At 60.4% G+C, this 68,512-nt stretch overlaps 2 protein-coding genes across 3 annotated transcripts; both read right to left on the bottom strand.

The window, feature by feature from the left end:
- Positions 1 to 36,421: 36,421 nt before the first annotated feature.
- On the bottom strand, positions 36,422 to 46,847 carry ICOSLG (inducible T cell costimulator ligand). The gene is made up of 7 exons (XM_023238653.2): positions 46,659 to 46,847; positions 44,623 to 44,663; positions 43,382 to 43,744; positions 42,437 to 42,733; positions 40,188 to 40,353; positions 39,296 to 39,332; positions 36,422 to 38,394 (listed from the first exon to the last, which is right to left on the bottom strand). Exons 1-7 carry the CDS (start codon positions 46,670 to 46,672, stop codon positions 38,344 to 38,346), a joined length of 969 nt encoding a protein of 322 aa, XP_023094421.2. The 5' UTR covers positions 46,673 to 46,847; the 3' UTR covers positions 36,422 to 38,343.
- Positions 46,848 to 51,527: 4,680 nt separating this feature from the next.
- On the bottom strand, positions 51,528 to 65,164 carry DNMT3L (DNA methyltransferase 3 like). 2 transcript variants are annotated; one of them, XM_045036521.1, is made up of 12 exons: positions 64,996 to 65,164; positions 64,468 to 64,566; positions 64,246 to 64,290; positions 63,624 to 63,703; positions 63,328 to 63,440; positions 62,524 to 62,695; positions 60,360 to 60,447; positions 59,171 to 59,259; positions 56,617 to 56,692; positions 56,126 to 56,265; positions 53,780 to 53,871; positions 51,528 to 51,934 (listed from the first exon to the last, which is right to left on the bottom strand). In XM_045036521.1, exons 1-12 carry the CDS (start codon positions 65,072 to 65,074, stop codon positions 51,769 to 51,771), a joined length of 1,239 nt encoding a protein of 412 aa, XP_044892456.1. In that variant the 5' UTR covers positions 65,075 to 65,164; the 3' UTR covers positions 51,528 to 51,768. The 2 variants fall into 2 exon arrangements, with proteins under 2 accessions (XP_044892456.1, XP_044892455.1); XM_045036520.1 differs by lacking the exon at positions 51,528 to 51,934 and having other exon boundaries at positions 53,222 to 53,871.
- Positions 65,165 to 68,512: the final 3,348 nt, after the last annotated feature.

Below are 68,512 nucleotides of genomic sequence, written 5' to 3'. Positions count from 1 at the left end.
GCCCCTCTGCCACCGGCCCTTGAAGGGTGGCAGTGAGGCGCGTCTGCCCCGTCCCCACTCACTTGGCACCTCCCTCCCCCGCCCGCAGGTGGTGGTTGGCTGGTGACCTTGAGCTCCAGACCCCTCTGCACCTGCCTGCCTCCCTGGCCAGTCCTCTTGCCTTCTGAGTTGGGGTCACTTTCTAGATGGCAACCCAGCTGTCAGAGCCCCAACACCCTTGTTTTGTCCCCTGCCAGTGCTGGCCACAGCAAGTCTGCTCTTTCCTGGCCCCGTGGGCCTTGCCCACGTCCCTGGATGTCGCTGCACGACAGAGGGCTGGGCGGCACACAGGCAGGAGGCGAGCACTGTCCCTGCAAGAGAGGCCCCTGGTGGTGCGGGGTTCGGGGGCGGGGGACACCCCACCCCCTGCTCCTGGAGCAGCTGGAGCCCCTGCGGGCCTCCTCAGTCAAGGCCTGGCCCAAGGCCAACTTTTCCTCGTTGACTGTGGTCTGGGAATTTCCTGGTCAGGCTCCTTGCCACAGAGTCGGCTCCCGGGGAAATCCCGTGTGAAAGTGGAATCACCCAGGTCAGCGGGTGGGGCGGTGGAGAGAGTGCTGGCTAAACCAGGGCCCTAAGGGGAGACCTGCCCTCTGGGCGACTAAGGGCAGCACCTCCTCACACTCAGGGTGGAGTGAGGTCACGCCTGGAGATGAGCCCAGCCGGTCTGCTGTGTCCATGCGCCTCTGCCCCAGGGCCTTTGCACAGGCTGTTCCCGTACCGGCTCACTAAGGGCCTTTGCAGGGAGGGACCTGGCACCGTGTAGATACGCATCACGGGCTCATTGGATGAAAGCGTACAGCAGCACGGAGTTCTTGGACTTGAAGAGAGAGTAGATCAAAGGAAAGGGTGCTGGGGCCACAGGAGAGGGATGCGGGCAGTCGAGGGTCTAGGAGGGCTGGAGTTAGGAGCTGGGACGAGGCGGCCTTACAAGGCTCCAGGAGGTGAGGGGTAGAGGCACGGCCGTGAGGCCAGGCATGTGAGGGAAGAGGGGCCAAGCGTGTCTGAGTCCTCCAGGTAACTGTCCCCCCAGCAGGGTCCTTGGGGACCCACCACACTGGCTGGGGCCCAAGACACCCATCACCTTCTTCTGACCCCAAGCATTCCTGCTTCCAGTCCCCTTTCTACGGCAGCCTCTGGTTCCTGGAAGGTACCTGCAGATTTCTGATATGCAAACCCTGTTACCCCAAGAAAGATCTAGAAGTCACGAGGCAGACTGGTCGGGACAGCGCTTCGTGCTGGGGTAGCACCCCCCGGTCGGGGGCGGGGTGACGGGCCCTGGCCTGGCCGGAGCGCCCCTCGCCTCTTCTCGGGCAGCCCGTCAGCGAGGGCGCCCTCTCCCCGGAGCGTGATGGCCACCAGGGCCGCGTTAGGGGATGTGCTAGGCACAGTATGCCTGCGAGACAGGCTTTCAGGAGAGAGAAATCCCCTTTCCCACTTGGGCTAAAATAAGCCTCATGAAAATGTCGGGAGGGAGCGGGACTTTGCCGGGACTTTCCTGGGAAGTGGCAGGGGGACTCGCCCTGAGTTTTCGTTTCTCCCGTGTGGGAACCTGACCCTGAGACAGGCCAGGCTGGGAGGAAGTGAGCTCTTGCAGAACCTTCTGGCTGGCACCGAGCAGGGGGTAGAGGGCCACGTCCTGCCAAGTGAAACATTCCAGAACAGATAAGGGCCGTAAACAGGTGTGGGGACGCCACACCCTGCTGGCCAGGAGCGGCACGTGCTGAGTGTGGCTTCCGGGCTGGCTTGGGGGCACGCCCCCTGAACCTAGTCCCTGGGGGACTAGGTTGGTGAGCTGGGAAGGCGGGTCATCGCTGGCCTGAAGTGCCCTGGACCTGGCCCGGCGGCCTGCGCCTCCCCACTCCTGGCCTGGGCACGGGCTGGCTCCCCCACCGGCCCGGCCTCAGTTTCCTCAGCAGCACCCGGGCCTCTGCTTGCTGTGACAAGAACAGGTTCGGGTGCACAGTGGACCTCGGGGGCTCCATCCACACCGGCCACCGTGACTCCTGCCCCCAGGCCCCCCGGGCTTTTCCCCGCCGCGGGGTGGCCTGCTGCTGTCCTACCCACCCCAGCAGCAGTGCACGTGGCGTCCTGGCACTGGGACAAGGTGGAAGGTAGATTGGCAGGCGGGTCAGGTGCTCTGGCCCCCTGGGAGAGCGGGTGTCGAGCCCCTGGCAGACGGCAGCCAGCCAGTGCCGTGTGGGCCTCAGGGCTCCGGTGAGGAAGGCACCCCAAATCCCAGTGGGGAGTAGAGCACGACACCTTCCTGGGGCCAGCCAGTCTCCTCCCGGGGCAGCCTTCCCAGGGCCAGGAAAGGGGCATGTCGTTGTTGGGGCCACTTCTGTGTGACTCCCAGGAAACAACCAAATAACCGACACGGAGAAGAACGCCGATGACATTCCTTCAGACGTGCACGTGGGGCCCCGTGTGCTCCAAGCGTGGCTCAGACAGGCCTGCTCGGGCTCAGGTTCCCACCTGCCCGGTCCTGCCCCTGACCACGTACGTCCGGGACACCTCTGCACACGGCTTTTTGTTCGTTTGCACGCACCCCCGTGAGCACAGCCTTACTGAGAGAGCCGCGTGTTTATTCCCGCATCTTCCACCGGGAGCCAAGGGCAGGAGGCTGGTGGGAGTGTGTGCTTTGGGTGGTTCGGCGGGGCGCTCCTCCCAGACCGGGTCTGGTCCTCACCATGCGTCTCGCTGCCCTGGAGCAGGTGCCGAGGGTCCGGGCTGGGCGTGACATTCACGGGCTTGCCCCTCTCAGCACGAAGACCCCCCTTTCTACAGCAGCCGTCACCCTCCTCACCTGGAGACGGAACCCCCACCTTGTCACGCCCAGCCAGGTAACAACTCTGAAGTGGGTGTTTGCATTTGGGGCTCTGACACGAAGTTAAATATCATCTACATTTTGGGGTAGGTTTGGTTCCCAAATCAAACACACGCTGCTCCCTTTTAAAGCAAGGATTTAAGGGGCACCTGGGTGGCTCAGTCGGTTAAGCATCTGACTTCGGCTCAGGTCATGATCTTGTGGTTCGTGAGTTCGAGCTCTACCTTGGGCTCTGTGCTGACAGCTCAGAGCCTGGAGCTCCTTCAGATTCTGTGTGTGTCTCTCTGCCCCTCCCTCACTCCCGCTCTGCCTCTCTCTCCTTCCAAAATAAATAAACATCAAAAAAATATTTAAAGAAAATAAAGTGGCAGTTTAAGGACTGGCGTCTGTGTTAACAGCAGTGGGAAGGCGTGTGACAGAGCCGCACGCGTCTGTACGTGGGATCTGATCACAGACACCCCGGATCCTGCCTTACACATACATCTTACACAAGTGAAATACACAGTACGTGTCATTTGATGAGTGGAGGGTTTTCTTATATTTCTTAATTTTTTTATGTTTTGCGTAAATGTCCCTTTTTACGTCAGTATAAATGTTAAATCTGTAATAAGACGCAGATACAAAATTCACTTTTTTTTTTAAATTTCTTAACTAAACTCACTTTTTCATGGTGTGCCATTTATAAATGGCAAAGTGGCACAGTGGTCTGTGAGCTGGTAAAGCTGGGGGATGGGGTCCAGACTCCTGGGCTCCGGGGACTGCTGATGGAGCCTGGGGGGTGGGGGGGGGGCGGGGCACGTGCCATCCTGGGGTGGCAGGATGACAGAGAACGATGCTCACCCCACACTGGGAAGCAGAGGGTTCCAGCTGAGGCCAGGCACTTTCCAGGGGGTCTGTGTCCTCACGTAGGTCCAGGGCTGAGAGAGGATGGGCGGTGGGAAGGGCTTTCCTGCTCCTGCTCCTGCTCCTCCTCCAGGGACAGAAAGGGAAGGGACATGCCCTGGCGGGACTTGGGGGCTGGTGAGCCATCCTTGCTGGCGGGACTCCCCTCCTCGCCCCCCCCCCCCCACCACACTGAACGTCTTAAAACCAACCCATCCTGGGGTCTGGGAAGCTGCTCCTGGGGACGGTGGGTGGCAGGGTGAGGAGTGGGGAGGGCTGGGAGTTTGGTTGCTGATTGTCCCTTAGGCGGGGCAGCTGAGATGTCAGCTACCACCCCCAAGCCTGTCCCCTCTGAGCCATGGCCACAGCTGCCAGCTGGCACCTTCCCACCTGTCCCACCCCCGGGCCCCTGGGCCTGCGCTGCTCCTCGACCCGAGACGCCCCACCTGCTCTGTCCAGGCTTGTGCTGCTGGGTGGGGGGGGGGGGGAGTCCCCAGTGCTGAGTCCCTGTACTCTCTCCCAGGAGTCCTGTCCCCACTGGTACACGTGTGAAGTCTTCCCGTACCTTGCTTTGTGATCCATCCTGTTCTAATTGAAACCTCTTTAAAGGTTAAAGGCTGGGGGGCACTCACAGACTGCAGTTGCTGGCCACAAACCAGCAACTGAGTTCTTCTGTACTTTCCAAACTCCCCACAAAGTGTCTTAGACGAAGTTATAGTCAGAAAGCAGGGCATCTGTGTTAACAGCACTGGGAAGGTGGCTGTACGCGGGATCTGATCTCACAGCCACGACACATCTCCGTGCACACGCCCTGGGTCCTGCTTCCGTCCCTCCCTGAAGCCGTCCCGCCAGGCCAGGAACACACGGTGCCGTCCCCACCGTCCCCAGGCGTGAGGGGGCACGTGGAGTGTCCTGAGGGCTGATGAGGTCTGGACCTTCGTTGGGGTCTCCTGCAAAAATGAAAACGATCCAAATAAGAAAGCTGATGCTGGTGGACTTGGAGGGGCCGGAGTGGTGGGACTTGGTTCATCTCTTCAGTTATTAGAGGGGGGGAAAGAAGAGTCTAGAATGAGTCTGGGTGCGGACAGAAGAGGAACCAGAGCGATCCTGCCCAATCCCCACCCCATATGTCCATCTGGTTCCAGGAAGGGGAAAGGCAGGTGGCCGCTGCAGTGTGTTGGGCAGTCACCCTCCTGACCTGTGGGTCACATTTATGTTCTCGTGAACGTGTAATTGTATGTGTTCGGGCAGATGGATCCACGGCCGGGTCACATTTACGCTCTTGTGCACGTGGACTTGTGTGCGCGTGGGCGGGTGGATCCGTGGCTGGGTCAGGAAGAGCTGTTGCATTTTGCAGAAACTCCTCTCCAGGAAGGAGACACGGGGCCCAGGGGAGCAGATGTGACCCAGGTGGCAGGTGCTGGGGCGGCGGGTGCTGGGGCAAGCCTGGGTGTGCAGCCTCCCAGGTTCCTTGCCGTGGGCCAGGGGTGCCTGCAGCCCCTGTCAGCCCACACCCTGCCACAAAGGCCAAGTGCAGACCAGCGCCCCCACCCCTGCACCTGCATAGAGTCCGGCTTCTCCCCTGGAAAATTCCCGGACATGGGTGCCAGCCAGGATGCCCAGGAATCCTGGGGAAGGTGCCCTGCTCACCGAGGTGGCCAAGGTCAAGAGCAGGGCGGACGCCTTCCTTCCCCCCACCAGGTAGCACACACTGGAGCATTTGGGGGCTGGAGAACGCTCACGTCTTCGCTGTGCCCGAAGTTTGCCGTGGGTGGAACGTTTTCTTCTCGAGTGCCGGCTGTGGAGAGTCCCCCGCGACTTGGAGAAAGTAAACATAGTGGGGCTTGCCAGGAGGAAACGGTCTGCATGGTGGCCCGGCTGGTGAATGTCCGGCAGGGACTTCCCGCAGCTCCCGTGGCCTCTGGCCAAGACCCACAACTTTCTCCAGGCAAGTTTCCAGAGACCTGAATTCGGGGCCACTTTTCTGCAAAAGGTTCTGAAAGCAGATAGAAGTGATGGTTCACGGGACCGTGAGCGTGCTGAATGCCGCCGCGCCGTGCATTTGAAAATACGTAGAAAGGCAAGTATGTTACTGCGTAGTTTGGCACGACAGAAGTCAGTAAATGGGACGAACTCACGGCCAGCGCTCAGCTGCGTCCATAGGCAGACGTCCAGCGCGGTGCGGAGGCCCGGCACGGGTCCCGGGAGCGGCACGGGGCAGAGACCAGGCCCTTTACCGACCAAGTTACCTGCTGGCTTGTCCCTTCTACCAATGTCCTGTCCGCCGCAGGGCTGCTCAGAAGCCCGTGCACACGAGGCACCTGGGGGCCTCTGAAACACAGGCGCGGGCTCTGCAAGTCCCGGGCCGCTGTCCGAGGTCCACACCGCGAGCGGCTCACGGGGCTCGCGCTCCATGCCACCCGCTCCTCCGACAGGACTCGCTGACCCCACCCCCGGCCCGGGGGCCAGCAGGTCCTCCCCTCCCGTCCCAGGTCGTCCAGCGTCTGTTGTCAGAATACTTCCCCGCCCCAGCCGCCGCGCTCAGGGTGTCGCGTGCGTACCTATCCGCGCGTGTCTGTGTCTGTGTGCGTGTTGTAGCCCACGCAGCCTTTCGTGGCCTCCTCTGGGCACCAGAATAGTTCAAGGTGGTGCGTTCTGACCCTGAGGACCCCGCTGAGCAGGAATACCTGGCCACATGGAGCCTGCGTGGACCCCAGGACCCCAGGATCCCCTCGGAGATCTGCCAGCCTGCCCCACGGGGAAAGCAGGGCCCGAGCGCTTCCTGGAGCCTGGGGACCTGGCCCCGTGGACTCTGGTCAGACGTGGCCCACACCCCGGCCCTACACGTGGGCTGCCTGGTGGGAGCGTGTGCACCATGTCTCCGTGGTCCTGCCCGTCCCTGCCCCGCTGTGCTATGTCAGGAAGAGGGTTCCACTCTGGAAACACAGCCAAAGGAGGAACTTCCCCGGGGCCCACACGGTGAAGGTGTGCACCCAGCTGTGTGCTGGGGTTCCTCGCTGGAACCTCGGATAGGATGGGCAGCGGGTGTGGCTGTGGGCGGGACCCCAGATGGGGTGGGGGGAGGGGGATCCCCAGAGGGAGGGGAAGGGAGCGAGGGCCAGGTTTCCTGCTGAGTGTCTCTGGGGTGAAAACCAAATCGACCTTCCTCAAGACAGGCCCAGAAGGAGTTGATGAGGATTTTGGATGTTCATCGCTGCAGATTCAAATGGCTGGTTTTTGATTACATAACCGTTTTCCTTGGGGAAGGAAGTCATCTGTTGTTGTTTAATCCCCCTGAGTCACACGGCCAATTTCAGCATACTCATTTGAAATCACTGGATCGGTCCTGAAGTTGACCTTGAGCCCACAACAGGGCGAAAGCCGGACTTCGTGCCTCTCTGAGGATACGGTCCTCCCGGTCGACATCAGCCGCAGGGCACTCTCGCAGGCACTGTCGAACTTGACTCTGACAACGAGAAAGGTGGGGCTCCAGGGAGCGGGCGTCCTGGGACAGCCGGCCCGTCCCCAGAGCAAGTGTGCGCCTCTGGGATTAACAACCGTGTGTGTGGTCTCCACTGAATCCCCCTTGCGGAGAGAGACCGGCTGTAGCTGATGGTCCCGGGCAGTTTGGGAAACGGGACCGTGAACCGGGGATCAGACATCATCAAAGAGCTGCCCCGGATCTCGTGACGTGCGCAGATGCGGCTGCTTGGCTGTGGGCGAAATGCTTGTGTGTTTGACAGATGTATGCGCGTGGTTTCTGTGACCTGCTGTCACATTCTTCAGCTGTCTTGCCTGTCTTTACTGTTTATCACGCCCACCGGATAAACACTTAAACATCCAACTCACTTGGGATGCCAGCATGAGCTTGGCCTGTGTGGTCTTAGCCCAGCCTTCCCGGCCTGCCCATTGCTGGCCTCCTCCGAAGGGGAGAGGAGGGGAGAGGGGGAAGGGTATTCTCTGAACTGCCCGCCCCCTGCCTGAACTGTCTGTGGGACAACCTGACCCTGCCTCTGCCCAGAGTGGGCTCCAGTCCAGGAAGGTCAGCTGGACCCCTTCCTCGGGAGCACAGTCCCCCCTCACCGCCCCCCCCCCCCACCGCAGGACTAGAACAGAGGGATGGGGCAGAGCAGGGTCGGGGTGGGCGTCCCGGGGATCTGCCCGACCCTTCACCTCACCACGCCTTCCTGACCCCTGGCCCGCGCACACCTCTGCTCCCAACGTCGCTGTCCTAGCAGGTGCCGTCCCCGCCGCCACTGTGGAAATGCCATCTGGCGTTTGGGACCAGGGAGCTGGGTGACCGCTGACCTTTTCTTACCCCGATGGGTGTAGATTGGCTCTTTATTGAAGTTTACTTCCCTCTAATGGTCTAAGTTCCCTGAAAGTGTGATGTTCTCATTTCATGTTTTAAGCATTTCAGGTGCCCGACAAGAACCACTCACAACGCAAACCAAACTCCCCGAACGCTGTAATTACTCTTACTTGGTAATAAGTCAGCTTAGAGCAAATGGGGATCACTCGCGGATTCCACTACCGGTTTGCAAATTAAGTTACTTCTCGCGGTCAGCTTGGAACCACTACAGAAATAACAGGTCGTTCCTACGCTTGAGTTTGAAGGCCACCAAATGCACCGGCCGATGTAGCGCGTGGCTTCCGTGAGGTGTCCGTGCGGCACCCGCTGCGGGAGATCCATAGAGACTGTGATGAACTGTAAGGCTTAACACGCGTATTACGAAACACGTACGTAGGTGTGTTTGGGGTATTTCCCTGTTTAGTTGTGATGGATGACACAGCACGTGAGGTTTGCCCTTCTGACCGTTTCCAAGTGCACATCTCCGCGGCATCGAGCACATCCACCCTGCTGCACAGCCGGCCCGTCCACCCCCAGGACTCTGCGTCTTCCCAGACGGTGACTCTGTCCCCCTGGAACGCCTGCTCCCCCGTCCCCAGCGCCCACCGCCCTACTTTCTGCCTCCAAATCGACTAGTCCAGGCCCCTAGATGAGCGGACCACCCCACGTCTGTCCTCCGGTGACTGGCTCGTGGCATCCCCGAAATGTCATCGAGGTTCATCATGTAGTGGCAGCCGTCAGAATGTCCTTCCTTTCAAAGACTCTGGAACAGCCGTTGTCTGTTGCCCACATTTTATGTATCCATTCTTCTGCTGGACACTGGGGTTGTCTCCTTCCACGGCTTGGCTGTGTGAACAGTGCCGCGTGAACGTGGGCATACAAATACCTACCCACCCCCCTGTTTTCCCTTTTTGGGGGCAGGTGCCCAGAAGCAGACTTGCTGGATGACGTGGCAGCTTGCTCTGATTTCTCGAGGGGCCCCGTCCCGTGTTCCACCACCCTGTGTCCCCATCCACAGCGCACGAGGGTCCCCCCACCTCCACGTCCTTGCCAACATTTTTTCCTTTTTTTTTTTTTTTCAGTGTAAGGCTCTCAATTTGATTTTTATGTAGACACTTAAAAAAATGAATAGACTTCATTTTTTAGGGCAGTTTTGGGTTTAAGAGGCATTCAGCGGAAAGGACAAAGAATTCTGGGGCACCGGGGTGGCTCAGTTGGGTAAGCATCCGGCTCTGGATTTCAGCTCAGGTCGTGACCTCACAGTTTGGGGGGGATCGAGCCCCGCGTCGGGCTCTGCGCAGACAGTGAGGAGTCTGCTTGGGATTCTCTCTCTCTCTCCCTCTCCACCCTTCTCCCCCACATGCATACCCGTGCTCACTACCTCCGAAGTAAATAAACGTTAAAAAAGCAAAGAAAGCACAAAGAGTCCCGTGGATTCTTTCCTGAGTCCTTTGGCTTTCTCGTTCTGTTTGTTGTGTTCGTCGTCGCCGTCCTAAGGGCGCGAAGTGACAGCTCGCCAGGGCCGGTCCCGAAGGATGAGTGCAGCATCTTTCCCTGTGCTTCTTGCCAGCTGTCATCTTCCTTGGAGAAACATGCATTCAAGTCCTTTGCTCATTTTGAAAATCAGGGTTGTTTTGTTTTTTGTTGAACCTTCGGAGCTCTTTGCATACTCTGGACAGCAGCCCCTGTCAGATCCGTGGTCTGTGGGTATTTTCTCTCATTCTGGGGGCTTTCACTCTGCTGACTCTGTCCTTCCGAGCACACGAGTTTTTAATTTTGGTTCGTTAATTTTTCTTTTGATGTTTCTGATTCTGGTGTCATATCCAAGAAATTGCTGTCCGATCCAGCGTGTGAAGCCTGTCCTGCATTCTTTTCTCTAAGAGGCTTTTTTTTTTTTAATGCTTATTTATTTGGGTGGGGGTAGGGGGAGCGGTGCGAGGGGGAGACAAAGAACCCCAAGCAGGCTCCACACTGTCCGCACAGAACCTGACGCAGGGCTCGATCCCACGACCCTGGGATCGTGGCCTGAGCCGAAATCAAGAGTCGGACGCTTGACCGGCTGAGTCACCCAGGCGCCCCCTCCTCTAAGAGTTTTATAGCTCAAGCTCTTACATTCAGGCCTGGGTCCAGTGTGAGTCAGTTTTTGTGTGAGGCGTGGGCTTTTTCTAGAAGAGCTAGCCAGGGTCTCGCTGGCCGCACTTCGGGCGGGCTGTGGAGCCGGGCAGGGTGATTGTTTAATTGAGGCCATCTGTTTAAACTTGGCTTGAACTTGCCCCGCCAAGTCAACTCACTCAGAGGCCGACGAGCAAAACTGCTTGGGGAATGTCAGCTGAAAACAATAAAAATTTGCAGGCGCACAGAATCTGACAATGTGAAAGTCATCTGGGCGGCCGGGCACACGGCTCTGGCGGCCCCGTGGCGATGTGAACATGGACGAGAGCGTGAGTTCTGGCCCGGTTGCCGGTCACGGTGGCTGCGCCCCGGACGAGCCGTCTCGAGGTGCCCCCTGCCCTCCCGCCCGTCCATCTGTGGAGCCCCCCACGCCCTCCCGGCCGGGACTGGGGCTTGCAGACCTGGGCAGCCTCCCTCATCCATGGACCCCGGTCGTGCCTCTCCCTGCGCCTCGATTGTGAGGGCGTCTGTGCTTACGTGGGCCCTCGGGTGTGGACGTGGGGCCCCTGCTCCTGCTCCCGCTCCCTCCTATCGTCCCTCCCTCCGGTCAGGTGGCTCCTCAGCCTCAAGATTGGGCCTCACGTCCCCTGCTGGGTCCGGTGCCCCTTGAGGGTTCCGGCCCTGCCCGCTGGCTCGCTTGTCCCTGTCTGCGGCGGGAGACACACGGGGCCAGGGCGAGGCTGGATGGGGGCCGTGTGCACCCCGGGAGAGCGGAGCCCTGCCCGTGCCTGGCACCTGCAGGCTGCCGGCCGAGTCAGGCGACACCCCCTCCGACCTGGGTGGCCGAGCAGGTGCAGAGGAAGTCCTGCGGGTCGGGGCGGAGGCAGGTGGCCTTGTCTGGAAAGGCTGAGAGCCACATGCAGCCCCTGTCCGGGTGTGACGGAGAGGTAGGAGGAGCCAGAAAGCTCAGTGGTGCTTCCTGCATAAGGGTCTGGGAGTGTCCCTTCGCCAGGAGACGGAGTCAGTCCCCAGCCAGCGCCCCCGGCCTGCTGGCCCCTGTTGCTGGGCCGCGAGTCGGGGCCACAGCCCTGCTGGGCAGCCAGGCCTGTTTCCCAGTCTCTCCCTGACCTTGGTCTCGTGTGTTCCCTGGGGTGTCGGCAACATCTCTGGGCTCCGGTGCCCTCCGGGGTCTCTGGGGATTTGGCTCCTTCTGTGGTCTGGGACCAGGGCAAGGCCTCAGCCCTTGGGAATGGGACACAGAGCTGAAAGCGATCCTCCGACGTTTGCCGTGATGCTTTGGTGTGTGATGGGTCCCCAGTTAACAGTGTCCCGTGAATGACTGTGGAGCAGGCCCCGAGGCGCTGCTGGTGGGAGGGTAGCTGGGGGGGCTGAACCTAGGCAGGTGCGAGCAGTGACGGTGCTCTAACGCCCGGGCACACCGACCCTGTCCAGCCGTGCTCTGACCTTTCATGTGTGATGGCACGGTGACCCCACTCCTCACAAGCCCCGAGGGTGCAGGTCGCATGTGCGTTTCTCAGAGGAAGACAGTGGCCCCGGAGGTAAGCGGCAGGGCTGGCGTGGACTCTGCCCCTCACCCCTGTGGCCAGGGAGCAGGGATTGGACCCCGCGACAGCCTCCCTGGGCCTCCACCCCCCCCCCCCCCCCCCGCCTCTGCAGACGTCACCTCTGAATTTCACAATCCAGGGATTCCAGCCGCACGCAGGTGTCCTCGTGGGCGTCAGGCCTAGGGACCGGGACTCCCCTGGGGCAAGGGCTCCCCCCTCCACCCCTCACCGCCGGTCTTTGTGTCCCTGGAGCTTGGCAACATGGCCGCACAGGTGGGATGTTCTAGATCTCCGCCATCACTAACCCACAACTTCCAGGTCGCGTGGTCCAAGGGGACAGCGTGCAGCCGTGTCTCGGGGCCGCCGGGCAAGCCCAGCTCTTCCATTGCCCAGCTGTACAGCCCCAGCCGGGCCCTGCCAGGTGGGGGCTCCTCACCCCACAGCACGTGGTGGTGGCCAGATGTGGGGGCACACCTGGGGGAGCTGACAGGAAGACGGGTTCTGCCCCAGGTGCCTGGGTGGGGGCTTGTCTTCCCCACCCCCTTCTGCCTCCAGTCCTCACCCATCCGGCTTCTTTCTGAGAAACTTCTAGCAGCTGCAGGCACAGGCTTGGCTCCCCACCAGGCCTCCCAGATGCACAGGCTAGGACATCACAGGGGCCCAGCGGCCACGAGCCTGCTGTCCAGAAAGGATGCTGAGAGGGACTGACGCGTCAGGCTTTCTCTTCTGTCCCCAGAGAGTCCCAGGAAAACCCCGAGAAAAATAGACCTGTGAGTGGCTCCTTCTTGACTCCTGGTCTGCCTCCTATCCCTGGGGCCTCCTCTGGCCTCTGGGTCACCCCTCAGGCCTGCAGGAGAATGTTCTAGGGAGACAAACCCAGACCTGAAGGGCTCAGCTCCTGCCTTCCTCCCGGGTCACTCCAGGAGACAGAGACAGTGTCAGTGGCAACATCAACACGGGAGCGTCACCTTCCCCTGCCCCTTGCTGTCGCTGTCCCTTCTCCTCGGTCTGTGGGCGTGCGTCCCGTTGTGGCTCTTTGCTGGTGGGTGGGCGGGAAGGAGAGAGCAGCACCACAGTCTACTCTCCACTGCTGGGGACGCGGGTGTAAGGGCAGAGAAGACCGCCATGGTGTCAGGGGAGGCCGGTGCTCTCTGGGGCACCCGGTGTCACTCCCTCCCTCCCTGCCGGCCTCCCTGACCCCACTGCTGTGGAGCCTGACCAGGCCACTTGGCTTTGGCCGACGGGACGTGGCCGCACCCCAGCCAAAACCGTCAACGCGTTGGGTTCTTCCCTCTGGCTGTAGCGCCCGCCATGCGAACAGATGTTCCAGAAGACCCTGGGATGCAGCCGGGCCCTCCGAGGTCAGCGCCCACAGAGCTGCATCCGGTGCAAGGGCAGTGAGCCGGAAACACACGCTTCCTGTCGCGAGGCTCTGGGGCTGTTTGTTGCTGCAGCAGATGCTGACCAGTACGATTCCCCAAAGCAAAGGGTAACCGAGCGTAGAATTAGAGGTGCTCAGTTTGTCTCGAGAGTGGGCACCACCGTGTCCCATGACAGATGCTGGCATGAACAAGGTGGCAGGTGACGGTCAGAGTGCCTGGCGGTGTGGCCCAAGGTTGGGGAGCAGGAAGGAGCCTGGAATTCAAACCCAGGTAGAGGTGGTCCTAGAGGTGGCATGGTGCCTCAGCTTGGCTGGGAGGGGCAGGCCGGCCATGGACCAGTGTCCCCAGTCCCGCCTGGGGCAGTGACCATCCGTATGCAGAGCAAGCCGTTGTCCTTTTACAGCGAATCCACAGCTCCCAGCTGCCCTGACACTGAGCAGGGGCTGAAGTGACAGGGCTCCACCTCCGGGCCTGGCCCTATAGCCCTGCCCTGTCCCCACCCTGCGCTCCCTGCCTGGGGGGGGGGGGGGGGGGGGGGAGGGGAGGAGGGTGGAGCCCGAGAGAGGAGCTGTCACACACCCCGGGCTAGACTCTTGGACTCTGGCTAGACTCTTGGACTCTGGTGCTCAGGGGAACCCGTGTGGGGTTAAGCCTCTGGAGCGCCCTCGACTTCCCTGGGGTCCGGCACCTGCCTCGCCCCCCTCAGCGGCGGCTGACTTCCTGTGTCTGGGTCCCGCGCTCCACCACCCCCCGCGAGCCCCTCGTGGCCCCCACTGTCCCCCGGATGCAGCGTGGGTGCTGAGGAGACCGGCGTGTCCCTGGGGCTGCTGCCCACCTGCCCGCACCAGGCCCCGGGCCCTCTTCGGCCTGTGCTGCCCCTCACTTCTCCCGCGGACCAGTGGTTTCCTTTCCAGGCCCCATCTTTCACAAGGTCCTGAGCCCATTTTGAGACACTCTGTGCCCCCCCAGCACTTTCTACAGTTAACAAAAACCACCCGAATCAAGGTTCTTTTCCAGGTTGCTCTAGCAGGAGGGTCCCCCTGGCATCCTGTGGGCCGATTAGGGGTGGGGGCAAGAGGGACTGCCTGTGCTTGTAGGGAGGCAGGGCGGGGGGGTGGCAGAGCGGTGGGGGTCGGGGAGCAGTGGGTGGGGGAGGCTGGGGAGCAGGGGAAGCTGGCGGGGAGATGCTGGGGGGGGAGGGGAGGGGGTGGGGGAAGCTGAGGGGAGGGGAGGGGAGGGGGGAAGCAGGGGTGGTGTGGGCAGGGGATGGGGGTGGGGATGGGGGTGGGGGGGAGCCTGGGGAGTGGTGAGAAGTTGGGGGAAGGGAGGGGGGAAGTGAGGGAGGTGTGGGTGGGTGACAGGGACCCTGGGGAGAGGCAGGGGGTGCAGGGGGGGAGAGCTATGGGTGGGGGAGGCTAGGGGGTGAGGGAATCTGGAGGGAGGGGGGGAGCGGGGGAGGGGGAAGATGGGGGAGGTGTGGGGGGGAATGGGGGAGGTGTAGGTGGTTGGGGGGGGAAGCTGAGGGGACAGGGTAGGGGAGGCTGGGGGGCAGGCACCCCTGGGGCTGGGTGGGGGCAGATCTGGTCCTGAGCTGGAGGGGCTGTCACTGTCGCCATCACTGGAAGCAGCAGGCCACCTTCCCGCAGGGTGGCCCACAGATGCTGGCCGGCTGCTGCAGGCTGCTCAGGGCTCTGGGCGTCCTCTCCGGCTCTCCTCTCTTTACAGTGTCTCATCGTAAGTTTCAGTAGTTACTGTGAAAGGTGACCCTGGAGAGGTGACCCCGAAGTCACGCTTGTGCACCCCAAGACCTGCGGCTTCATGCCCCCGCCATCTGCTTCCGAACGTACGGGACCAGACCGGTCACCACCACGGAGAAATCTCACACCTTGTCCTCTTCTCCCCCTCGAGGTCACATTTTCATTCATCTCTTCCCAGAGAACCTTCTTCCAACCCGCTTTTGTTTGAAGGTCTTTTCTTGACCACTTTCTTGCTGCTCTGCAGCAAAATCCTCCATCAGTGGAGAAGCAGAGTCCGTTTTGTTTCCTGGGACCGCGAGGCTCTAAACGCTTCAACTTTTCCTCTGGGTTGTGCGGTAGGAGATCGGTATGTGTTCCATGAACACGGCTCGTGTTCTCTTAGACAAGCGATTGTCACATACGCCAGTCAGACTTGGGTGGGAGGGCGTCTCTGTAGGAGGTGAGGGAGGCCTCGTTTTGCTTGTGCTTCTAGGGACGAGCTTTCTCGTTGCTGACACAGAGCTCTGGTCTTTTCCTTCATTTTATACATGGCGGGGCGCCTGGGTGGCCCAGTCAGTTACGCGTCTGACTTCGGCTCAGATCATGAACTCGCGGTTCGTGAGTTCACGCCCCGTGTGAACCTTGTGCTGACAGCTCAGAGCCTGGAGCCTGCTTCGGATTGTGTGTCCCCCTCTGTCTCTCTGCCCCTCCCCCACTCACACTCGCTCGCGCTCTCTCTCTCTCTCTCAAAACTAAACATACACTAAAAAAATTATAAAAATATTTTATACATGGGATGGGAAGGGGTTTTGCAGCAACTAAAAATTGAAAAGCAAAGTGTCTGGGTGAGTGGCCACAGTCATGGGACAAATGGCTGGTGAGGCCCTGCCAGGTGTCAGCGCCACGAGGCCCTTCTTGGTTGTTGGAGAGCCCGGATCTCGCGGTTTACAAATGGGTTCCTTCTGCAGCCAGATACAGCGTTGTCGTCTTAATCTCTGGGGATGGACCCATCCCGGGGTGGCTGTCGGGGCCTCTTACACTCGGAGGCTAGTTCCTTAACCTGTTCACAGAAGGCTGGAAAGCTTTGTAAAAGTCTTGGTCATTTCGTTATACATTTCTCCGTTGTAAAATCGATTAAGTTATAAGTATGTCTTTAGGTGCTTCGATTGTGTTTTTGTCGGAAAACCCCAAACTACACATCGGGGGCCCGGGCGAGCAGGAAGCATCCGCTGTGCCGCCTCACCGGCCACCGTGCGTCCTGCCAGCCGGGGGCTCGGCTCTCAGTTCATGGACTCGCACCAGCATGAACTTCAGAGATCACGGGAGCTGCGGGTGGAAACGGAGAGCGTGCTGTGCTTAGCCGCTGCCTTCACAGTACATCGTAAACCCTCACCGCCGTTTGCAGCGTTCCTTGGTGCCCTGGGTGTGTGTGAGGACGTGTCGGGTTCAGGTCCACCCACCCACGAGGGAGTGTGGGTGTACGCGTTGTGCACGAACCCGGACGTCGCCTTCATTCGATATTACGTAAGAGTCAAGCATCGAGCAGGTCAACACGATTGATTCCGTGACCACAGAGGTCAAGTTTTGCCGTGTGTTTGGTAGAACAGAAAGGATCGCGTGGCCCAGACCTGCTGGTCCGGAGCCCAGCTGGGAGGGCACGCCCGTCTCAGCTGGCGGGCCGCGGGAGACGTGGCTTTTGTGCAGGACGCTGGGAGGCGTGCGCCGAGCTCCCAGACCCCAGGGCCGCGTCCGCCCCGGGAGGCTGGCGGGCAGCTGCGGAGGGGGTTGCCCCTGAGCACACAGAATTGGTGCTCATGGCGGGCTCTTTGCTGTGCCTGGGGGTCCACCCCACATCTCTGACTCCCTCCCTGGCCACCAGAATGTCCCCACGTGTCCAGAAAGGAAGGTACAGAAGTTGAAGCTCTGGCAGCTGGTCCCCTGCGTGTGCCCCTGGGGAAGGGGTACTTCTGTGCCCTCGGTATGAAGGCCAGCAGCCGAGAGAGCCCCCGCTGCTCTGGCCCCTTGTCCCCCTGCCTCGCCTGGTCTGGCGTCCTCCACCTGTACGTGAGGCACAGGTGGGTCTCCTCCACCGACTGCCAGTGTCCTGGGGACAGGAGACCTGCCGTTGTTCCTGGTGGAGTCATTTTGTTTTGTTTTTGTCATTGAAAAAAGGTTACTATGTAATAGCTGCGTTTACTAAAACAAAAATACACACACACACACACACACACACACACACACACACACACACACACACCCCGCCGCCACCCAAAAAAATTCAAGTCTGAAAAGTCTGTAAAGAGGAGGGCTTGTGTCCCCATGCTGCCTGCGTCCGGGGCTGGCCCCTAAAAGGACTACTTCTGACCCTTTTTGCTGTTGGTTCTGAGGGTCGTCTCTGCTACTCTTTGTATTTTTTTAAAGTTTGTTTATTCATTCATTCTAAGGAGGGGAGGAGCAGAGAGCAAGCAGGGGAGGGGCAGAGAAAGAGGGAGAGAGAGAATCCCAAGCCGGCTCCACACTGTCCGCACAGAGCCTGATGCAGGGCTTGAACCCACAACCCTGGGATCGTGTCCTGAGCTGCAGTCAAGAGCCGGATGCTTAACCGACTGAGCCACCCGGGGGGGCCCCTCTTGGTATTTTCTTTTTAATCTTCAGAGATTTTCCTATTTAACTGGAAGGCTTTGGTGAACACTCACACAGCCTCGGTGTAGTGGGTGGAATGATGGCCCATTCCACCCGCAGACTAATCCCAGGAGCCTGTGAGTGAGTCACCTTACGGGAGAAAGGCGCTTTGCAGATGGGATTAAATTGGGGCGCTTGAGCAGGGAGGTGATCCTGGGTTACCTGGCGCCCGGCGTCACCAGAGGCATCTTATAAAGGACGCAGGAGGCTCAGAGTCAGAGAGAGGAGGTGTGACGGCGGAAGCAGGGGACGGAGAGAGAGGGAGATGCCAGCGGGAGTGGCCACGAGGGTGGCCTCGAGAGACCAGAAGAGGCAGGAAATGGGTCCTGCCCTGGACCCTGCGGAAGGATCACGCCCTGCCGATGCCTTCATTTGAGCCCACTGAGACTGAGACTGATTTTGGACTCAATCTCCAGGACGGTAGGGCGACGGGACATTTGCTGTAAGCCACTAAATGTGATGATTTATTACGGCAGCAGTAGGGGACGAATAGCCTGCCGTAGTCAAATTTCCCTACAAGGCTCCTGAGCGGCGGGAGAGGGCGGACGTCTGGGTCGTGGTTATACGGCTCACGTCCGAAGACCACACTAGGGAGAAGCCAAGGGAGAACGAGAAGTAATTAGTCAAGCAGCTTCCTAACCGACTGCTGCACACACATCTTCACAAACGGGGTGGCCTCGAGCCGGGACCTTGACTCTGATACTTATTTCGCCACTTAGGAGAGTAAGACGGCCTCCCCGTTGCGTCACTGGAGATGTTCCCACACAAGCGCAGCCGGCCAAGCCCCGGGGGCTGGCGGCCCAGTGTCCGAGAACGATGGGCTCCAGCCGGCCAGCTTCCAGGACGGCGGGTGGTCACTCCAGGACAAGATGCGGCCCCGGCAGCCGCGAAGGCGGGGACAGAGGAAGGAGAAGCCCGACCCCACCTTCCTTCCCAGCTGCCCCACATGGCGGGGGTTCAGAGAGACCCCCAGAAACGAAACCACCGGGATGCAGGGTGCTCTGCGGCCCGGTGCAGACCGTGGGCTGCTGGGGACCCTTGACGAGGAGCACCCAGATCTGCAGTGACCTCACTCTCTCAATGTCAAGCGTGCGCCCCCCGAGGCCAGCGCCCCGCTCCCAGCTGGGAGCAGTTACTCAGCACCAAGAGCAGGGGCTGGTTAACAGATGGGGCGAAGCAGGCCAGAGTCCCACTCGCTGGATTCCAGAATGTGAAACTCCCCCGGAATGCCGTTCTTTGTGGTGAAATTGGCTTTCCTGGAGTGACCACCCGCCGTCCTGGAAGCTGGCCGGCTGGAGCCCGTCGGTCTCGGACACTGGGCTCCTCCCGAGAAAACTGGATTAACCCGTGACGGCCCAGAAAACAGGTATGAAAGCCCCCCGTTGACGACTGAGAAAGAAGCTGTGCTCAGACCAGGTTTTGCGCGGTGCCCGTTAGAGCCCTTGGAGGGGAGAGCCTGGCACCCGCACACGGCACCGCGGCAGATTCCAGGGCGGCCAGGTCCTCTCCAGCCGGGACGCCGGCTGCGGGGAGCCCGAGGACCCTCGTGGGAGGCTTCTGTCTTTCTCATGGAGTCCGACGGTGACCATCCAGCCGTCTTTTCCTCTCTTCTGTGAAACGTCTTTGCCAACAAGAGTCCATTTACAGACTTTACGTGGGACTGATTGTCCTGCTGGCCAAATAGAAATAAAACTTGGCCGGGCGCTCCTGCACAGTTCACCGGAGAAGCAGCGTAACTGCCCTACTTCAGTCCAAGACCCTCAGTGTCCTTCTCCTCATCGTGTGACTTTTCATCTTTCCCCACTTTTCTTGAGGTAGAATTGACAGGTAACATTTCATACGTTTAAGGTGAACAGTGTGTGGGGCGCCTGGGGGGCTCAGTCGGTTAAGCGTCCGACTTCGGCTCAGGGCACGATCTCACAGTTCGTGGGTTCGAGCCCCGCGTCAGGCTCTGTGCTGACCGCTCGGAGCCTGGAGCCCGCTTGGGATTCTGTGTCTCCCTCTCTCTCGCCCCTCCCCTGCTCACGCTCTCTTGCTCTCTCAAAAACGAATAAACGTGAAAAAATTTTTTTTCTTTAAAAGGCATACAGCGTGTTGATGTGACACGCTTGCCGCAAAACGAGGACCGCTGTCATGCTGGCTAACACCTCTGCCGGCTCACGTGATTACCCTTTCTTTCGTGGTGAGGACGTTTAAGAGCGAGTCTCTCGGCAACTTCGTGCGTATAGCACGGTATTATTAACTATGGCCACCGTGCTGTAATTAGATCCCCAGAATTTACTCATTTTGTAACTGGAAGTTTGTTCCCTTTGACCAACATCTGCCTGTTTCCCCAGCCCCAGCCCCTGGTAACCACCTTTCGAGTCTCGGTGTCAGTTTATAAAAAATTTGGACAGCACAGAACTTCCCTTACAGGATCAAAAGAGCGAGTTTTCCAAAAGTAGATGCAAGGGAAGAGCCAACTCCTGAGAGAAAATTTTAGAAGCAACGTTTCCATTAATAAGAAGAGGTCTGGTCTACAAATGTACCAAGCACCGCTGCATTCCGTGCAGATGCTGAACTCTGGTTAAGTAAAGCCTGATCGGCAGAGAGCATTTTAGGCTTTCTGTGGGATCTGAGCGCCTGCTGGGTGGGCTTCCTCCTGCGCACTAGGTATAAACGTGTAATTACTACCTCCGGTTGTTTACAACGTTGCCGGCTGATGTCATCCGTTCAGAATTTCAAGCCCGCTGTTTGTTCATACTTCAACTCTTTCCGCTTTGGTGGTCACAGGCTAGTGAATATCAGGTCCGTAACGGTTTTCAACCGGGCGCACTTGGCAGGGAACACGCGTCTGTGCCTGAAGACGTATCTGCCCTTGGCACCTAGCAGGTCAAGGCTGGGGATACTGCTAAGCGCCCTACGTGGTGGAGGATGGCTCCACCACGGTAGTGCTGGGGGTGAGCTCTATGTTCTACAAAGGATGGACAGTCAGGGACTCTGCCAGTGGTCCACTATGGCACCCCTCTGATGGGTTGGGGGGTTCCCAGGGGCCCCGGGGAGGTGTGTGCGCCCTGTAGACACTGCTATGAGTGCACCGGGGCATCACCCATAACCACAACCCACATAGCCTGCCACCTGGGCGATACCATTTTCAGACCTTATTTAGTGGCCTTTTGCTATGAGTAATTTGATGTTAGCTCCTCATTCGATGTCAGGATTTTTAGTCCACAGTGATGATGTTTTGTATTATTTTGACCGAATAAGTAAATACTGCTTACAGCAAAGACCAGGGGTACGTTATGATTGCCTTTCCGATACTGCCTTATGTTTTTCCCGGTCTTTCTACATGCTTTGCTTTTCTTTTTTCTTACCCACCCCTCTTCCACCCAACCTCTCCACTCTCTCCCTGGGAGTTGGTCATGACACCTCCCCCAGGTGACCTCAGCCCCTGAATATCAGTTTGTGCAAATAGATGCTCCATGATGCAACGCCCTTCCTCCTGTTGACGCCCAGTCGGGTTGACCCTGATGAAGCAGGGGGCTCTTTCCTGTTTATTACATGCACCCTGCCTCCTCTCATGGAACCCCGCAGAATGAGGGGCTTCCTTGAAGGAGAGGGGGCCAGATAGAAGTCACCCAGGACAGATACTGTCTGTGTCACCATCCTGCCTCTTGAGTTCCTGGTGCCGAGATTGGAGTGGGCACTCAGTAAATGCTTGCGGAGGGGTGGCCAGAACAATGAATTGACCAACAAGGCACGTGCTGCCTGGAGGGGCCTCGGGTTAGGGCTGGGTAGATACCCTGCCATGTGGGTTCTGTTTGCTGTCCTGGGACCCATGGACACGGAGGGACTGGACCCCATTAATTGCGGGCAGAGTGCAGACTTGGAATGTGCTTCTCTGGAGAACAAATCCCAGTGGCCCTCATCTTTGGGGCTTTCTGAGTTCCCTGTGAGTGTTTGGGGAAGAGAAACATCCATTGGTCTCCTGAAAATCCCTAGAATTTCCTCCGAGATTCCAGTCTACTCGGTCCATGGTCACTGGGGACACTGTCCAGGTTTCTTTCGGAGCCCCCAGACTCACCCTGACCTTGGAAGAGTCTCTTGGGGTGGCTTCCACAGAAGGAGGAGCAGGTGGCTCGAGGTGGGGATAAGGCCATGACCCAGAGCACTGCCCGCCGCACCCCCAGAGCTGGTAGCTCCGGGCTGCACCTGATTCCCTCCAGTCACCCCTGCAGAGGCCTGGTGTCCCTCGCCTAGGAACGGACACCACCTGAGCCCGCTGCAGAGCAGCCTGTTGGAGGTTGGCTCAGCCCATGTGGGATGGAAGGTGTGCCAGGACCGCGGTGAGTCCATCACACCTGGTGGTAGCATGCCCTTCCCCCCACTTTCCTCTCTTGTGACCCTGCTGTCTCCCCAGGTTCCTGATCCACCCAGCCCAGCACTTCCCCCCCAGCCCAGCACACCCCCGCCAGCCCAGCATTTCCCCCCCAACCCCGCACTTCCCCCCAGCCCAGCACTTCCCCCCCAGCCCAGCACTATCCCCCTCTGCCCAGCTTCCCCCCAAGCCTAGCACTCCCCGCCCAGCCCAGCACTTCCCCCCCCAACCCAGCATAGCACTTCCCCCCCTGCCCAGCACTCCCTCCCCCAGCCCAGCACTTCCCCCCCAGCCCAGCACTCCCCACCCCACCCCAGCCCAGCACTTCCCCCCCAGCCCAGCACTTCCCCCCCTCCCAACACTTCCCCCGCTGCCCAGCACTTCCCCCCCAGCCCAGCACTTCCCCCCCTCCCAACACTTCCCCCGCTGCCCAGCACTTCCCCCCCAGCCCAGCAGTCCCCCCCCCACTGCCCAGCACTCCCCCCCCAGCCCAGCACTTCCCACCCAGCCGTGTTCCCTGTGAACACCCCACCTCCCATGACCCTTCAAGCTCTTTGTCCCCAGAGAGGAGGCAGAGGGGACCCAGACACCAGTCAACCTAAGGCCAGCCTAGCAGGGTGGGGGGGAAGGCTGCACTGGAGGTGGACCTGGGTGGGAGGAGAGGGAGGCAAAGAGGAAGCCACCTCCCCCAGGCCAGAGGAGCAAGGGCTCCTCGCTCATCCGTGGACACGGTGTCTGCTGAGCACCGAGGGCATTGTCCGTGACAGCTACAGGACAGGCACTGGTCTAGGCTCTGGGGCCCTGGAGTGGAGAAGACAAAATTCCCCAGGACTGCAGTGCAGCTTGGCCATGACTCTGTGGGGATGGGACGGGAGCAGGGTCCGTGGGGCCTCTTGGAGCGGAGACCAACTGGAGTGAGGAATTTCCTCCAGATGCCTAGGGAGGGGCACATGAGGAGAGACCAGCAGATGCAAAGGCCCGGAGGCAGGCTGGCCCTCTGCAAGCTCTGAAGGAATGGGGCGGGGGAAGGGAGGGGAGGGCAGAAGATTGGTGTTTCCTGGTGGGAGTTTGGGCTTTCGGGATGGGAATGATGTCTGTGCTTGGGTGCTGAGGGGACAGATTCGGGGAAGAGAAAGGGAAGGGTAAGAGAGAAAGGGAAAGGTGAAGGGGAGAGCAGGGACTCTCGGGGTGGGTCTTTTTTAAGGTTTCATCTGTGCCCCTCCCCACCCTGAGCGCAAACTCCCGAGTCTCAGCCTGTGACTCAGGCCTGCGGGTTCTTGGGACATCTACCCTGGGACCCTCAGGCCCCGTGTCCAAGACAGAGCTTACCAGGTCCTCGGGAGGTGTGCCTGCAGCCCCTGCTGACCAGCGACCAGTGGGTGTGAAGGACACGTCTGTCATTCTAGGGGCCTAATTTGGTTTCTAGCAACTGAGTGTAAGGAAATTCGGACGAGCCACAAAGATCCAAAGCTGGTGTCCTGCAGGAACAAGAACTCCTCCCGGGGTCTCCAGTACTAGGCTTCTGCTGCCTTTGAGCAATTCTGCTCTCTGTACCTTATACAAAACCGATAGCCTGAAGCGGGTAATTCTTACTTTTGGACGAGGTTGAACCTTGGCCCCAAAGAGATATGCTTGCCGCCTGCCCCCTGCCCCCCAGCGCGGATGAACGGAAGTAGAATTTGCAGATGTTAACCAACGTAAGGACCTTGGGATGAGATCATCCTGAATTAGGCTGCCCCTAAAACCCAAGGCTGGTGTGCTTGTCAGAGAAAGGGAAAGGAGGCGTGAGATGGGAGAGTCACAGGAGGAACAGCCAGGGATGGCTGCCAACAGCAGCTGGGGAGGAGGCGGGAGGGATCCTCGACTTAAGACTCCTGGCCTCCAGACCTTGAGAGCCTGAGAGTGCCAGTGTCTGCTCGGCTGCAGCTACCCAGGCTGGGCCAGCCTCCCCCCCCACCGCCCAGGCTAACTCGGCCTGCAGGTCAATTCTGCCCTGCGGTCAGCTTCCTCCGCCCACCCCTGGGAAAGCCGCCCACCTGCTCCTGAACTCCTGTTGCCAATCCCTTGCTCCCCTCGAGTTTATGCCTTCTCGCTTCTGCTCCGAACTCTCTGGAAGGGCTTACCGGGTCCCTCGCTAACAATAAGTTACGTGAAATCTCTAACACGCATTCTTTTTGTGTCTGTATGAGACATGATTTTACCTCTTGGCGAAGATTATCTTGTAGCTTGTGTGATGTCCGGACTGTGAAATAGACACTTCTGGATATAAAGTCAGCCTCTTAGCTGCCGATCCAAACACTTGTGCCAACTACTTACTCATGATTCAAGAAAATAAATAAGTCAAAGTGCTCATGGGGGAAATGGCTGTAATCCCACGAGACATAATCAGCTTTGAAACCAGAGGAAATTAGCCCCTGAGAGCAGGCCTGTTCAGGTCTGGTGGGGCCTCAGGAAACGGCTGGTTCCGGCAGTCAGGATGTCGTCTAGGGGGACGCGGCCCGCTCTCCTCGTGCACCAGTGAGGTCCCGAGTGGGGGCCCCACACCGGGGCAGCCGGGGCCCTGCACCCCCGGGGCCTCCTCCGTGGCCGTGCAGAGAAGGCGCCACTGGGGGCCTGGGCCGGGAGCAAGGCCTCTGACATCTGCTCAGCCCTGGCCCCTCTCCAGGTGGCTGGAGGGCCCAGCGGGCCGCAGCCGCTTCTCAAGCGGCCCCTCTTCGCCCGACCGCTCACGTGGCCCCTGCCGCGTCCTGCTCCCAGGCCACAGAATCCAGTACCACCACTGCCGGCCACAAAGGCAGTGATGGTAGTCCGAGCGGGCGTCGGTGGACTGGGCCTCACCGCCCGCCTGGTCTGTGACCTCCGCTCTGTCCAGGGGCCGCCCCACCCACCCGGCACCTGCAGGGCCGCCCGGCCACAGGCCCTACACACAAGATCACTTGAGGCCGGGGGCGGTCATTCACACTGCTGGCGCCTCCCGGGAGACCCCGCCGCCCGGCCCCGGCCACAGAGGGACAGACCACCAGCAAGCGCACCGGGCCAGCTCTGAGCCCGGCCTCGCCCCCTGACCCCGTGTAGGAAGGGTTCTGGGCCCCGGCTGTTCACCGACGGCTGCCCAAGCTCGACGCGGCTCTGTTGTGTTTTATTTCCTCCCACGGTAAACCACACACCTGCTTTTATCAGGCTTCTCTGGAGGGGTTTTCCGAAGTTAGACAGCGAATTCTCCTTCGGGGCAGGGGTGGGGGGGAAGGGGGCTGTGGTGCAGAAGCTCACATCCACACAGGCCGCTGTCCCCCGGGACCCCCTGCCACTCATCTGCACGCGCGGTGGTGTGCTCGTCCCCGACACTGTCGCAGCCACCGGGAAGACGGGGGTCTGCTGCACACACAGAGTGACCAGTGTCACCACCGCCCTGGCCCGGCCGGGTAACTCGGACCCTCCGGGGCCGGGCGGCTAGGATACCATCTGTATCCAGGGGCACAGCTTGGCCCACACAAGAGTTCTCAAAACTCAGAGTCTGGAGGTGTTCTGGGCTGTCACCGCCGGGGCCCGGTGCTGCCGGCAAGGGGGGGGACGGCCAGGCTGCCGCGCATCCCACGGCGCCCAGGAAAGAGAGTGACGTGGCCCCGGAGTCCGTGGAGCCTGGGGAGAAGCCCACTCTAGACAAACCTGCGCTTAACTCCTCGGGCTGACGTTGGCATGTTGACGTCACCCGTGCCCACTGCCCTGTGACCTGTCCTGCTCGGCACATCCCCCCAAACCCACTTTGCTCTCACCCGGCTGCGGTGGGCATGCCATCCACATCTGTGTCCACCTGTCCCTCCACGTCCTTCCTCCTCGCCTGGAGAAGCTGTCCTTTCTCCTGGGACACACGACGGCAGAATGAGTCGCAGGGGGTGGTGGTGTTAAAACCCACGTCACTGGGTTCGGGCTCCTCACAGCAGGTGAAGAATACCAGGCCTGGGTGACCCGTTGGGCCCCACATTGTTGCTCTCTGCTTCCTGCAGAGGTGATGGGATCCTGTCCTGCTGTCACCACTGGAGCCACGGGGAAGGCTTTGTGCGGGACGTGGGGGTCCCCAGGGGGCCTGAAGCACGCGTGAGTGGGGTGGGCCCGGGAGGGAAGCAGAGGCAGGGCAGGTGAGGGGACACCGTGGGGGGAATCAAGGCCCCTCAGAAGGCCAGGGACGGCGTGAGCCCACGGAGGTGGCGAACAGAACAGCGGGCCCTGACATGCCACACAGACCCGGGGCCGTCTTGTCTACTGGTCACGTGAGCTCTGTGAGGTGGGGGGGCCCGTAACACAGCCGTGAGGCTGGTCCTGGAGACAGGGGCAGAGGCTCAACATCAGGACGCTGACCTGGAGGGTGTCCCCTTCAGCGGTGTCCACTTCCGTGCCTCCTCCTGCTCACAGAAGGCCGTCCCCTGGGTGCACAGGCATATGCTTAAGGGACTCTCCTGGGCATATCATTCGAACTCCTTTTTTGTGTTTTCAGGTCAGAAGATGAACGTATAGCTTGTTCCATTAGCTGCAGAGCATATCTCCGTGGGGGTTGGGACCACAGAGGTGGGGTCGATGGAGGTCAGGACCACAGAGGTGGGTCCCATGGGGGTCAGGACCACAGAGATGGGCCCCATGAAGTCAGGACCGCAGAGGTGGGCCCCATGGGGGTCTGGACCACAGAGCAGGGCCCCATCACGTGGATATCTGACAGGCCACTGGGACCTGAAAGCCAAGGGCACTGGTGGGTCATTTCCAGGTCTTTTGTGGCTGAAGCACAGAGGCATCACCCGTGTCAGATAATGTCAGAAGTCATCTCGGAACTGATTCTGGAAGAAGGTTCGCCAGGCTCCTATCCAACATGAGAGAGAGGCTCAGCTCTCCCTCCTTCCTCCACCCACCAAGGGAAAATTGACCGCTGTCTCAGAGTCCAAGTCCCCGCCCTTCCCTGCCAACAGCCATTAACCCCCCAGCCCTCACGGTGGGCAGGCCCTTACAGTGCTGAGACGCTGAGATTTGGGGCCTTTCCAGCACCTGGAGGTGGTGATGTCAGGAGAGGGCAGGCGCTCCCACCCTGCTCACCCAGCACCCTTCCGGACATGTGTGCCAGCCCCCGGCCCCACCCCCACCAGTGCCAAAACACCCCAGGGGATCTGGAGCCTGTGCAGACAGGTCATGCTGTGGGCGGCAAACCCCTCGCAGTTATCGGGCACTCGTGACACACCCAGCCAGGTCCCTGGATGACTGGGGCCCCCCTGGCAGGAAGAGCCCTTCCAAGCCAGCGGGCTGTGGATTCAGGCAAAACGACACACAGCTAGAACTAAGGAAAGGCGAGGGAACAAGGAGCATTCATTGTCTCCATGAGGGAACATCCTTATCAACTTAGCATATGTTCTAACTCTTCAAGAACCCACCAGCTTCAAGATAAGCGTAGTCATTCTCTGTCTTAAGGAGTGGGTCTGCGGGGCCCTGAGTCCTGACTCACCACTGAGCGAGCCCTGCCCCTGTAGGCGAAGCTCCCCTCCTCCACTGGCCTCCCCAGCCACTGGGGGAGGAACATTCCTGGTTTCTCCATCAGTGAGTGTTGGCTCAGGCTCACCCCTGGGCAAGGGTTGGTAGCTGAGCATGTGTCCTCTCTCCAGCAGGTCACTGCTCCTCACTGCCTGGGATGAATGTGTGGTGGATACAGGGATTGCATCTGTACACACATCACCTCCTCAGAACCCTCTGAAGAACACAGGAAGGTGTCCTTCAACCCTGCTGCCATCTTTATTCTCTTCCAGAGTCCCGACCACTCTGGTAGTCTTTTGTTCACCTGATTTCCGTGTAGCTGGAGGTGGTGATGTCAGGAGAGGGCAGGCACTCACCTGATTTCCTTGTAGCACACCCACATCCCCAATGTCTAGAATAGTTCCTGCCCCAACTCAGTGAACATTTGAACCCTCTTGGGGGGGGGGGGGCGGAGTGAATATCAAGTGAATGAATGGTGGGTAGATGGATGGATGGATGGGTGGATGCTTTGTGGGTGGGTCGGTGGATGGAGGGATGCTGAGTGGGTGGATGCTGGGTGGGTGGGTAGGTGGATGAATGCTGGGTGGATGGATGGATATGTAGGTGAGTGGGTGGATGGATGGATGGATAGATGAGTGGATAGACGAGTGGATGGATGGATGAATGGTAGGTAGATGGGTAGGTGGATGGATGGATGGATGGATGGATGAGTGGATAGACGAGTGGATGGATGGATGAATGGTAGGTAGATGGGTAGGTGAATGGATGGATGGATGGATGGATAGATGGATGGATGGATGGATGGATAAGTGGGTGGATGGATAGATGGATGAATAGGTGGATGGGTAGATGATGGATGGATAGGTAGGTAGATGGCTAGATGGTGGATAGAAGCTGTGTGGGTGGGATGGATGGATGGATGGATGGATGGATGGATGGATGGATGGGTAGGTAGATGGGTGGGTGGATGGATGGGTGGATAGATGGGTGGGTAGGTGGGTGGGTGGATGTATAGATGGGTAGGTGGATGGATGGATGGATGGATGGATGGATGGATGGATGGATGGATAGATGGGTGGGTGGGTGGGTGGATGGGTGGATTGATGGGTGGGTGGGTGGATGTATAGATGGTTGGGTAGATGGATGGATGGATAGGTGGATGGGTGAATGGATGGATAGGTAGGTAGATGGGTGGATGGTGGATGGATGCTGTGTGGGTGTGGATGGATGGATGGATGGATGGATGGATGGATGGATGGATGGATCGATGGATGGGTGGATGGATAGATGGGTGGGTGGGTAGGTGAGTGGATGTATAGATGGGTGGGTGGATGGATGGATGAATGGATGGATGGGTGGGTAGGTGACCAGATGTATAGATGGGTGGATGGATGGATGGATGGATGGATGGATGGATGGATGGATGGGTAGGTGAGGGGATGTATAGATTGGTGGGTGGGTGGATGGATGGATGAATGGATGGATGGATGGGTGGGTGGATGGATACATGCATGACCGAAAGCCACCACATGTGCTGCGTCAAGACTGCTATAACAAGACAGTTTCTGAGAAGAGAAAACACTTGGATCCTGGACTCACAAAGACAAAGGGGGCCTAGCTGAAAGTGTTAAAAATAGAGGCTGTTAAAAACGTTTTGTAACGAACTGATGGAAATTCCCCTTATCAAAGGAACTACTGTAGACCAAGCCACAAACGTGGTGTGTCCAGGAGCTGAGGACTGTTTCTTGAGCCCACAGTGTAATCTCTGGGGGTTTCCCTGGGGGAGCCTAAGTGACCTCTGCTGCCGGGGAGAGCTGCGCATGTGCTGGCAGTCCTTTGGGGTGGGGGGTGGTCCTGCGGAAAGCAGCCGTTCAACATTTTAAAAAGACACTGACAGTTCATTCCTGGGCTTTGCACATAAACTATGAGCCTCATCTAGAGGGTAGTCATTGAGACAAAATGCCCTTGGCTGACTTGTGTCGACAAGCAGCACTCCACAAGGTAGGACATTTGGACGGGAAATGCAAAGGTCCAGATGAATAACTTGGGGAGGGTCCTAGGCTCAGAGACCCGGCAACAGTGTGTGCTGGCTAAGTGTCCTTCCAAGACCGGGTGGAGCCCCACAGCAGCCCTGCGGCGCGTGCCAATCTCTGCAGCCAGAGCGCGACTTACCTGCTGCAGCCGTCTGCACGCTACCAGCCCCTTTCAACCGGCTGCAGAATTTCTGAACACCCAACCACTGTTTCCCGCTGCCTGGGGTCAGCAGGGCCAGAACGAGGCACTGAGGCACCGTGCCCAGAGCACCAAGCTATAGGGAGGCATGCTGGTGGGTTTGAGCCCCTGTGGGTGAACACTGCCTCCGACTTTCCCCCTGGGTGCCGTCCTGGACTTGGGCCCCACTCAGTTCCTGCCTTGGGTCACAGACCCTGGGGCCTGACCTTTCAGAAAAATTGGGGGTTGGGACTTCCTTCAGTTGTAGCTGTCACAAGCCCCCTGGTCCCCAGAGCCAGGCTGGGTTGGCTCCCAGAACGTTCACGGTGGTTCTTCATCCGGGGAGCTTTAAACACCCGGTGCCTGGGGCCTGCTCCAGACCTTGTGATGTCATTGGCCTGGGGTGGAATTTTGCTAGATTTTGCTAGCAGGGCTCAAGAAGTCCTAACATGATCCCGGCATGTGTACCAACATTTGGACCCGCCGGGAGGACACCGAGGAGCTCAGCTGGTGCGGTGGGGACTCTTTAGCACAGTAGAAGGAGGCCATAATGTGGAACTGGAAGATTCTGCCATTAGCTCTGTGATGGGATTCTTTTTTCTTTTGTTGTCACTGGGAAGGAGCGACCTTGCTTGCTCTGCCTGCTCAACAATGTTATGAAGATCAATGAGCCGTGACTTCTAACAACCTGCCATGCAAATGCTCCCCACTGGTGGTGTGGCTTCAGAGGAAGGCACAATAGGGCCAAGAGACTTGTTTCCACGTCTGGGGGTGTTAGCGCCCACAAGCGACACACACACACACACACACACACACACACACACACACACACGCAAGCCACAGAGCGTGACTGCTCCGGCTGTGTGTGGGCACCTGCAGTGGCCACACCTGCGTCAGGGCCCTAGCCCAGCGCAGCCGGATGGATCCCCTGCGGAGGGAGCTGCCGGGAGATGCCAGCCCTCTCCCCCTCCCCCGCCCCTCCGCCAGCAGAACCCGAGGTCCCCAGGGATTGGGGTCCATCTCTTAGGTGTTCGTGTCTGAATGAAGGAGCCCAGTCTCTCGTTTGCGGAGTGAGATCAGGAGGTTGGCCTGAGGGTCTAGAGGGGGGAATCCAGCCTTCTGGATTTTTTTTTTCCCGGAAAGAAGTTGCAAGCGTTGTGGAATTTGATGCAAAAACTTTGAAAACTGGTTTGTATATTTATGTAATCGTGTCCATCGGTTGCCCATGGTTTCCTGTCTGAACCTTCCCCTCCTACACGGCTGCCTCACCTCTGCCTCCCTGGGCTGCCTGCTGCCGGGCTCGCGTCTGCACATGATGCCGTGAACTGCACCCGCTGACATCTCAGGGCTCAGGGACACCCTGTGGTCTGGCAGGGACCAACCCTGGAGCGTGGCTGCGCGCCCACCGGCTGTGGCCCCGGACAGGCCCTCCCTTGGGTGGGGCGCCATGGGTGGCCCCAGGCACACTTCTGAAGGCCCACAGCAGGGGTCCAGGAGGGATGTGGGACCCCCTCCCCTGACCTTCCTAGTCTCACCTCCATATGGGACACCATCAGCCTCTCTGGGGAGCCCCAGGAGTTCAGTCAAGAGGCTGCTAGAAGAGCGTGCCCTCTCCTTTGTCCCCACAGAGGGGCTGAGTCACTTGGCTGAGTGCACAGCATAGCGGTCAGGACTGGCTGGTTTGGGCCCTGGCTCCCAGCTGCGGCTGCCCAACTGGCCCCGTGCCTCCATGGGAACTGGGGAGCCCCCCCCCCCCCACCGCAATTCTCCCTGTTCTGGAAGGAGCGCCAGGGTCGGCTCTGGGAGATCCTACAAGTTCGAGAGGGTCCTTTCCGAATTGGCATCTTGGGCTATGAAAGTGTCACTTCCTCTTTCTGGCCCAAAGAGCAGACAGGAAGTTCAGGGAGGTAATTTTAACTAAAAGTCTGTTGCCTTTTCCTCTAACCAGGTTGGGTTTTATGCAGTTTTCCCTGTGGCCGTTGCCAACGTTTGTCAAGGGCGCTTCTGGCCCACACAGAACATGCTCGCTGTTTAAAGCATGTGTCCTGGGCAGCTCGGAGCCACTCTCCCAAAGCCCAGAACTCGAGCCCAGAAGCGAATGCTCCCCGCGCTCGCTCTCCGGTGCCCAGGCCCCGCTGCCCCCGAGAAGGGCTTACAGGCCAGGACACCAGCTGGCAGCCGTCGCCAGGAAGTCCTCAGCTGGAACACCTTGTTCACGAGCAGCTCAAATTCTGATCTTGTGTCACAGTTGTTCATAACAACCCAGCACAATCCCTTCCTCAGGGCATGGTGGGTCCCTCTCTGACCTTGGTCCCCCCCAACTGTGGGTCCCCCCCGGCCACGGGTCTCCTTCTGACCTTGGGTCTCCCCCGACCATGGGTCTCCCCCTCTGACCGTGGGTCCCCCCCCGACTGTGGGTCCCCTTCTGACTCTGGGTCTCCCCTCTACTGGGGGTCCCCCGTCTGCAGCCAGTAGCCTTTCCCAGACTCGGGCCCTCGTAATGAACAATCTTTCATCGTGCCCTTTATTGGCATATGTTACTCCCAGCCTTTGCTTGATGCTTATTCTATTCCAGTGGGAAAAGGAATCCCGAGCGTGTTCGTCATTAAGTCTGTTTTATAAACAACCCGCCCCAGTGGGCTTTCCTGTCCTCGGAAGGACACAGTGCCGGCTCCTCCGCACAGGTTCCCGCCAGCCTGACCCTCTGTCTCCTTTCCACCTGGCCCCGGAGGGGACAGGTCACTTTTAGATGGTGACCGGAGTTCTCTTCCTTCCCCACCAGGTCTGCTGAGACTCACAGGAACCAATTTTCTTTTTCAAATTTGGAGGTTTTGTTGGAGGACGAACAGAAACCCAGTCAGTTGTTAAAACACACGTGGAGGGCTCTGGGATCTCAATTACAGGCACAGGAGCGAGTGGAAACTTGCCCGGAAGCCTGAGATGCTGAACCCCTTTGTGCAAACAGCCCCAGCCGTGGCCTGTCCGGGGTTGAGGGCAGCGTGCAGAGTCCGTGGCGAGCCCGGGTGCCGGGCTGCCAGGCAGCAGCCGGGCCACGTGGGAGAGCCCACGCCTTCCCCGGGTGGCGGGCTCCACGGCCCTCCTGCCCGACACGCCCCTGACACCGTGCGGCAGAGTCCGAGGGCCCCTACACAGACTGCATTAGACCCTAAATGCGCCCTGCGTGGTCAGCACGGCCCTGAGACATCTGATGGGGCTGTGGCTCTGCCGTGATCGCTGCGCCTCACCTACAGCTAAGTGAGAAAAGCCGTTACATCCCAGGTTTATGATCCATTCCCCACCCTTGCTTTTCTAGGAAGTGACTTTTTTAAAAAGTAACTTTTCCGCCCCCTCAAGACTACAGTGTGGCTCTAGCCTCTTGCTCTTGGAGTCTGTAGTGAAATCTAATCAGGGACTTCTGCACCCCGGCCAGAGTCGGGCCACCGGCCTCCTTTTGGCCAGGTAGAGGCTGGCCTCCGTGGATCTCCTCGCTCTTTGCCAGTGGGGGCCTCGCAGGGCAGGGGGTGGGGCCACCGAGGTCAGAGCCTGATGTTTGCGGTTAAATGGGCTCTGCTGGCTCTCAGTCCTCCAGAGTCTGGGGATTCCTGATCCTGAAACCCCTCCCTGGTGGCCTTTGCCACGTGTTGTATCTTCCCTATCACACCTCTGGGCCACTTCTCTTTCTAAGGACTCCCCACCAGCCTTGCCCCACCCCTGCCGCCAGACCCCCATAGCTTCCTCTGGCCTCAGCCCAGGCCGCACCCAGCCCTGTTTCCCAGCACCCCTTGCAGCAGAGCCGTGTCCAGAGTGCACGTCCTTGGGTGGGGAGGCCCCTGCAGGGAGGGGGATGGGCTCTAAGGAAGGCAGGGGCCTGGGGGGCGCTGGGATGCCCCGCTCCCCAGTCAGCCTCCCTTGCCAGCTGCATTGTGGACTACGGCCCGACCCCAGTCCCCACCGTTAGAGACTGGCTAAGAGTGGGGCCACGGAAGGGTGACACGGTGCCAGGGCCAGTGCCTGTGTAGCGGGTGAGCCGGCAGGGCGGGACCCTGGCCGGCGCAGGGTCAGGGTCAGGGCCGGGACTCACCGCTGGGTCTGCCCTGTGGTAGGTGCTCCCTGGAGAGGAGTGAACACGGGTGTCCGTGCCACATGGAGCCGGGACCCAGGCCGGTGAGCGCCGTGCTGCCCCCGCGCCCCGCGAGTGCGTCTGGACCTCAGCCGGACTGCGGACCCCCATCCGGGCCCCTCTCCCCTCTCCTCACCTGCTCCCCGGCCCCTGTCTGCTGTCTCCCTCTTCCTCTCCTCCTCTTGGCCGCTGGATTGGGCTGAGTGGTGTCCCCCCCCACCCCAGTTTTAGTCGAGTGGAGGTCAGCCTGGGTCGGGGTGTGGTGCTCTGGGGGAGACAGACGCGCGGAGCAGCAGAGACAGGGCACAGCTCACCCAGGAATGGCTGTGAGCCACCTCCCTCTGAGCGCCCACAGGACCGGCCCGCCAGCACCTTCCTCTTGGGCTGCGGCCTCACAGCCTCTGCCCGGCCCTCGCCATCCGGGCCCCGAAGCTCCTGGGTTTGTATTTTGCCGAATCCTGGCGTTTGCTCTTGTTACCTTCTGGTCACTCTCTGGGCTCAAGGACAGCGTGAGAGAGGGACTCAGCCCGGATCCGAGGGCCCGAGTCTTCGCCGTCCCCTTGTCCCCACCACGGGTCCGTTCTTGGCCACACTTTGGACCACACCTGTGGCGTCTACACTCTCTGAGAAGCTACGCTGTGCGGGCACCTCGAGTGCAGATCCACGGGGCCCTTTGGGCGACCCCCCCTCACAGCCTAGGAGCCGCCACTCTGATGGGACAGGTGTCCTCTGCCTTCCTGGTGGCACGTGCCCCGACAGACCTGGGGTCGTGGGGGGCGGGCAGGGAGATGAATCACACTCTCCCAGGGGAGGGGTGCAGCCCTGAGCTCAGGCCAAGACCCTGAGAGGGGATGGGGGGGGAGGACAATGGGAGGGAGGATGAGGGGGGGAAGTCAGAGGGAGGACAAGGGGGGAGGGAGCACAGTGGGGGAGGACAGTAGGGGGAGAACAATGGGGGGAGTTCAATGGGGGGAGGACAGTGGGGGAGGGAGCACAGTGGGGGGGAGGAGGGGGGGATGGAAGGTAGTGGGGAAGGGAGGGCAGTGGGCAGGAACACAGTAGGAAGGAGGACGGGGAGGGAGCACACAGGCGGGAAGGAGCGCCCTGGATTGTCAGCCTACCGCACCCCCGGCCCTGGGGCTCAGAATCCAGCCCCCCGTGTCGGGAGCTGGGCTGCCCCTGCCCCCCTCACAGTTGCCCCCAGCTGCCTGCCTCGCCCCGGTTCTGGCAGGACCCCCCTGGATTCACCGAGAGGGGGGACCCTCACTGGGAGAGTGGGAGTGAGCAGACCCGATGCCAGGGAAGGAGGGGGCTGGGGTGTGGGTCCTGACGGGCCAGGGGCCGTCAGGGTGGACTCCTTCTCTAAGGACAGAATTATCTCAGATTAAATCGGGAGAGCCGCCTTCTGTTTGGGAAAGCTGGGCGTGGAGGGGGGTGAAAACCAGATGTGCGGCTGGGGGTTCCTCAGCACCGCCCGGAGTCAGCCTGCTGGCTTCTGCCCCTGACCAGCTCCTGGGGCCTTCTCTCGAGGAGTCCGGGCCCGAACGGCCATTCCAAAGCCACGGCTGCCCTCCCCCGGGTCGAACAGAATGGCCACGGTGGCCACGGTCGGTCGTAGGAAGCATCCGAGCGGCAGGGGCCCGTTCGCGGAGACTAGTTCCAGCCTCCTCGCCTCACAGGAGGGGAAACCGAGGTGCAGGGAGAAGTGACGTGCTCAGGTCACACAGGCAGCTGACCCTGCTCTGTCCCCTGCCCTAGCGATGGGCCACGCTGTTTGCTGGCCTCGGCTCCGCCTCCCCATGGGTTTCGCCGCACCTGCTATGCGCAGGTGGGCAGCGTCGTGGGATTCCCGAAGGCTCGCGTGTCCGGCGGGGCCTCTGCCCACAGCACCGCCAGGCACCCACCGGCCAGGCTCCGAGAGCAACGGGACGGGCAGCTTCCGGGCCCCGCACGGAGGGTCAGACAGGCAGCGGGCTGAGCTGAGTGGGAAGGAGGCCCCCAACCCTGAGTGAGGGCATTGCCCAGGCTGGACCTGTTAACCGGGAACCCCTCACCTATGCCACAGCCAGCCGTGGGCAGGGGCCCCAGCGCGGATGGGGACAGGAAGCGCCCCCCCCCCACCGCCTCCCACAGGAAGGCAACGACGGAGGGCACAGGTTCTGACTCTCGGGCCACTGACCTCTAACGTAGCTACTTCTCCGTGCTGGGCCGTCCCGTGTGCCCCTACACATTAAAGGCCAGTGGCAACCCCAGGTGTGACAACCAAAACTGCCACCAGACCGTGTCCAGCGTCCCCTGGGGGACAGACCTTTCCTGGGTGAAAACCAATGGGACAGGGGCAGGGTCCCTAGGCTGGCGGTAAGGTTTTTTTTGTTTTAATGTTTATTTTTGAGAGAGAGAGATTGCAAATGGGGGAGGGGCAGAGAGAGAGGGAGACACAGAATCCGAAGCAGGCTCCAGGCTCCGAGCTGTCTGCACAGAGCCCGACACCGGGCGGGGCTCGAACCCACGGACCACGAGATCATGGCCCGAGGCGAAGTCAGATGCCTACCCGGCTGAGCCCTGCGGGCACCCCTGAGACTGACAGTAAGGAAGAGCCGAGCTGAGCGTGCAGGTGACTGTCGCACTGACCCAAGCCACTGGACACAGACACCACTTTCTGTCTTGTTATTCTTATAAGTCAGGTTTCCAGAAACAGATGTAAAAACACTGGCCTTCGGCCTGTCCACAGTGCAGCGTAAGGAGTGGACAGAGACGTCCAGGCCGAAGGGCAAGGGGTCACTGTGCACCCTCCCAGGCCCGAGGGAGTGGGGGGGCCCTGCTGGCGTCCCTTGGGAGCCCCGGGTCCAGGCAGACCCACAAACAGGCAGTGGTGGTGGGTCTGGGCAGCTGGCCCCCCTTGCCCCCCCCCCCCAGGGAGAAGCCCGCTTGGACAGGGGAGCGCTGGAAACAGACCCCGTCTGGGTGGGCGCCCAGTGACCAGGGTCTGCTGCGGACGGGCGGGCTGCAGGAGGTGCGGGACCCTCAGCCTGGACTCGGGGGGCCCCTGGGGAGGGCGGCTATGCCGGCACCCCTGCCCGAGGCCATAGGCGGGCTCCACAGCCCCTGCCTGCACCCAAATGGTCCTTCTGCTTTTTACTCCGGATGCCAGTCGGCGACCTTCTCGTCCCCCTTTGGGAACACGCCTCTCCTGATGCTTTCGGGTAAAGTCTGGGTGCAGTCCACGGCACGCTGTGACAGCCAGGCAGGGAGTTTTGGGTACAAACACAGTGAACACTTCTTGCAACGGATTGGGCTCAGCATTCCCACTGAGCCTGGTCCTTGTTTTTGCCATCACGCCCGCCACCGGTGCTGAATGACCGCAGGCGGGACACCGCCTTTCCCAGGGGCGCGCACACCAGGGTTAGTGGGCAGCCGGCTGTGCAGAACCTTCCAGAAACGTCAGCTGCTAGATTCAGTGGGGGCAACAACATGGAAACCACGCGGCGAGGGTCGAGGCCATGGGCCGCACACCCCTGGGTGGACTTGGGCCACCGCGCCTCTCCCGTCCCCCGCTGGGCCTCGTGGGCTCCACGGCAGCCGTGCAGGTCCCGGGGGAAGCCGGGGGTGACAGGTGCGGAGGGTGGAATGGAATTAGTGCCACATTTTGAACGGCTGCCACTCTGCGGGGAGAGCGCCCCCTCCGTGCGCGTCACGGCACCAAGTTGAAGGACCTCGATGGCCACGCAGTGAAGCCCGTGTCCAGTGGAAACACGGGTCCCCAGTCCTGCCTGAGCAAGTTTCTGTGTTCTGCTCTTTCCCCTGCTTCTGTCACGATGGTCCCAGCAGCACGTTGTCTTCTCGAGAAAACTCCACTGTGCCTTTTTTTAGGAGGGACATCCAGCTTTCGACTAAAACAAACGAGGTCAGGTTTTCTCCCCGGTGAAGATCCCAGAGGAAAAGGAGCTCCCAGGGACCTTCCGGTGTTGACCGGTTCCTGCATTCTGGACACACTTACACACGCACAGACACACGTACTCACACACACACACGCACACGCAGCTCAGGGTGCAGGAGGGGAGGGGGCCCCGCACGTGCGCCTCTCACGACAGCCCTGAGTGACCTCCAGCCGGCAGGGGAGGTCCTGGAGGAGACCCAGCTCGCCTCACTCCTTCCTAAAAGAGCCGCCCTTCCTCTGGTCTCAGAAAGCCCCCATCCCCCAAAACCCCCACGCGTTTTTGGGATTGAGAAAGGTTCCGGGGGCTCCGGGGGGCCGGGGCGGGGGAAGGAGCCATCACGAGGCACCTTCCTCCTGCATTTGGCAGCAAAGGCGGGGAGCCCGCTCACTTGGGGGCATGTGCGTTTGGAGCTGTTGGCCCTTGTGAGAGGTCCTCGTTCCAGGATCCGGGCGGCACCTGGAACATTCTCCCTGGGATCAGGCACGGTTCTACGTGTCCCTTCCAGTCCAGAGAGCCTCCGTGTCCGTGAAGCCCCCTTGTTAATGGCACCGATGGGGGCAGATGGTCCCCTCTTGGCCACCAGGTCTGCCAGAGTCAATTCCCAAGCTGCCATCCGCCGTCCCTCCTGGTGGGCTCTCACAGAAACCCTGTCCACGCTCCGGGTGGTGAGTTCTCATCAGACACGGTCTTGGAAAGAAACAGAAGGGAGAGCGTCACGGAGCACTGTGACTGCTTCCCTCCTCTCGGGGGCGGGCGGCTGCTCTCTCAGGACATAGGATGGCGGAAACGAAGGGCCGGAAGCTCGGAAAACCCACAAACGGTGTCCTTTGCCTGACAGGCGGGCCCTGGTGTTTTGGCAAGTTGTGTTCTGCAGTTGTCTGAAACTGGCTTGCGTGGCCTCAGGAGCACCGGTGTGACCAGGCTCAGCCCGGCCCAGCCTCCCCAGGACAAGCGTGGCTCACAGGGGTGCAGACGGGGCTCAGAGAGGGGAGGCCGTCTGCCTAAAGTGTCCAGCGCGGGCCAGCCCGCCTACAAGCCCCACTGCCCTTTGCAGCCCGAGGCACCTGCCACTTGGGAAACTGAAGGCCCTGTGTGTGGACGCTTTTCCCAAACTGGGTGGGAATCACTCGACCTTTGCTCCTGGGACAGCGGGCTGCCTGCTTCTACCAGGAGACCCGGAGTAACTGTTCTGTGACAAAGGGCTTAGCGTCCGGACTCCCTCGAGACCCCCGTGGGGGTGGGGTGGGAAGGGTAGGGAGGAGGGGGCCCAGGGAGAAGGGATGAAGTTTGGCAGACGTGCCTGGGGGTCATCATCAGAGGCTCACCGCTTTCGTGGATGTCTGGAGCATTCTGTAACCCAATGTCAGTCAGCAAGCATATACGAGGATGGGATTGCATACCAAAGGGGAAAGCGTGACCCGCCTTCTCTAGGGGCTCATCGTGTTTCTGAAAACGTCCACATCCAGCTCCCCGTCATCGAGGATAGCTCGTGCCAGAGGCCAACACTGACAAAGCCACCGCCCAGCCATCCGCTCACGGGAACCTGCACCTGCCGTCCACGGGCCCCCTTCCCTCTTGGCAAACTCACCGAAGAGAACGTCTGCTCTGGTCTTGCAGCCCAGCTCCTGTTGGAACAAACCGGAAACACTCAGGGCAGGTAGCAGGGGTAGAGAGGCGTTGCTCTAGAGTCCCCAGTGGCCCTGGGTGCCACGCAGAGCAGGGACAGTCTCACAGGGGAGGGTCCCTCGGGCCACCTGGTTTTCCGGGAAGATGCTTTGTAAGAGGTCTGTGCTCCGGACTCAAGGCGCCTCTCCAGGGCCTGGCCAGATCGGCAGTGGGCCATGGGCCGTGGGAAGTGTTTCTGGGATGAAGGCATTGGCAACAAACCAGAAACTCCAGCAGCACATGCAGACTTGCATCAGGGAACCAGTGCTCCCCGTGCCCCGACCCTCCCGGAAGACCCGGAAGATCCCCAACTCTGTCAGTATCTTGGGGGATGCCCGCCAGGCCGAGCTGGGGAGACGTCTCTTCCCTGTGTCCCCCGCTCAGGGCCTTCCCTACTGACCCTGGTTGACATGGTTGTGACCGTGTTCATGTTCCGGGCTTTCCTGCCTCTTCTGTGAGTTCTGCTGCTTTGTTTTGTAGGGTCAACACCCAGCCTTTCGCAATCTTTCTAAACCCCTTTGAGTTTGGCCAGAGTTCAACAGCCTCGTCAGGACCAAAGGCGGCTTGGCCTCCATAGAAAAGGGCTCCGTCCTGACGTCTAAATTCAGAAGCTGGCACTCCCACCCCACACTGGGAGAAAGCCTCACACGGTGCCCTCGGCTCGGCTGTGTCAGAAATATGGAGCCCACGACATCAGGGGCCACGCCCAGGACCCACGTCCCAGAGTGGGGGAGCCGCTAGAACTCGTGAGCGTGAACGCTATTAAAGCCGCACTTTGCAGGAAAGCGACGTCTTGCAGAATTTTTAACGGGTACCTGTGTGGATCCCGCGGGGGGCACCTGCTTCGGCACACCCAGCCTGTAGCCACGGCCACGGCCACGACCACGCCCAGCACGATGAGGGCGCTGAGGACCGCCCCTTGTTTCTTCGGGGCATCGGCTTGGCTCTCGGTGATGCCATATTCCGTTCCAGTGACCGTTTCTATGGGAGAGGAAAATAACACAAGACTGAAAGGGTGGGGAGGAAAGGGGAGGGACCCCTTCCATCCTGAGCAGGAGAAAACCGAGGGAGGCACCGAGGCCTCAGAACTTCCCTGGCTTCGCTTTGTGATGTTTAAAATCTGCGGCTCTTCCGGGGGGGAGGGGTGGAACTCCACCTTTTTGCGACCTGGAACCCCAGCCCTTTCCAGCCGCCGCCACCTGGGCAGGGCATGGTGGGAAGCACAGAGTCCTCCTGGCTTTCAGAAAAATGTTTACTGTGATTTAATGTATCATTTTATTTTTATTTTTATTATCATTTAGTTTTATAGACAGATTTAAAAAAAGAAAGGCAAAAGTCACATAACGCAGCGAACACAGCAGCAGCATTTTGTACGTTTCCAGCGGGGCACGGCCATCGCCACCGTCTGGGTGCAGAGCTTCTGCGTCGCTCCCGGAGACGCCGTCTCCATCGGCAGCCACTGCCCTTCCCCTGCCCCCGCCCCCACTCCTGGACTTTCCATCTCTAAGGATTGACCTATTCTGGACATTTCATATAAACGCGGTCGCACGGCGTGTGTGCTTTCTGGCTTCTCACTGACCACGGCGTTCTCCAGCTCCAGCCGCGTGGCAGTGAGTATCAGTGCCTGGACGGAAGTGTTAATCCGTTCGCTGCTCGTTGTGAGTAACGCTGCTCTGAACATTCACGCACACGTGAGTCCATCTGCAATTCTGCCGGGTGTACAACCCAGGAGCGGAATTGCTGGGTCACATGGAAACGCCACGACGACCTTCAGAGGCACCGCCAGGCTGTTTTCCAAAGTGGCTGCACCATTTTGCGTCCCCACCCCCCCACCCCCCCGCAGTGCATGAAGGGTTCATCCGTCCTCTCTTAACGTGATTGCTTAACCCCTTGGAAAGTGGCTCTCCCGGGCACACGAGGAAGGGAAGCTTGTGATAAACGCCCCGTACGTCTCCAAAATGGGAGAAACCACTCAGTGGCTAGGTCTTGAATGCACCTTGGAATCATCTGGAAGCCTTTAAACATGTCCTGGTGCCCAGCTAGCCCAGGGGAGCAAATCCAATGGGTCGGGGCTTGGGGACTTTTACGGGCTTCCCAGCCATCCCACAGCACAGGAGCCGAGACCGCAGCCCTAAGAGAACCTTCTGGTTCCCCTTTCACCTGCTGCCGGGGCCGCCTTGCCGGGGAGACCACTGCTGGGAGGCGGCCATCAGAGGCAGGCTTTTTGGTACAGCCCTTGTCTTGGTCCATTTGGGCAGAGAGGCCAGGACCACAGGGTCACGAGGCCGTGCCTTGACTTCAGGGAGGAAGATGTCAGGCCCGCAAGGATTCCTGGGGGTCAGGGCCAGTCTCACAGCATGCGACCCACGCGGGCTCACGGGCCCACACTCAGGGGCTTGTGCTCGGCGTGACTGCTGCCGCTGCCCCCTGGGACTCTCATAAGGCCCGAACCAGGAGCTATGCTTTCTCTCCAACCTGTGCGGGGCCCTGTAGGGCACGGGCAGGCCCACAGAGTCCATCGTGGAGCTCTCCCGCCTCCACCCAGGGGGACCTGTCATCTCAACACTAGTGACAGAGACGCAGATTGAGAGAGCCTGTGGCCTCTGTGGAGTCGCCTGCCTGCACCCCTCCCACGGGGAAGCCCCGAGCCCGCAGCCAGGCCAGCTGCCGGAGGCTGGAACCCCAGCATGGGCGCTCTGGCCCTCTAAGCGGCAGAGGCTCAGCCATGCCTTCAACCCTGATGCCACCGCTGCCCGGTCCTACACAACCTTCCAGGCCTCAGCCCCTCGTCTGTGAAGTGAGTCACCAAGCCTGAGCTTGAGAGCGAAGATTAAGTGAAACCACTTAAGCACTGAGCGCCCGGCCCCATTCCTGCCCTCGGCAGCCGTGGTGAATTTCGTCGTCGAGTGCTGCCTGTCACCTCCTCCCCCTTCCTTCCAGCTTCCGGAAGCCACTGCCCAGGCACCTTGCAGGGGCTCGGTCTTCTGGCTCAGAGGACCTCCTGAGTCACCGCAGGCCCACAGTCTTGGGTCGGTGTCAGGGGACAGACCCCGGGGGACCTTACCTGCCTGAGTGCTGATCGTCGTCAGGTTTTGGTGCAAGAGCACGTTCTCTATGCAGCAGCCGACGTTCACGCTGGGGGTCCGCCGGATCGTCAGGACACTGACCACGTCGTACAAGCCCTGCGCGTTCAAGGAGACTGTGTTGTTCTGCAAGGTCTCGTTCAGCAGGCTGTTGTCCGTCCTGTTGATCCAGTACACGTTAGGCCTCGGGTAGCCGTTCACGGACGTGCACGTGAACGTCAGCTCCTCATTCTCGGAGGGGCCGCTTGGGGCCCTGACCACGGGCATGCTGTAGTTGGCTGCAGGGGGGAGATGGGTGGTGAGGGAGGCAGGTTCTGAAGGTCAGAAACAGAGGGGCACATGGTTGGTGCCCAGGGCCAGGGTAGAGGGGAGGTGGCCCAGCGTGCCCTGACCGCGGGGGAGAGGCAGGACCGGGGCTGCGGGCCGGGCAGCCCGCACACACCGCCGCCCGCCAGCAGGGCTGCTGGGCCCGCACCCCTCCCCCATGTGAGCAGGCGGGGCGCGTGTGGATCTCCGGTGACACGGGAGGCTCGCAGGCCTTCCGGAGGGGACAGGGTCCGGGGTCCTTGGTTGACTTTAATTTTCTTCCTAAACTCGGATCTCCCTTGGTGCTTCGCAGCATTCTCTCCTAATTTCATTAAGAACACCTAGTTGGACTTGAGATGCAGAATTTAAGGCCCAGACAGCAAGGTTAGGAGTTCTTCTGTGACACCAGGTGACCTCAGGCTATGGAAAACTTCCCAGGAGCTGAATGAGTTTTCAACCAGTTCAGCTTCCCGCTCGGTTGGACAGAAACCCGCCGGCAGAGACTAGGACGTTCTTTACGGAAGAAACAGGTGAATGAGCCCGAGAATGGGCCTCGTTAATACTTTCTCTGGGACGCAAGGCTGGGGTGGGGTCTGTCCCGTCAGCTTCCACGGTCTTACCTGCCACGTGTAACGTCACCACGACATCCAGAATCTTCTCTAACTCCAGGGATTTCCTAAACACCAGGCAGTTGAACCTCTGTTCGTCCTGGGGGGTGATGTTGTGCAGATGGAGAGAGAAATCACCCCGCTTCATGCTCTCCAGTGACAGCCGGGCCCTGTCCCTGTAGCGGTTGTCCTCGTGGCCCGCGGAGCTGTTCCCGGAGAGGTAGTAGGTGACCACGGTCTTCGGTGTGCCGACGACACTGGTTTGCCAGTACACATAAAGGTCATTTAAATCAAAACTGTGTCTTTCGGGGAAAACGCAGCTGAGCTCCACGTCGCTGCCCACCAGCGCCCTGACTTCTTTCTCTTGAACATCTGCTGTGGTTCAGAAAGCACGACATTTACTTGCTACGGTTGAGTCCCAGCCCGCGAAGTTCTCTGACTAGGGGGAGGGAGGCTTTTTGGTAGCGAGGGTCAATCAGACACCTATTCTGACTCATTTCAGTAGAAATGTTAATGCATTAATCAAATAGACGTAGGAATGTGCTAGCATGTTTAAAATTCAAACAGTTTTGGAAAGCACTATATTCTCCAGCGTGGATTTCCGCCCCGGTGGGAGAGGCCGGCATCGGGAGGAGTCGGGGGAGGGGCGGGCACCCAGGACGGCTCTGCACGGTTTGGGCCACCTCTTGGGTGTTTATAATTAACTCAAAGTAAAAAGCTTTTTTTTTTTTTTTTTTTTTTAATTAGGACATTTACAAGAAAACAGTTTCTCAGCAACAGCATTGTATTAAAACGCTGCTCGCAGGGCACCAGAAAGGCCCACATGCCGAGTCTAGAGCCGCCGCACCACCGGTGCGGCCATGGCAATGCCCGTGTCCCCTGTCCTGCCACCCTCGGGGCTGGAAGGCTCCGCAAGGTCTCAGCCTCGGCTGTGGTGCCAGGTCCCTGTTCCTTGCTCTTCTGGAAGGTGGTGGCTCTGGAGGCTCCCCGGGGCTGACTGGGGCAAAGGGGTCAAGAGAAATGGGAAGCCCCAGCTCATCTGGAACGCGGAGGGACGGAAGCGACTGTCGCTAAACACGAACTAAGACAAGAACTGCAGGGGCTGCACCAGCGGCCCCTTCGTGGCCTTGAATCTGCACGTTCCCCTAGGCCCCGAGCCCCGCTTTCCCGTAGGGCCCCCTGCAAAGGCCAGAAGGGCCGCAGTGAGGTGGCACCCGCATCCGCAGCCCCGGCAGGAGCCTCTCTGAACTTACTGGCTTGCAGGGCGCTGAACAGGAGCAGGAACATTCCAGCACTGGAAGGGAACGACCGGAAAGGCAGGTGAGTTCCCGCTCCTCCCAAACCTCGTGGGCAGCGGTGCTCGTGCCCACAGAGGAATGTGAACACACCCACAGCCCAGCCCGTCGGACGCGCCCTCCCCCCACGCACAGCAAGTCCTGAGCCACCAGCCAGCTCACAGGGTGGAGGGAGCCACCCCCCAAGCCACTGCCTTCAACCCTGTGCCCGCCTGGCCTTTGCCGGGGATGGATTCCAAGAGACCATATGAAATCAGAAAAATACACTCTCAGGGACACCTGGGTGGCTCAGTCAGTTAAGTGTCCGACTTCGGCTCAGGTCACTATCTTGCGGTTTGTGAGTTCGAGCCCCGCGTCGGGCTCGCTGCTGTCAGCGCAGAGCCTGGAGCCTGCTTCGGATCCTCTGCCCCCCTCTCTCTCTTTGCCCCCCCCCCCACTTGTGCGCTCGCTCGCGCTCTCTCTCTCTCTCTCTCTCAAAAGTAAATAAATCTTAAACAAAAAAGAAAGAAAAAAAGAGAATACGCTTTCAGGGTGTTTCTAGTCAGAGCTACACTTAGGTTTGGGGAGACAGAGAGGCTGTAACACGACCCGCGGCAGGGTCGACTGAGCGCAGGGCGGCGTTCTGAAAGGACACGGTTGTTCTGAAACTACATCTGGTGGCTCTTCCAAAGCAGGCGGGTGGCTCAGCTGCCCAGGGCCAGCAAACCCCTCTGGGGACTTCCGAGGCTCTTCGACCCAGACCTCCGACCCCAGGGACTCCACACTGTGTGCAGCTCAGCCCAGCCACCCCCTCCTGAAGGCCTCCCAGGCTTGTGTCCGCTGAGCTCTGGCCCCAGAGAAACCCCTGCCTCGCCCGCCACAGCCGTCATCTGAATGTGCACAGACGCATGTCCCTTGCCGAGTAAACTCAGGTCTGCATGGCTGTCCGGCCGAGCTGGGCCCAGGCCACCAGGGGCTCCCTCACGCCAGAGGCCACAGCCTGCAGACAGGCCTGTCGTCTCTCCTGTCTCTGTTGGGGCCACCATTGCTGCTCGCGGGGACAGCTCCCATAACCTCCACCTGCAGCCCCCTTCCCTGGAGCCAGAGCAGCCTTCCAAAACACAAGAGCTGCGAACACCCTGGTGGCTCCCGTGGTGCCCATCAGACCCCCTTCTGCACTGAGGATCCAGGGAGCATACACCTGCTGGGCCTCCTCTGGTTATCTGGGGGCAACCTGAGTCACAAGCACTGGCCTTGGGGAGGGAGCTGGGTCCGCCTGTTCCCTGGGTGCGCCCTGGGCCCCCTGCTGGCCCACCTGGTCCCCAGCCTACACCCCAGACTCTGGGGTGTGGGTGACCATGAGGACGTATTTTCTTCGCTTGAGAAAATGGTTGTAACTACCTGCATTTATAACTGGGGACACCCGGTGGCAGCCAGCTTATCAAGGCGGGCACGCCCCCGACCTGACCTGAAGGGGGCGCTCTGGCCAAAAGCGGAGAGCAAGGCAGAGTCACCCAGCTCTCCCGCCGGCACCGCGAGCGGTGAGCTGAGCCGGGGTGCCAGCTTCGCACCTCCTCCGGGTTGGTTCTGCCGACGGGAGGACATGTCACCCGACAGTGGGCACCGGCTGGCCTTGGAGGGAGCGGCCACGGCACTGCGAGGTCGCGCCCCACCGCTGGGCAGTCCGTGCCCTCGTCCCCTTAGTGCGGCGCGCGGCTGCTCTCCTTTAGCTTTCGCTCTCGCCCTCTCGCGGCGGGCACCCGCCCCCAGGCACACCCACGCGCCGCCGTCGGCCCCCCACAGCGCGCCCCGCCGCTGGGCGGAGGCCACCCTCCTGCAGGTAGGGCTCCGGGCGCAGCGGCGCTCCCAGCGGCCGGCCCTGCCCGCGGATCCGGCCGGCGCCGCCAGGTGGGCGGGGGGTCCTACCCGGCCCCCTGGGGATCCTGCTCCCAGCTCCAGCTTCTCTTCTTCCGGTGCACCCGCAGGACCGGTCCTCCCCGCCTCCGCACGCTCACCTTGTCAGCCGCATGGTGGGGGCGGGACCTCGGGCCGCCGGAGCCGTCGGAGCGAGAAAGACCTCGGGCCGCGGGAGCCGTCGGAGCGCGGGAGCCCAGGTCTCACTGCGCGCCTCCGCCGCTCTGCGCGCTAAGTGAATCGCAAGAGCTGACTTTCCCCGGCGCCCGCCCGGGGCCTCGCCCCTGTTCCCACCCCCTGCCCAGTCCCTCCCACGCCCTTGGCCGCAGGCGGGGCTCGGAAAAACGGAAGCTCAGTCACAGGCTCCACAAAGTTAAGCCCTCCCCAGCCGCTGGGCGCCGAGTTGGGAGGGTGGTGCGTGGTCCCGGGGAGGAGGGCGGCCGAGGGCTCTGCGGGAGGCTGGCGGGGCTGGCGGGGCCGTGGGAGGCTAAGTGCTGCCCCCCGGTGTCGCGCAGAACGTCCGCGCCCCGATGGGGAGGCAGAGGCCGGCCTTTGGAGGTGAGGGCCAACGAGGAGGGGTCCCCTGAGCCCAGCCACCTCCAGCAGCCCGTCCTCCGTTCACCAAAGATGTAGCGCACACCCACCGCGGGCCAGGTCCTTTATGAGCGCCAAGGACCGACTGTTAAAACCAGACAGGCCGTCCCGGGAAAGTGAACATTCCCGGGGAATCAAGGGAGGAAGCGGGGCCCGGGAGACTGGGGCAGACCGCCGGGGAGGGCGGCCGGGGAGGAGCGGAGCCTGCAGGTGAGACCCGCGGCCACGCAGGGGCGGGGCCGGCAGTCCCGAAGCTCTGGGGCTTCACCCCTTCCGGGCCTCTGGGAAATTGGGTGGAGGGCATACCCAGGCCAAGCGGGGCCGCCCTCCGTTTTAGCCGGGGAGCCAGGGCCAGGGGGCCAGGCCAGGGCTCCATTCACGTGTCCGGAGAGGGCCCGGGCCGTCCGAACTCGGCGTGTGGCGGCGTCGTGAAGGGGGCGGGAGATGGGGGCCCGCAGGAAAGGTAAGATACGGCTGGGAGAGCAGGGTGTGGGCGTGAATTAAATCCTAGAGAGGTCTCAGGACGCTTCCTATTCCCGGAACCAGAACGCCAGGGCCATATTCTGCGCGCAGCCGGGCACGTTTGGGGGAAGGGCACCGGCTCAGACCCAGCGGGTCCGGAAGGGGACACGATGCGGGTGGCCTTGCTGTCCCTTGGGTTGGCAGCGACTGGCAGCGGAGAGCCCGCGGGTGCGGAGGGAGAGCGCGGGATGGGAGCAACTCCACCTCCCGGCCCTCGCGGGTCCAGCCCCGCCCACAAGCGCCGGGGTTCCCTCTGATTGGGCGGGGGACGGGCTACGCTGCACTGATTGGCTAGCGCCTGGGTGGCGCTCCACCTCCGGAAGCTCCCCGGGGAGCCCACTCCGCGGGTCTGGTTGATCCCCCCCCCCCCCCGCAGTGCGATCGCCGCCGGAGTCGCAGGCGAGGGGAAGGAAGGTGCCCAGTCGGGTGGGCCCCGGAAACGCAGGCCCTCGATGCAGCCCGGGCAGTGCCCCACGGCAGCGGGGAGGCGGGAGGGAGGGGGCTTGCAGGGGCTAACCTGTAGAGCTGAGGGGTGCTGTGGCTGGTGGGGAGGCACCAGGTTCTGCTTTCTGAGCAGCGCCCCCACCCCTCGCCGCAGACCCCAGAAGGTCAAGTGCTGCTGCCAGGCCAGCCAAGAATGGGGACTCGGACCAAGGAAGCGCTGTTTGTTGAGCAGGTAGAGGAGTGGCAGGGAGAGCAGCAGCTGGGTCGCAAGGGACATCGGGCAGCACCCGGGTCTGGGGGAAGTGGCGCACCCAAGACCAGTCTCAGGGACCTCAGCCTGATGAGTGCATGTTGGATTCAGGACCTGTGTGACCTGAGACAAGTTAGTTAACTCCTCTGTGCCTGCCTTTTCTCATCTGCGGAGTGGAGGCAGTTACAACACCTTCCTCAGAAAAGCCTTAATACGTGGCTATTGTGAGCGGATACACATAAAACATTCACACCAGTACTGGCACGAGGATTTTAAGACAAGTGGAAAAAACAGAACATTCCTCTGAAGGCTTTCTGCAGTGGAGGAAAGGTTTCCCTTTCTTCCCCTTGACAGTGACCCTGTTTCTCAGGCGGTCAGAGAGTGGAGAGAGAGAACATCCAGGCCTCCCTGGGCACCCAGCAGCAGTTGTATTCGTGCTGGGAATTGGAAGTCCTTGGCACAGACGAGGAAGGAGCAGGCTGCACTTTGCTGCTGGAGACCCGGGCTTCCTGTCAGCTGTCCTGAGCAGCTCCCTTGGGGTCTGGCACAGCGCCTTGCTGTTGACACGTGGGCGTCCCTGGTCCCAGAGAACCCACCCTTCTAGTGCGTGTGCCAGTTTCCTGGGCGAGCCGTAACGAATCACCAAAACTTGGCATCTTAAAACAACAGAAATGTATTCTCTCAAAGTTCTGGAGGCTGGAGGTCTGGAATCAGAGCTCCTTTGGGGACTTGACATGAGGCTACTTCCCATGTCTTCTGCTCTTGGTGGCCCCAGGCTCCCGCGGCTTGCAGCTGCTTCTCTGTCTCCAGGGTCATGACCTTCTCCTCTGTATGAGGTCAAGTCTCCCTCTGCCTCCCCCCATAAGAACCTTTGTGATCACATTTAGCTCCCCCCCCCCAGTAATTCCCGACAGCCTCCCCATCTCGATTTCACAATGTCAGCTACATTTTTTTTGCCATATAAGGTGACATTCACAGGCTGCAGGGAGTAGGACAGGGACATCTTTTGGGATCTGTGGGTGGGATTAAATACTTGGAGAATTTTGAGGTATTTGAGGATCGACAGTGTTCTGCTGTTTGAGCGGCTCTGGGCCCCTACTTGGGAGCAGTCCGATAGAAAGCACACACCAGGGGCGCCTGGGGGGCTCGGTGGGTTGAGCGTCCCACTTCAGCTCAGGTCATGACCTCCGGGTTGGGGGTTCGAGCCCCGCGTCGGGCTCTGTGCTGACAGCTCGGAGCCTGGAGCCTGCTTCCAATTCTGTGTCTCCCTCTCTCCCTGCAACTCCCCCACTCGCACTCTGTCTCTCTCTCTCTCAAAAATAAATACACATTAAAAAATTAAAAAGGAAAGAAAAAGAAAGTGGACACTAACACGTTGGCCCCACAGCACTGGTTCCCTGGGGTGGAAGCAGCCTGGAGTCAGCCCCTCCCCACCCTCCTATCCCCCCCACTCCGTCACCTCACCCTGTCCAGACAGTTGTGATGAGCTCACATTTTTGTCAGACTGGCCCCAGAACTTGACCTACCGGGAAGGTCTTACCTGTGCTTGTATGATGTGGTCTCCAATCCCCACCTTTTCTGGGGCTCCTGTGGCCTCCATTCCATTACAGATCATGCTAAATTAGCCCCTGGACCCAAGACCTGTGACATCAAAGCCCAGCATTGTCCTCCCGTCCACCCAGGAGAGAAGGTTCCTGGGGATTCCGTGAAGGCCTCTGAACTAATCAGCGCTCTCTAGAGAAACGGAACCCACGGGATGTGCCTATATATACAGAGGGAAACTTAGTTCAAGGAAGGGGCTCATGGGATCATGGAGGCTTGGTAAGTCCACAATTTGGGGGTGTGCTGGCTGGCCAGAGACCCGGGGAGGAGTGGAGCCCGCGGGCGGCCTGCTGAAGAATTCCCTGCTCGGAGGAGGTCAGCTGGCTCTAGTCGGCCTTCGGTGGACCGGTAGAGGCCCGCGTGTCGGTCTGATCAGGCTGCCATAACACACTATCATATACCGAATGGCTTCTAAAGGGCCGGAACATGTTGCTCACGGTTCTGGAGACGGGAAGTCTGAGGGCAGGAGGCCTGCAGGGTCGCGTGAGAGCCCTCTTCCTCATCACACACTTTCAGTGCAGCCTCGAGTGGCAGAAGGGGCAAGGGGGCCCTCTGGGGCCTCGTGGATGAGGGCGCTGGTCCCATTTTGGAGTCCCCTGCCGAAGGCCCCATGTCCCAACACCACCATCTCGGGGGTTAGGATTTCAACATGTAAATCTTGGGGAGACACAGACCTTCAGCCGGTAGCACCCACCCGCATTATGGAGGGCAGTCTCCTTTACTCCAAGCCCACCAATTTAAATGTCAATTTCATCCAAAAAACACCTTCACAGAAGCGTCCGGAATAACGTTTGAACAAGTATCTGGGCCCCGTGGCCCAGCCAAGTCGAAACCATTACAACTTCTATTCTCCTTCAAGGTATTTTTTTTTTTTTTATCTTGAGAAGGCCCAATCTTAACCCCACTTTTCTTCCGCAAAGCGTGGGCCCCGAGGCTCCCCTCATCCCAGTTGTGACGCCCAGGATAAGTTGAGTCTGTTTAATTAAGTCTACCTCACTTTGGAGGAGTTTCTGGCTAATCTGGAAAGGTCCCTTTAGGATTCATTACATGTGATTTGAAGCCAGCTTGAGTCGGTGCTCTGTAACACGTCTGTCCTCACCGGGGCCCCGTGGCGAGCGGGAATCCCACTTCCTACGGGCAATTGCCTCTGGTTTAAGGAGCTCCCATGGGCTGCAGGCCTCGAACGGGGATCGGACCTTGGCCTCTGTGCTGTCCGTTCAGCTCTTTCTCCCTTTGTTTACCAACCGTCCTAGTCTACGCTTTGCAAGGGTTTGGGATGTTTGGTGCGGCTATCATCGGGGGGAGCGGTGTTCACTCTCAGCCGGCGGCAGTCACGCACCCACAGGGGCCACATGTGCACAGGGGACACGGGCCACACCCACCATGACAACCTGTCCTGCCTATCTTCCTCACACACACTCCCACGTCCTACGGGATAAAAGAAAGGCTATCCTTGCACATAAAAACACCAGAATATGACCAGTAACAACCACAGTGAATATATTTGTAACATCTCAACCGGCACACACAAACGTTTTCAGCAACAAATATGCTTCATAACGTCAGGGTCTTGTCCAAGGTTAGAGGCTGAGAATGTCGCCCCCATGAGAAAGGGCGGGGCCGGGCCGGGCCCTGCATCACCGCACCGAGCAGGAGGTGCCTCTGTCTGAGGCCACCTTGGGAAATCCAAAGTCAGCCAAATAAAATAATAGTTTGAAGAGAGAAAAAAAAGAAACAATGCAAGGAAAGTTGCCTGGTTCTAGGAAGACTTTTTTTTTTTTCATGGTAAAATGAATCATTTATAAAGAGGAAGTGAGCCCTGTTGAAAAACACTTAAAATATTCTCTCAGGGGGAGAAAACAATTCTTCACCAGCTTGGCTGGCCCCTGGGCGGGGGGCTTCATTCTCCGCCTGTCCTGAGCCAGCGAGGACAATGCCTCTTGGGAAACCAGGGCAGAATGCTTGCTGCAAAGGAGAGAAGGAGGCTCATTACCAACCCGGGCCCCGCACAGGCTCCCCGGGGGTGGAGGTGGTGGCACCGTGAGTGGGCGCACGGGCTCCCACCGGATTATCCAGAGGCCTCGGAGATAGACATCCTTGGAAGCCCCCACCCATCTTCCGTAAGCTTTCCAGCCAGTGTAGAATGACAAGCAGTCCTTGGACAGCAGGGGACCAGATGGCTCCTCTGGGGAGCAGCCGGAGCCCCGGGCCCAGCTCGGCAGTCCACTTTCAGTGTGAAGAGCCACCGTGGAGAGAACCCGCGCACAGGAAGGGGCGGGACTGCGCGGCCAAGGTTGGCCAGACTGCGCCGTGTATCACTCCCAAGGACTTCCTATACCCGAGACCCAGGACGGTACCGCGCATGTCCCCTGAGGGTGCCGTGGCCCCCAGTGCTGGGGGCCCTGTGTGTGGGGCAGGTGCATGGGGAGATCACGTGCACCCTGGCCTGCGATTTGATGTCGCCCGTGGGACTCAAGTCTTCACGGACTTGGTGCCCAGCACCCACACTAGGGTCGGGGGACATCACTGGGTTTACGTCGGGGATGAAGGCCACAGGTGAGGCGGCAGAAACACACGGCGCCCATCCCACACCCTCCCCAAATGCCTCCCCGGGGACAGGCCTACTGCCTGAGGGATGACCGTGGCCGTGGCCGTGGCCATCCACGGGCAGCTGCCAACCGTCTCAGCTCAATGCTTCCACTTTCAGCGAGTGTGAGGCTCTGTCCTCGCTACTGAGACATGAGCCTGGAGGCAAAGGCCCACGTGAAGACGCTGCTTCCAGCTTTATTCTGGGAACCAGGCGCCTGCACCGGCAGAACTCCGGGGGGGGGGGGGGAGAGGGAGGAGGGCGGGGAGAGGAGGAGGCCTGGCGCTCAACGCTTCCGAAGCTGCTTCGCTCCGCTCCACTGAACACGGAGCCTGGGTGTGGGCCTGGCACACGCCAAGCCTTGGCACGTCCTGCCACGAGCACACGCCACACTGCAAGCTGGGGAAGGCTGGACATGGTGGGGGGGGGCATAGGAGTTTCCAGAAACTCTCTGTCAGAAGCAGAAGGCGTGGCTTAGCTCAGATGCCGTCAACACTGGCTCACCACAGGGCAGGTACCGCACGGTGTGGGCTGTGGGGGAGGGAGGCGGCCGTGTCCTCAGGGGCTCTGGGGCACATTGTGTGGGTGAGGACGGATGAGCGAGGGCGGGTGTCCGAGGAGCAGAAAGCTATCCAGGGGAGGGGGCAGGGGGCGGGGGGGGGGGCTGGATGCTCACGAGAATGAACGGTCCCAGGAATGTTCTGGCAACAGAGAAGGGCCCAAGGCCTGGTGTGTTTCAGTGGTTCGTACAGGCCAGAAATGTACTGTGAGTGAGCTTGTGTGTGACAGTGTGTGTGAGCCTGTGTGTGTGAATGAGTGTGAGCAGGTGGGTGGGAGTGGGTGTGCATGTGTGCAGGGCAGGGCGGGGCAGAGCTCCAGAAGGCTGGGTGGTTTCCAGGGCCAGGTGACGGGTATCCGGGAGTTGACTTTCTTCTCAGGACCCAGGGAGGCCCTGCAAAGTCCTGAGGGGACAGCCTCAGGCAGCCTTGATGCAAGAGGCTGGGGAAAGGTCCCCAAAGTGGGAGCGGGCATTCCTGACCTGGATCAAGCCCAGAATCTGGCGGAAAAGAGGCACACCGGACACAGCCCCTGACCTGGGCACGGAGGCTGCCCGGGCATGGCTCCGTCTAGAAAACTCCGTGTTCCCAGACTTCGCTGATGCTGGGCCGGCGTCCCCACCCCCACTGCAAGCGCCCCAAGGCCCTGGGACGCGCCGGGAGCACCTTCTCACGGCCGGGATGTTGCTCCACACGTGCACCGCGTTCACGTTCTGGATGGTTCTGCCACAGATGTCCTGGATGGTCACGGGGTCGGCCTGGGGGAGGGAGACTTGGGCTGTGGCTCGGCGTGACCCGGGCAATGACCTCTGCCCCTCACGGTGCCCACAGGCCTCAGCCACCTTTCTAGACAGACTGTGGCTGTCAGTCACCGTTGCTGACGTCTCGCATCTGATTTCCTAGAAATCACCTTCTGCGGGAAAGAGGCTGAGACATCGCTGGGAAACCTTTACCAGCAGACCTTCCAGTCCCAGAGGTCACGTGGGCAGGGCTTCCCCCCGGGCTCCAGCTCGGAGGTGAACTTCCCTGAAGGATAAAGGGGTCCTTTATCTTTGAGCCAACAGCCTTTCTGCCTCGGGAAGATAAGAGGCTTTGCTGGCAACGAAGGGTTTTCTAAAGTGCCGGTGTTTCAGGAGCCAAGCGGGCTGCCTGGACCCTCGACGGCCCTGGAAGGGGAGGGGGCGGGAGGGAGACGGACCTTCCGCCAGTGGGAGGGGGAGAGGCTAGAGGAGACACTGAGACAAGAAGCCCCCTGGCCCCTGACGCCCAACGCAAGGTAGGCTGACCCCACTCACATGGACCCAGGGAGCCTACAGAGTCCCATGGGCACCGTTCCCGCCCCCCTCCCCACCCGTGGACACCCCAGCCTCCTCCTGGACCCAGACACCTCGCCGGGAGAGAGACACCAGATGGCCCGGCACTCGCCAGAGCCGAAGCAGACCGAACGTCTAGATCTTCCCTGCCTTCAGCAGGAGCGATGTTCCACAGCGAGACGGGAGCGGTCACAGGAAATGTGGGACGCTCCCTTTCTGGCCCTTCTGATCTGGGACCAGTTGTGACCTCCCAAACGTGTGTGCAAAGCCATCCAAAGGCAGGATTTTTGATGGGCTCTACGCGTGCGGATAACTGGCGTCCGGGTTTGGAACCTGCACCTTGTGGCTGGACCCGCTATCACTTACTCGTAGATTTTTTTTTTGTTTTTTTTGATAAATGACTCAGGATTCAAACCTGGTCCTGGCAGCTTCTAGGGGGGCATGTTGCTATTTTAAAGATTCCAGACTTCCTAACGAGGAGAATAACCACAGACGCGGAGGAAAGTGGAAGAATCACAGGAATGTTTTGCTCAGCCCTGTGAAAATGACTTTTAAAACTAAGTCACAGGGGGCGCCTGGGGGGCTCAGTCGGTTGAGCGTCCGACTTCGGCTCGGGTCACGATCTCACGGTCTGTGGGTTCGAGCCCCACGTCGGGCTCTGCGCCGACAGCTCAGAGCCTGGAGCCTGCTTCGGATTCTGTCTCCCCCTCTCTCTCTGCCCCTCCCCCCCCTCAAAAATAAATAAACATTAAAAAAAATTTTTTTTAAATAAAAACAACTATAATTCACAGATTGTACTCTAGGAGAACGTAAGGTGCGGTGACGCACGGGCAGAAACACAGCGAGACTGCACGGGACAGCCTGACCCTGTGGGCCCTGCGTCCCTGCAGGGGTCTAGGGGCTGGGACAGCCCGACTGGGCAGGTGGGCGCAGCAGCGAATACGCCACAACTTGGCCCAGCAGTGTCACTTCTGGAACCGTCCCACGGGTGTCCCCATACACGCCCCGCAGCGCGGTCTTGTCTGTTAGACCTCGAGACTACAGCGGCCCCATTCCCACTAAGGGACAGATCAAATACGTTTTTTACGTCCAAAGTAAAACCGCCCAGAACAGGCCCGTCCAGGGTGGTCGCTAAGTGACTCAAGCCCGCGGCGGGGCGGGCGTCCGCACACCTGCGTGCAGGGGCAAGCACCGTCCCCGGTGACAGGACTGGCGAGGGGGACGGGGCGGGGCGGGCAGCAAGGAGACTTTCTGCCGTGACTCTGTGAGCATCTTAGCATGAGGGAGACTTCCCGAGAGGGGGGCGTCAGGCCCCACCGGGGGCTGTCCCATGGGGGGGCCCTGCTGCCGGGGCCCTGAGCCAGTCAGCCCCGGGCGGCTGCTCTCGTGGTCAGGATTCGGGTCGGTGGAGAGAAGACACAAGGCTGTCGGTGCCCCAGAGGGACAGTGCGTGTGATGTGCGTGCGGTGTGCGAGACGTGCGTGTGCTTAAAGGAAGAGCCCCACGCTGGCCTGTCCTGAAGTGCGGGAGCAGTGTGCAGGGCACGCCGACCAAGACCACCTTGAAGGGTCTGTGCCCCAGGGGCGCGGTGACCCCCGCGAACCGGGTGAAAAGGAGGCTCAGGGGCCGGGCTCCGAGGAAGCCGGCCTGTCCCGGGGAGGCCCCCGGACCGGCCCCCGGACCGCAGCGCGGCACGTACCTCCAGGAAGCGAGTGGCTACGGTCCGGTCCTCTTGGGTCAGCACCAGATTGTCCACGAACATCCAGAAGAAGGGCTGCTGGCGGGCCGGCCGGGGCCTCGCGTACTGCAGGACGCGGTGGAACTGGAGCAGGTACCACACTGGGGGAGGGGCGTCCGGGTGCGTGTGGGCTCTGCCCGTGGGGTCGCGGCAGAGGGGCGCGGGGGTGACTGCCCGGACCCGGCGCCCGCCTCTCCCCAGGGCAGGCCTGTCCCCGCCAGAGCGGCTGAGCCTCAAGGGCCCGGGTCGCCGTGGCCTGAGCGCAGACCGCCCCCCCCCATTATGAGGGGACAGGGCAGTGAAAACGGCGTGGGGAGCGCACGTGCGCGTCCTCCTGCAAATGACCCCACTCGGAGCACCTGCTACAGGGACGCAGAGCACCGAGGGCGGGGCATGCAAATGGGTCTGGGGACCAGACGGCCAGGGAACGCCCGCAGACCGCGGTCTCTTACCCGGAGGATGGTCACAGGCGTGGCCGACGGGGGGCGTGGAGCCGTACACGAGGTCGAACGGGCCCCATCCTTCCACCTGCAGGACACGGGCACACAGAAGGCAGGTGGGGACGGCCTGTTCTAGCAGGTGGCTCCCGGGCACCAAGCGGCTCCCACCGCAGCAGGCACCTGTGCGCCCAGGTGAGTGGCTCGCGATGAGGCCGAGCCCCCACAGCGCCCTGGCGGGAGCAGTGACACCCCCCAGGTCACAGCCGCCACTGGCCTCAGGGACGCACGGAGCCCGGCCTCCGTCACCCGAGGGGAGGCCAGCCCCCCGCAGGGCACTTGGAACGTGAGGCGAGCCCTTCGTGCCAGGCGCTGGCCTCACAGACCCGCCCCCGGGAAGGCTGGCACGCGGACCCCGGGATTCACACGCATTTCCTGTGCTTTGACGTGCGCCTGACATGACAGCCGGGAGCGGACAGCGGGGCCACAGCCTTCCCTGACCGGCCACAGTCAGCCGGTCACTGCGGGCGGGGGGAGGAGGCCGCCCCTCCAACCGTGCCTGAGCCAACGAGGATGCTCCGGAACCACAGTGACCCACGTGCCCCTCTCCTGCAGGACCCGAGGGACTCCCGTTAATGACAATCGTAGCCCCCGTCTTTCTAAAGGAACATTAACAGAGACCCAGGTGCTGGATCGCTGGTTTTCTGACAGGTCCTGCCCCTGGGCAGACCCCCTTCCCCGGGCCGTCCCCCAGACCGTGTAACCAAAGCCAGCATCCCTCGGTGAGCCCCCGAGCCTGTGCCTCCTCCGGCACCTTCCCGTGTCCCCGAGAGCTACTGGGGGCATCTGGGCACCGGCCTCCGTCACGGCCTAGTGACCGGAGCAAAGGCGCGAAGGTGCTGTCCAGGCAGGGCGGTCGGGGAGGGGTGCAAGGAGGCGAGCACGGGCGGGCGGTCCCAGACCAGCACGCCCGCAGTCACCCATCCGCTGACCCCCAGTACGTGCTGCCGTGAAGCAGCTCACGGAGAAGACACCGGAGTCTTGGAGGGAACACGCGGTCCCCCCCCAAGCTGTCTGCCCCCCACTCCGGGCTGGAACAGAAACCTACGGCCAGGAGCAGGTGGGAGCCGGCCACCCCCCGTCTCTAGGAGGGGCTGCAAGGGCACAGCCCGCGTCACAGGCCTCGTGGAAAGAGGTGAGGTCAGGAGGCGTGGTGTGGGGGCGCTCAGAGATGCTGCATGCACCTGAGTCGTGATTACTGTGGTAACGGGTGTCACTCACGGGTGTCACACGTGGCTACAATAAACAGGTTTCCAGTGTCACGATCAGAAATAGAGGTCCCACATTGCTGTCATAGGGGGGTGTGACATGTTCCTATTGCTAATAGAGGCCAGGTTATTGCTGAGAAAACGGGGGCCCCGTTTTGCTGTGGATGACAGCGGGTGCCCGTTGCTGTTGGCAGTGGGCCTCTCTAAGGAAGACGGGGTGTCTGGGAGCCACAGCTGGCGTGCAGGGCGGTGCCCTGGTGTCCCCTGCAGCCCCGCTACCGGGGAGGCCCGTGTCACCGTCATGTTCCACACCCTGCCTTGTCCCGTGAGGGCGGACTCTGGTCCCGGGAGAGGGGGAGGAGGCAGGATGGGCGTGCCTGCAGGAGATTCTGGAAATGGTCGTCTCAAGGGGTCGGGGTGAGGGCAGCGTGTGGGATCTTGGATGAGGCCCATGGTGATGAAGTTTAAGGTCATGAGGTTCAGGTGTGCCCTGTCCCACGAGGAGACCTGTCCTCGGGGCCTCCGGGCAGGGGAGCCACCAGTGGGACGAGGCTGTGGGGCTTCTCCAGGCATGGCCAGAGGGGGGCGCTAGCCCCCTGGACCACAGGCTCCCAGGCCCCACGGGGAGCAGAGAGGTGAGGCCCTGGCCGGCCCCTGGCAGAACAGAACCCCCACGTCGGCCCCCTCCTGTGGCCCCTTCCACGGCCAGCACTCCTGGCCCCAGACCCTCTGCCCACGGTTGGTGGCTCTCAAGACGATGGGCTCTAATCCTCTCTCCTGGGCCCAGAGACGGAAGGACCGGGTCCTCCTGTCCCGGGACCACCAGGAGGAGGCTTCCCAGACCCTTGCCATCCGTCGCCAAGGGCTCCTGGCCCAGCTGGATGCCAGTGAGTCACTTTTTAGGCACTTCCTCCAAGGTCACTGTCCGGGACAGCAGGAAACAGCCTTCAAGGGGACCAGAACATTCCGGGCTGTGTTTGGAGAATGCCCCCAAACAGTGACTGGCTGTTCAGTTCACGATTTTATCTGAAGGGGCGGGTGGCGTTTCATCCCGTCTGTGTTGGGATCGGGCCCCTGGATGACAACCACAAGAACCGGGGTTCTGGCCCATCGCTCTGGGCCGTGGGCGGCGTGGGGGCCGCGGAAACACCCCTCTCGCCTCCCCCACCGCCTGCGGGGCGCCGGTTCCTGCGGGCCCCCCACGCACCCCCTGGCTCGGGGACCCCGACCCCCGCAGCACCCGCGGGGGTCTTGCACGTGTGCGCTCATCTTGGCATCTGGAGGCACCCCACGGTACTTACGTCCCTCCTCACTACATCGGTGGCGTCGTCTAAGTGTTTCAGTCTTCCTGGGTCAGAACCAGGTTCCAAGAAGCCCAGACTCGTTAGTTCTGCGCGGGGAGAAATAGGGCTCAGAAGGGTGGCGTCGACGTTGGCCCCGCACAGACCCGAAGGCCGAGGGTTGATTAGACAACACGTCTCTGTCTTAACGAGCAAACTCTGTCTTTTCAAGGACAGGGCACCGGCAGGAAGGATGAAGTTTCCGTTCGCTACCCGCTAAGCAGCCAACTCCGCTGAGTTGGATGGATTTAAGAAAGTCAAGCAATTGGTTGCAAAACCAGGCCTTCGTGGGCTGCTGTGTCATGCTCTGGGTTAGGAAATCCGCCAGGCCGTGGTGTCCACGCTGAGGTCACCCAGCCTGGCTGTGTGACCCGGCGGGCATGACCTGCAGGCTCCCCGTCACAGCCTCGGAGAGTCCTCGGCCTGGGGGCGGGAAGGCGAGTTCAGAAAGGACCTTACAAACGGGAGTAAGGGACGCATGGTCCGGGTGGGGAGACGCAGGCCGGGGTGGCCTGGGGTCGTGACTCCTGCGCCCCTTCAGCCGGCAGGCTTTGCCCCCCATGTGTCGCGGACACCCCGTCGGCAGCACAGGTGCACGCGGGGCCGCTGTGACCACGGTTCGCGAGGCTCGCGGTGGCACAGTGCAGGAAGTGGGGCACGTCCTGATTCTATCTGGCCAGAGACTAAGGAGTGTTTTCATGGATTCTTAGGTCGGCCGGGCCCAGAAGCATCCACAGGATTTCCAAGGCACCAGCAAGTGGGGGTCCGAGAAGGGCCCCGGGGGTGGGGGTGGGCAGGACAAGGCTGGGACGCATCACGTGGCCGGCCTGAGCAGGCTGGGACATTTGGGTAGAGGGAGGGGCAGGGAGCCCTGCGGGTGGTCAGGTGTGTGGGGTGGCCGCGGGCAGGGCCTGGCCTGGACTGCTGCCCTCTGCCCGGAGCCTGGGCCCCGCAGCTCTGCTTGGTGGCATCTCACATCCGTGCTTGCTTCCTGCACTCTCTGTCTTGGCAATTCTGGAGGAGTGGGCTCCCGCTGCTCCCGCTGCTCCCGTGTCCTTCCCTGCCTGCCAGCTGCCTGAACACACCGGGTCCCCCGCGGACCTCCCTGGGGGCAGACCGTCGCGGTCCGGCGTCGCCTCACTGCACTCACCGTTCCTGATGTCCCCAAACAGGGACAGCACCCGGACCGGCTCCCTCTTCCACACGGGCACCGTTTTGTAGGTCTCCAGCGTGTTCTCCTATCGAAAGAAGACGCAGTTCTCACCGTGGCCCGGTTGCAGAGCCCGTGAGGCCCAGGGAAAATTCTTTCTGCCCCAGCAGGGGCAGTTCCCCACCAGGGGAGACACCCCTGAACGCGCCTTCACGGCAGGCTGGCCCCCCCAGGCCGGGGTCTCTGACCCTGACCCCCGCCGGGCCATTTCTAACACAGGAAAGGCGGGTGCAAGGGGCTTTTCCTGATCGCAGAGGAAGAAAATTCTATCCCAAGAGGAAGCACTTCCTCTGGATTTCTTGGGGGATCCTGCACATGGACAGCAGGGGGATCCCCCGACTGTCCTTCCTCAGTGTGGGCCCCGAGGTGCCTGGTGGCCCTCACGGCTGCCCGCTGAGGACAAAGGACCCGAAAGCCCATGGGTAACCCCCCCCACCCCTCCCAGGACGCCCACTTGTAAAACAAACACCCCAGACCCCCCGCCCCCAGGAACGTGCACTGGCCGGGCCGGAGTGGGAGACCCCGAGCCACGTGGGGAAGGGCCCGCCTGCGGCTGGAGCCCACGGGCTGGGGGGCCGGTGAGTTTGCAGGTGGGCGTGAGGAGGGCAGCTGGTCCAGCACAGGTGCGGCTCTGATGGGCACTGGGGGAGGCGTCCTGGTCCCCTCTGCTGAGACTGTCGGCGGGGGGCTCCTTCCTCCCCTCTCTTCCCCCAGCACTGGGGCATTAAGGACACTTGCGAACATGAAAGGAAACTTCCTGCAACTGGGGAGCATGGCCCCTCCTGGGACGCACCCCACCCATAGAGCAGAAAAAAAGCACTACCAGGCTGCGTCTCCTTTTCTGAAAAGCACCATAAACACACTTCAGCCACGGGGCCCAGGCCGTCCAGCCTCAGGGCCTGTGCCTGGAGGCCAGCGAGTCCCCAGAACTCTGGTGGCCGAGAACCCGGGAAGGGGGGGGGGGCAGTCCTGGCTCCAGGAGAGAGGGGCGCCCATGGAGGTGGGGAGGTGCCCCAGGGTCAGCACACACCCCCTTCCAGTGCCCCCCACCCCTCCAGTGAGAGCCGGCACGGGCACACCCAGGGCCCGGACGGCTCTCTCCCCCCACCTGCTCCCACCAAACAGCAGCCAGAGGCTGAGGGAGAGAGTGAGGCTGAGGGGGAGAGAGAGGCAGAGGCGGGGGCAGGAGGCTGAGAGGCCCAGGGGGATCCCTAGTTCTGCAGACCTATGGGTGGGCCCCACGCGGCACCCGCTTTCCCAGGGTGGTCCCTCTCGAGCCTTAGTTTCCCAGGGCTGCCGTAACAGTGAATATAAACCGTGGCACAAAACCACTACCGCATTTCTATGTGGACACCAGAAGTCCCAGGTCCAGGTGTGGCGGGTCTGGCTCCCTCTGGGGGCTCGCAGGGAGGGTCCTCCTGCCTCCCCCGAGCATCCCCTGTGCTGGCCGCAGTCCTGGGCTGGACTCCAGCCCCTCTCCCAGTATCGTGTGGCCCGCCTCCCCCCGGATGTCTCCATCCCCCTCTGCTTTCCCTCTGACACCTGTCCTCCTGCCTCACCCCATCCAGGAAGACCTCATCTGCAAAGGCCCTGGTTCCAGCATCAGCCACATTCACGGGTACCGGGTGTTAGGTCTTGGGGGACATACTGCAACCTGCTTTGATGAGCCCATAGGTCCCGCCTGGCTCACGGCTCCTGGCCTCCCACAGGAGGTCCCGCAGCTGTGCTCCGTTCCATGCCCCGAGCCTGTGCCCCGAGTCTGAGCTCCACACCTGTGCCCCGAGCCCGTGCCCCACATCTGTGCCTCAACTCCACGCCCATCCTGTCCTCCGACTGGGTGTTTGTCCCCACGTGCCGGACCTGGAGGCACATCTGTGCTGGGTCCGTCTCCTGCCAGGTCCCCCTTCCCCCGCTTGGGAGCAGCAAAACTGCCAGGCCAGAGTCGTTTCCACAAACTAGACCCCGCGGAGCCGCGGCCGGAGAGGAAAACGAGGAGAGCGCGTCTGCTTGGAAGCCGGGGCTCGTCAGCGCAGGTGTCAGCGCAGGTGGGCATCCTGAGGACACTGACGGTCGCCCCCCCCCCCCCGCCCCCGCCGCCCCTCACCGACTCGCCGTCGCAGAAGGCCTTCAGCCAGCCCCGCCACTTCTTGCGACGCCGCAGGAGGCCGCTGCGGGGAAAGGGCAGACACAGGAAGCACACCCAGTTGCTCACGGCCTGGACTCTCCCCGAGGTCCCGGGGCCCACCAGTGTGTCCATGCACTCGAAGCAGTAGCACCTGGAGCCAAACAGAACATCACAGCGACCGAAGGGACATCCGCTGGCCGCCAGGCAGGGGGACGAGGGACGGGAGCCGCCCTCAGGCCGACGGGCACCGGGCGGGGGCGAGGGGGAGCCGTCACCCCGAAAGGGGGCCCAGCCCGTCTCAGGGACCTCGAGGGGCAGGCAGGAAGGAGCCATCTGCCGTCGCTGAGGTGGGGGGCCGCCCGTCTTCCCCACCACCTCCGGAGCCTGCAGGAAGTCGGGGTCAAGGACGCCAGCGGGGGGGCGGGGGGGCAGATTTGGGAGGAGGGAGATTAAGTACCACGGACCTGGAGCTCCACGGGGAACCGCCCCCGCCCGGCCCCTGCCTGTGACCACCAGCCCTCGCGTCCCCGTCCCCGCTGAGGGTGCCGCCCATCCTGGCGGTGACGATCATAAAGAGAAAACTCAGGAACACAAATCTCTCGGTGCCCCGCCTCCCACGTGTGAAGGCTCTACACCGAACAAAACATTTGGGATGGAAACGGGAAGCTCGGGGGGAACTCGTCTTGGGGGGACGTCCTCCACACTCTGGGACGAGGAGCCCGAGGACAGAGATGCCCGGGCGGTGGGTGGTGGCACCTGCCCCGGGGCTGCCCCCAGGCTCACCGGGTGCAGTCGGGGTTCTCACAGATGAGCAGCGTGTCCCCGGAGCAGCAGACGGAGCAGTAGGACTGGTACCCGTCATCGTCATACAGGAACAGGCGGCCCAGGAACTTGTCCTTGGCAAGGGGCAGAGCCTGGCCGGTGCCTCCTCACTTCCCCGGGCTCCCCGCCTCCCAGCCTCCCGGCCTGCCTCTCCGCCGCCCCAGCCTCCCCCCTCCCCACCTCCCTGCTGCCCAGCCTCCCAGCCTCCCCACCTCCCCAGGCTCCCTGCCTCCCAGCCACCCCACCACCCCGCTTACCTTGCACGGAGCGCACATCCCTCCCTCAAACAAAGGGTGCTGCGTGTGCACCTGGAAACTTCCACAGCAGATGCAGATGTCTAAGGTGGGCACCCACAGTGCAACGCGTGTCACGACACCAGCAGACAGAGCAACAGGGTTAGGAATAAATGTAACAAAGGGAGAGCAGGCCGCGTACGATGAAAACCACAGAACGCCGTGGACAGAAATGAAAGATCTGAAGAAGTGGGCAGGTACCTTGGGTACCTGGGGTAAAGGTCAGAAGACACCGCAGTTGGAAGGCCAGGCCTCCCCAGAGGGCCCCCAGACCCCTCTCAAAATCCCCAATGTTTTGGGTTTTTTTTTTTTTTTTTTGGCAAAAATTGACGAACTGATCCTGAACTGCATGTGGAAACCCAAGGAATCCACAACAGGCAAATCCATAGGGAAAGAAAGTGGTTGCAAAGGGGAGGCAGCAGCAGGGGTGAGGAGGGACTGTTAATGGGAACAGGGTCTCTCTCAAGGGTGTTGAAAAGGCCCTAAAACTGGCTGCACAACTCTAAATGTCTGGGAGACGCCAGGGTGGGGTCCCCGCGCCTGAGTCTTTCCAGAGCTGCTCCCCCTCAGCTGGGCAAGGGCTCACCTTCTATGTTCCTCTCGTTGACCTTGACTTCATACGCAATGAGCTCTGAAAAGGGAACAAAAGGGGACCCTTCCCTCTCCTGCTTTTTCTAATGTAAACCTGGCCCAGAAGTGATGTCAGAGGAGTGGAGGGGGCTCGTGAATGAGGTGTGACTATTCCAGAAGCCTGGGGCCTCAGACACTGCCAGGCCTGGGGCTGACCTCCTAAGGGAAGACACCTCACCTCTGCTGGGCCCTGGGGAAGCGGGGGACGACAGCTCGGAAGGCTCACTGGAGCCCAGCAGGATGATGTCCGTGTGGTGCTCTGCCTCTGGCTCCAGGACTGGGGCCACATGGGCAAACGGGACACGTACAAACAGAGGGGGAAAATGGCCTGTCGGCTGCTGCCTGGGAGCCCCTGGCCCCAGCTCAGGCCCCGCCCGCCTCCTTTGGTGACACCTTTCCCTCTGGACCCAGGGGACACAGGACAGGCCAGGAGGACCTATGGTGAGCGCCGATCTGGACGGAGGCTCAGTGTGTTCCCCGCGGCGTCCCTCCCTGCCCAGGCCCCTGCCACAGTGGTGGGCTAGGTGGGTTTCTCCCCACAAAGGGGAGGACAGGGGGCCTTGGGAGGGGTGGGGGATGGAGGCCCCCCCCGTGGGTCCCTTGGACACCCCCATGCTCTCTCCTCCCACGGTGTCCCCCAGACCACAGCTGGTGGTCTCCCCAGAGGCCACCCCGCATGAGGCTGGGAGGAGCAGAGAGGGCTTACAGGAGCTCCCCTCTGGCGGGTCAGGGTCTGAGTCGTCCAGGGTCTCCACGCTCAGGGTCCCTTGCGGGGACAGGGCCATGAACACAGGGAAAGGGGCTCCCCAGAGAGCAGCAGGAGACAGGTGGGGTGGAAGGACTGGGGGCCACAGGTACAGGACCTGCAGAGGAGCACTGTCGGGGGGAGCGGGGGGCGCGCAAGGTTGCCACGTGACGTGCGGGGGCGGGGAGGCGCGGGGGAGGGGTGAGAAAGCCCTCATTGTCAGGGGGTGAAGGGTGCGGGCTCATGGGGGGGCAGGGGGGTTGTTCCTGATGGATGGGGGTTGGGGGCCCAGTGACGGAGGGTGGGGGGAGGGACTCAGGGGCGGGGTTTAGAGGGCTTGGTGCTCCCGGGCTGGGGTGGAGGCAGGGCTCCAGCAGGAGGTCGCAGGACAGGCAAAGCTCAGGGGGAGGAAGATCTGTGGAGGCTAGGTAGCCCGTGGGGGGAGTGGTGTCCAGAATAGGGGTGAGGAAAAAGGAGGCAGAGGGCATTTACTGCAGGTGGGACAGGCCCGGGGACACCCGATGGGTGGCCGTGGTTGGAGGGGCTCATTTGGGCCCTTCTGGGGATTGCGCAGGGGCTGTGCCCAGAGGCAGGGGGCCACCTGGCAGCAGCTGCCCCTCAGGACGGTTATGGTGCTGGGCAGAAGTTGGGGAAACACCTGGGGAGGGGGCATAACTCCCTTTCTTCCAGTTTGGGTGTGGGCCTGGTGACGACTTCCCCGTGAAAAGTTGCAGAATCGGGGGGTGGGGTGTAATTCTGCAGGGCTCTGCCGGGTGCCCAGGGTTGACTTCAACAGTGACGGCCTGCCTTGACTGCATGTCCCCTGGACACGACGTGACCTCCTTGGCCTTCCTGCCAACAGCCCATGACCCCTACCTCTACCCACGAGAAAATCACCAGAAGATTCCAGTTGAGGGACACCCTACAAAATACCTGCCCACGGGGGCGCCTGGGGGGCTCCGTCAGTTAAGCGTCCCATTCTTGATTTCAGCTCAGGTCATGATCTCACAGTTTGTGAGTCTGAGCCCCACATGGGGTTCTGCTGATGGTGTAGAGCCTGCTTGGGATTCTCTCTGTCTCTCTCTCTCTCTCTCTCTGTGTCTCTCAAAATAAATCAACTTAAAAAAAAAATTATGTATTAAAAAAAATACCTGCCTAGAAGTTCTGAAAACTGTCATAGTCATCAAAAGCAAAGAAAGTCCGAAACACCATCACGGCCGAGAGGAGCCTCAGGGGACCTGATGGGGAAATGTCACGTGGGATCTCGGGACAGAAGAGGGAATTGGGGGAAAACTAAGAAAATGGGACTAAACTGTGGTGTATTCGTTTAGTTAATACTGTATCAGTATTGGTTCATTAATCGTAACCAAGCTGTCGCACGAACATGAACACAAGGAGTTAATGCGGAAGCTCTGGGGTTTATGGGAATTGTGTATCACTAGCTACGAATTTTCTCTAAATATAAAACTGTTCTAAAATTATTACTTTTCTTTTTTGCAATATAGTGTCATTAACTATAGCCGTCATTTTGCGTGTTACATTCCCATGACTTGCTTACTTTGTAAGTTTGTGCCTTTTGACAACCTTTAACCTGTTCTCTGTATCTACGTGCTCAGGGTGTGTGTGTGTGTGTGTGTGTGTGTGTGTGTGTGTGTGTTTCAGATTCCACATAGAGAAGAAAGATCGTATGGTATTTGTCTTTCTCTGTCTTATTTCAGTGAGCGTAACGTCCTCAAGGTCCATGGCAAGATTGCAAATGGCAAGATTTCCTTCTTTTTTACGGTGAGTAATATTCCACGGTGCATCTACACAATGTTTTCTCTATCCATTCATCCATCGCTGGGCACTTAGGGTGTTTCCATGTCTTGGCTGTTACGACTAAAGCTGCGGTGAGCCCGGGGGTGGGGACGGTGCAGATATCTTTTCGAATTTTCGTTTTCTTTGGCTACATCTCCAGAAGTGGGACTGCTGGCTCGTAGGGTTCTATCTTTAACTTTTTGAGGAACCTCCACACTGTTCTCCACAGCGGCTGCACCAGTTTGCGTTCCCATCAGAAGTGCACAAGGGTTCCCTTTTCTCCACATCCTCACTGACACCTACGTCTCTTGTCTTTTTGATTCTAGCCATTCTGAAGACGTAGGGTGATCTCGTTGTGGTTTTGGTTTGCGTTTCCCTGATGAGTGATGTTGAGCATCTTTTTCCCCGATGAGTGATGAGATGTACCTGTGGGACATCTGTAGGTTTTCGGTGAAAAAAGATGTACTGTTCAGATCTGCTGCCCATTTTTAAAATAAGATTATTTTATTGCTATTGAATTATATGCGTTCCTTATATATTTGGAATATTGTCACCTTATCGACACGGAATTCACAAATTTGGAGTTTTATGGTTTCAGGTCTTAAAGTTGAGTCTTTTAAAAGATATTTTTTAACTTTTTTAAATGTTTATTTATTTTTGAGAGAGAAAGACAGAGCATGAGTAGGGGAGGGGCAGAGAGAGAGGGAGACACAGAATCAGAAGCAGGCTCCAGGCTCCGAGCTGTCAGCACACAGCCCGACACGGGGCTTGAACCCACAAACCGTGAGATCATGACCTGAGCAAGCCGGATGCTTAACCAACTGAGCCACCCAGGCGCCCCACATTCAAGTCTTTAATCCATTTTGACTTGATTTTTGTGGGTATAAGATAGGGGGCCCGTTTCGTTCTTCTGCATGTGGGAGCCGGGTTTTCCCAGCACCGCTGATTGAAGACCGTCCCTTCCCCAGTGTGGATTCTTGGCTCCTTTGTCATAAGCTAATTGGCCATGTGTGCGTGGCTTTATTCCTGCGTTCTCTTTTCTGTGTCTGTCTACTGATCTGTGTTTGTTTTTAGGCCGATATCAAGCTGTTTTAAAGACTACAGCTCTGTGATATAGTTTAAAATCAAGACGGGTGATGCTTCCAGCTTTGTCCTTCAAGATTGCTTTGGCCGTTTGGGGTCCTTTGTGGTTCCATACACATTTTAGATCATTTTCTCTATTTCTGTGAAAGAGGCCGTCGGAGTTTTGCTAGAGATTACTTTGAGCCTGTAGGTTGCTTTGGGCAATACAGACATTATGACTTATATAATTCTAAGGTTTTTAAATGGGAGTTTCCTTTGTTGCTTTTTCCTCCTTTTATTTAGCGTAGTTTCGTTTTTTAGCAGAGAGGCCAGAGTGAAAATCATCACAGGGCCAGGAGCAGTTACCGCCTGGCCCAGGATCGCGCCTGCACCCCTGACCCGTCCACACTGTTCCCGCTCCCAGAAGGGGCTGGGGGCTCCATGGAGCGACGGTGTGCTCACTGTTGGGCCCGGCCAGCAGGAGGAGCACCCTGGCGGGCAGGAGCAGCGGCGAGGCAGAGGCTCACGGAAGGTTCTGCCCAGGGTGGGAGGACAAGGTGGGAGGACGTGGCCCGGGATGCCCCCACAGCAGGTGCCTTCCTGTCAGTCTTGGGGTCCC

Source organism: Felis catus, chromosome C2 (assembly GCF_018350175.1).
Source record: "Felis catus isolate Fca126 chromosome C2, F.catus_Fca126_mat1.0, whole genome shotgun sequence".
NCBI lineage: Eukaryota > Metazoa > Chordata > Mammalia > Carnivora > Felidae > Felis > Felis catus.
Note: the sequence above shows the minus strand (reverse complement) of the source record. Positions and strands in the feature narration are given on the sequence as shown.

Bases quoted from the DNA above. Each gene is read 5' to 3' on its own strand.
- ICOSLG (XM_023238653.2), bottom strand. The intron at 42,734-43,381 runs GTAAGACCGTGG...TCCCCCCTGCAG, and splicing joins GGTGACGTTACACGTGGCAG to CCAACTACAGCATGCCCGTG. The intron at 38,395-39,295 runs GTGAGTTTGCCA...TTTCTTTCCAAG, and splicing joins CAGAGCAGACGTTCTCTTCG to ACCGTGTCTGATGAGAACTC.
- DNMT3L (XM_045036520.1), bottom strand. From the start codon at position 65,074: ATGGCCCTGTCCCCGCAAGGGACCCTGAGCGTGGAGACCCTGGACGAC. The intron at 60,448-62,523 runs GTGAGGGGCGGC...TTCTTTCGATAG, and splicing joins CCTTCTGCGACGGCGAGTCG to GAGAACACGCTGGAGACCTA. The intron at 56,266-56,616 runs GTAAGAGACCGC...CCCCTCCCCCAG, and splicing joins CGCCTGTGACCATCCTCCGG to TGTGGTACCTGCTCCAGTTC.